General features: G+C 38.3%; 3 protein-coding genes across 4 annotated transcripts; 2 read left to right on the top strand and 1 right to left on the bottom strand.

The window, feature by feature from the left end:
• The first annotated feature begins 1,032 nt into the window (after positions 1-1,032).
• Positions 1,033-3,944, top strand: LOC120633739 (small glutamine-rich tetratricopeptide repeat-containing protein alpha-like). The gene is made up of 2 exons (XM_039904068.1): positions 1,033-1,521; positions 2,175-3,944. Exons 1-2 carry the CDS (start codon positions 1,159-1,161, stop codon positions 2,712-2,714), a joined length of 903 nt encoding a protein of 300 aa, XP_039760002.1. The 5' UTR covers positions 1,033-1,158; the 3' UTR covers positions 2,715-3,944.
• A 572-nt stretch (positions 3,945-4,516) lies between these two features.
• LOC120633738 (EH domain-containing protein 1) lies at positions 4,517-49,762 on the bottom strand. 2 transcript variants are annotated; one of them, XM_039904066.1, is made up of 4 exons: positions 48,396-49,762; positions 42,259-42,318; positions 11,475-11,645; positions 4,517-9,047 (listed from the first exon to the last, which is right to left on the bottom strand). In XM_039904066.1, the coding sequence occupies exons 1-4, from the start codon at positions 49,618-49,620 to the stop codon at positions 8,845-8,847; spliced, it is 1,659 nt and encodes a 552-aa protein (XP_039760000.1). In that variant the 5' UTR covers positions 49,621-49,762; the 3' UTR covers positions 4,517-8,844. The 2 variants fall into 2 exon arrangements, with proteins under 2 accessions (XP_039760000.1, XP_039760001.1); XM_039904067.1 differs by lacking the exon at positions 42,259-42,318 and having other exon boundaries at positions 48,396-49,761.
• A 228-nt stretch (positions 49,763-49,990) lies between these two features.
• On the top strand, positions 49,991-51,111 carry LOC120633796 (DPH3 homolog). Its single transcript, XM_039904149.1, has 3 exons — positions 49,991-50,204; positions 50,289-50,363; positions 50,750-51,111. Exons 1-3 carry the CDS (start codon positions 50,097-50,099, stop codon positions 50,819-50,821), a joined length of 255 nt encoding a protein of 84 aa, XP_039760083.1. The 5' UTR covers positions 49,991-50,096; the 3' UTR covers positions 50,822-51,111.
• The last annotated feature ends 3,366 nt before the right edge of the window (positions 51,112-54,477 follow it).

Raw genomic sequence — 54,477 nt, forward strand, 5'->3', positions numbered from 1 at the left:
CCAGCGCCATTCACACAGCAGCTAGCTGCCTATATAGGCAAATTCTTAAAAATATATTATAAATTTTTAGTCTTTTAAAATATCTTAATAGAACTCACCCATACAAACAACCAACCACTATGAGAATGTCCCCGACACTACAACATGCACTATACAAACAACACCAATCCTCCCCAAAACGAGTTCACAATAATCTAAAGAAAAATCTGTTTAACCGCGTCCACCATGGTTGAAGCCTCCCGCCTTTTTCACGATTGACATTGACGGCTACAACTGCGGAATACATACCATGCTTCATTTTGTTATACGCAATTTTTAGTGAAGTTTATTTTTACCGTAATTAATTCAAAATGCATTTCCGTACCAGATGTCTATAGCCAACCCATCATTTTAAAACAACAAATAAAACATGAATATAGTTGTATTTTTAATCTGAGCTTCACTCCCAACGAAATACGATTACCTATAACACGACAGCGTTCTTTCCACGATAACTTTTTATCTGAACGAAACTGGAAAAGAATTGAATCTTTAATAAAAGTATTAAAAACCAAATGATCAGATCAGATTGCAGACAATCCTTTGCTATTTTATTTGTATAAGTAGAAGTTTTTTATAATGCGGTACTAGACATCACTCATATGATTTATCCATTTCCATTATTTAGAAGATTTTAAAATGCAGTCTGTTCACTCGATCGCTTTATTTACACATAGATAATGTCACGAGGTATGACAAAACCAAAATATTTTGAAAGTCTGATTTTGGGTAGGTACATATTTACGCACTATTATTAATTTAAAACACAAACTGAAAATTAGTCCGATTCTTTATTAGTAAGTGCTATGATTTTTACAAATTAAAAGTAAATTGACCTGCTTGATTAAAGCAATGAAATAAAATTCTAGTTCGATGGGACTTCATGCGCCGTTTGACGTGTCTATGCCCTGGACTGTCCATATTATTGTTCGCATAGTTGGAGTGTGATTTTATTCTATGATATTGCAACCATCTGTGAGCAGCTGTCACAAGATTTTGCAAATGTCATTCGTCTGACTTGTCAACTTGTCTGTGGTGCAAGCAATAGGTATTGAGGTTTACCGATTTGAACTAATTTTTATTTTATTTGAACTACGTTGGTACTCGTGGGTCAGAAAAATGTCCGAAATAAAAATTGTGGCGGCGAGCATAGTTAACTTTCTAAAACAACAGCTGGAGGGCGAGTCGTTGAGTGTTGACTCTAGGGAGAGTGTGGAAGTCGGCGTCCAGTGTATCGAGACTGCCTTCGAGCTGACTGCGGACGAGCTAGCGCGCGGCCTGGACCTGCTGCAGCTAGTGCGCCAGCAGAAGGGCGCGCCGGCGCCGGCCGACCGCGACGAGGCTGAGCGACTTAAGAACGAAGGCAACGAGCTCATGAAGGCGGAGCGCCACCGCGAAGCGCTCGCCAAGTACACGCGCGCAATAGAGCTGGACCCGCGCAACTCGGTGTACTTCTGCAACCGTGCCGCCGCGCATTTCAAGGTATGCATTTTGACCTCGATCATTTTAATTAGGAGCTGTCCACTTTAATAGATATTCCAGGAAAATTCCACTACAAGTTAACCCTTTCCTGCAATATCATTTGGTGATGACACATAAGATGCTAACGGTTTAGCATCGGCGGCGTATGGCATTTATATTATACCCAATATGTCTAATTGTCACTAATAATATCCTAATTGGTAACTAGTACTGCCCGAGCTTCCAACTAGACCACAAAGAAAATTCTATAATAATTATAAATGCCTGAACTGGCTGGGATCAATCCAGTGGCGTGCACTTCATACATGCACAGAAGCACTGCATACCCTAAAAATTTTGTATTACTCATAAAGGGGAAGGATTTTTCCATTTTCCTTCTTTATGCATACCCTGGTCGAAAACCCTGTGCACGCCACTGGATCAATCCCGAGACTTTGGGTTATCGCCACTGCACCATCTATCCTGAAGGACTTGGGGTATAAAGCAGAGGTGAAAGCAGTCACCAATCAAATGACAAATAGAATTATTGCAAAGATTTTGTTCTGTTGTAGACCATCATTACTTACATACTTGGTCATCATGGTTCAAATACCTTGAGTAGTTACACAGCAAGCCTACTTTGTGATCAATAAAGCATTTCTTATTCATTCAAGCTGGGCACACATGAGGCAGCCGTGGCAGACTGCACAGCCGCTCTGGCTTTACAACCTAACTACGGCAAGGCTCATGGCCGCCTGGGCATTGCACTGACCGCATTGGATCGCCACGCCGAAGCGCGCACAGCGTTCGCGCGCGCCGCACAGTTGGAGCCCGACAATGAATCTTATAAGCAGAATTTGCGTCTAGCTGAAGAGCGGCTTGCCTCGCCTGGAGGCGAACGGCGTCTCGATTTGGGCGGCTTACTTCAAAACCCTGCGCTGCTCAGCATGGCCACTGAAATGTTGTCCGACCCTAACATGCAGAACCTAATTTCCGGACTGATGACCACCACCACGCCGCCGGCAGGAAACGGCGCCGCTCCGGGCGCCGCCCCAGTGGGCATGAATGCTCTATTAGAAGCGGGCCAAGCTCTGGCGCAGCACATGCAGTCCGCCAACCCCGACCTCGTGGAGCAGCTGCGGCGCCAGATGCGCCCGCCCGGCGCGGGGGGCGCGGGGGGGGCGGGGGGCAACCCTGCGCCGCCCTCGCAGTGAACACAATATATGAAGTCTAATTAAATTTTATATTTACACGATGATTGCCAAACCAGGGACAATCAGCTTTTAATTTGAAACTTGGAACAATGAATACTGTTGGAGGAGTTACAGTTCTTAATAGAACTTATTGTAGACATAATTACCATACACTATTCATCTGATTATGATGAAACATGAAACACTTAGAAGTATGCCTACAGCGGCTTCACGCATCACAGCTGTGAGCTTTGTTTGTTATAAATCTTCATGTTTGGAGCAGAAATACTAGTCAATTTTGGAGAGACAGGCAGGATGTGGTTATATTTTCCACATATTACTAATATTTAATTACTCTCTACCACATTAGTAACTTTTCCAAAGTAGGCTAACAAAAGTGCCACCAGGAAAACATAATAAAACTGAAATACATTCTTGAGCCACCTTTATTATAATAGAATACCTGGGCTCCTTCTGCAGTATTCACTTTTCAACTGTTTTAAATATAAATTTATATACAATTTGTTGTGTGATGTGACAAAATTATATTCTTGCTACAACTGGGACATCATTTGTGTTACAAAGCTATTTGATTCTTTTTGGGCCCTGATTCTCATGATTTTTTAGTCTTATGCAAGTTGCAATTTTTGTGTCATACATGATGACAGTTCTTTATTCAAGGACCCAATTTCTATGCCACAAACTTTGTTTCAGTTTTAAGTTATCTATAGATTAGTGCTTGGTTGCAAGTTCTACAACATATGGTATGTGATGGTGCATTTTATGGTGGAGCGCACTTACTTAAAAGATATAAACTCTTGATTTGAAGGAAGCTTTGGTGGTGGGGGAAGCCAGAAGGGCAGTCCAGATGTTTGCAATGTGTGCCTAAAAACAAGGAAGATTAAACAGAGAATCAGAGCTCAAATTGAATTACCTACACACTATTTGAAATACACATAGAATAGGTATATGTGCCCATTCACACCTTGCTAAAAGTTTTTTGTTTTATTCTGTGGGTTATTTATTTTTTATTTTGTTTGGCGAGAATTAAATATCTAAGGTTAGGAGAAATTGTGAAGAATAAGGGTTTAACAGGGATTGTTATAGATGCAATATTTAGGAAATAAATATATCTTTATAAAATATCAAAACATTTTAAACTGAAGGCTAAATGTTACTGACTTACTGATATATTCCTAGCTAAGGTATAGATATTTGATTGATATGTAATAAATTTCAAAAATACAACAAAACTTATTTATTGATGACTGTTTTGTGTATTGGCACCTAGTATCAGCTACTGTAGTTTTTTGTGTTTTTTCTTAAGGTCCAGGTATTTGCCACTGTTCGATCCGATCCATATATAGAACCTTTTCTGGACGCTTTCTCCCTCACTTTACTCCGATTATATAGTTAGTGTCGCCGTAGTACAATATTTGAGTCGCTTCCGCATGTCAAATTATAAACCCTCAAGGCAAAATGGATCTACTGTCATTAGCTCTTATCAGTTTTCACTAACCCTAGGCATCGCCTAATTTGAATGCCTAATGAGCTGTCCACGACTATAGAAATGTTCCACGAACTCTTAGGTCTTACTATTAACTACTGCGAGCGAACAAACCTTGTACTAAGGGTACATTTCTGTCAGCAGCCCCTTGATAATCTGAACCGAAACGGCGTATTCTGCCTGCGTATCATCAAGGAGACTTGTCTAGACGCATTTTTTACGTCTGCAAACAGGCAGCGCCCGAAGAACAGTGTTGCTCAATTTTTAAAAAGGCTCCACAAAACCGAGAGATCAACAGGTCCAATGAAACTAAAGCTATTTTCTTAACTATTTATTACACTCTGTGTATAATTTGATAAATACATTTACATATTATTCTTTATTTATGTACACACAGTAGCAAATGTAAAAACATTAAGCGTTTCATTCAGCGGCGATGGCCAGTCCTATTCCGTAACCGATTGGACTACGGGCCGTCACCACTCAACATAATGCCATAAAAATACATTCCAAAACATTGAAATCACATCCAAATCTCCATATTTACAAATATACCTCCCACAGAGTTCCAGCGAGCCTACCATGCCTAAGTAACCCCTCCCTCCCCCCTCGTTAAATCAAACCATACAACATATTCCCTTTGACATGCAAATTGTAACTCTTACCATTTATGGCTTCCAAATTGACAGTTCTTATATTATGAAAGAGTGAAAAACTTACATACAACTTATAAAATTTGTCAAATCAGTTTAATATTAAGGCAGGAAAATCTGACAGCTTGCACAAGACCGTACCGTACTAGGTTACTAAAAGAGTCGTAGATAAATTTCCGAGAACAAGCTTCACAGGTTCCGCTCGAATCTTACAAAAAAACTTATCACACTGAACAAGGCACTGCGACAATGAACTAGGTACTAAATCAATGCCAGCTAAGTCACGAGTTAGAAACAACATTAACTTTGGAGTTTGATACTGTTATTGAACTTAGATTAGATTTGACTTAACACGTGATTGAGCCAATTCTCCCAGCTTTAGTAGACAGATCGTTGGCAGATTTTTAGAACGAAGGGCATTTTGAACGTGGTAGCCAGAGCGATGCGGGGTCGAGTCCCGTCGTACCGGAATTGTTATAAAATAAGAAAACTAAACTATCATCCAAAATGGAGCTTTTACAAATTGCCACGTCTACAGACACGTACGCGACTAAGTACAAAGCAATGCATTAAAAACATAAATTTTTGGAACTGGACCCCGGTGCTAATTCAGCTGTACTCGTATCTTTAAATTGGCAGCTCTAAACATTGCCTTTTTCCTCAAGTAACCACCAGCGAGTGATGCCAAAAGGTTACTATTTTATGCGCATCTGTTACAGATTTCCCAAAGAACTACTGTTTTGATCTTAATGCAGTTCGTACTGGGAAGATTTTTAGATGAGTGGGCGGTCTATAATTCTTTTAATTGTTTTACTGTTTACATTTTCCTCATGTATACTTCGAGTGAACACGTCACAGTGTGTTCCTAGATATATTTTGACGTGCTAGCTGCTAACAGGCGTCAATAATTGTTTCGAAGTACATTATTATTCTAAATTACTTATTATATTATTTGTAGTCCGATTAACGTAGAGAATAGTGTACCTTGAGCTGAACTAGCACTTCTGTGTCGTAACTACCCGCAGAATGTATTATGACGCCAAGTTCAACTGTTCTTTATACAAGTTCTGTCAAATTTAACACCACAACTAAAGTTAAGAGTAAAGATGCCCTGATTATGGATAACAATTCATTGTTTGTTGAATAGTGAATAATAGTTTTTCTCAGTAGGTTCGTATGGTCAATTTATATTGGTCTGTAATTAAAGAAGGAAAACAAAGTATTTGAGGACACTCCTCATAAGTAAAAAAACACAAAACGTTTTACGTAAAATGTTAGATGCTAATATGAATATAATTCGTTTTTCGAATTCGAATGTTGTGGACGAGGCACGGCGGACATTTATTCATCAATTTCACAAACAGGTCAGATTTATTCATCAATTATATTATCGTGTTTGATGTCGAATCATCACTCCAAAAGGATTTGCTAACGGCTATTTGCGGCATCTCTAAAGTTAAGGACGTGTTAAATTAAGAAGTCTCAACGATTAAGGGGCCACACCAAATGCAGCGTACCGTATACGATTAAACAAGTGAATATTAAACTTGAATATCGAAAGCATCGCTAATAGGAACAACATACAAAATATTGGTTTGTTACAAAATTTAAAAGTAAATAAATGTCAACGGACGAGCATGCATAACATAAATTATCTAAAACATATCGAATGAAATGACAATATAATTATAATTTAATTTAAAGACAATGGACTTATAGAATATATTATAATGACGAGTAGTAATAAGTATTGTTTTATCAAATACCCGGCGCTGATTCTGTGTGACGTCCAAACACTCGTCACTTAATGCAGTGAGTGACGTCAACTTCGACAGATGTATGAAGTGACGTCAAGATTGCTGGTTTAACGTTTAGTGACTAGCTCAATCATACAGAATCAGTGGCCAGCTCAAAGTTCTGAAGCACCAACGAGTCGCCCCCGCAATAAATTAACTGTAGCCCCGGACTGAAGGGAAATCATCTCGCGTCCGAAAACAAATATGGGATAGAAAGCTGTACTACCTTGACCCCTAGTACGACTAGTTTACTAAAACTGAATTCCATTTCGAGTTCTTTTGGAATGAAAAATAGATATTTCAGACCACAAACTCACTAATTTAGAATAAATAAATCAATAAACACCAATGAAATTTTCAGAACGCATTTCAAACCCTAAGCCGGAGCTTTTATCGATTCCACCATACTTCCTGAAGAGTCTATTATTGACCAGCCTTTATTTCCACTTCTATTCTTCGGTCTTACATTTCTGTAAATTTCACTGTGTATTTGAATGCATTGTGGAATTTACAGAAATGTATGCATAGTATTGATTTGTTTATATTCTATTTTCTGCATTTTTTGTGGTTTACAATAAAAGTGTACTCTTTTATTCAAGTGCGTTTTTGATAATATCTCAGTGTATTGTTCCCTTCAGTCCGCGCTGAGTAAAGCTAAACATTAGAAACGTAATAACAATTAAGATTTAATTTACTAAAATATAACTATTGAACAATTCATAAGAACAAGTAGCTTCAAGCGATTCTAATACAATTTCTCTTTTCCGAACGCTACGCGATCCGTTCGGTTTTCATACGCAATGCACGTATTATTGCACAGTTATTATGATATTACATTGCAAGCGAATAATATCCATGTTTTGTTCTACAAATAAGGCTTGCACCACACGATTATGGACCCATTAAAATGTCCAGCTTTGAAAGCTGTACATTTATATAAGTCTGAAATTTACGCGTACTTTGTACGTTATATATATATCTTTTTTGTATAAAATGGGACCTGCATCGTGTGGTTAGAGCTGATCGTGATGATACTTTAAAACGCAGTGTCACCATAGTAATCTTTATAAAAAGACAATAGAAATGTCCTTTAGACGGCGCCCAGCGGCCACTACGCGTACGCGCATGCGCTGTGAGTCATTCATTTCTGTTTTCATAACGGTGTAAACTTTTAGAGCGTAAGAGGCAATGTAGTTTAAAAATCACAATAAAGTCTTAACTGATACGAAACTTTTTGTTAACATTCGAGTGCTCTGAGCCTCGTTCTCGAACCAGGTGACGCGTACACAAAACTTCTAATGTCTTTTTAATAAGATTTCTATGAGTGTCACTAACAATGGATAATTTGACAGAGTCCTGTCACCTCGCAGCCTCCGCCGCCACAGGTCGCAATACAAAGTGAAGGGTGTGCGTTCAAAGCCCAAACAAAAATCCCAAAAAACAGGCATTATTATTCAGTAGGTACCTTTTTCTCGGAGTGAAGTATTTACAGTCCAGAATAAACAAAATCAAGCGTTTGCAAATGTTATCGCAACGAGTTTATATCGCTAGTACGAGTTTTGATACTTTTCGAAATAAAAAATCGTCGAAAAAAATCCGGACGGACAGAAAAATAAAAATTGGTTGTATAGAATTGATGTCCTTACCATAGTGTATATGACGAACATCGTCAATTACAATGTCTTACAATGTCGCACTACAATACATACTCGCTCGGAATACTAAGAATGAGAGCTTAGACCAACTAATGTTAAAAACCTATTTACACCCACTAACTTTGATAGTTAGTGGGTGTTAATAAGTTTTAGGACCTTTAAGCAGCGTAGTTAAGCTCTGAATCCCTGTGCTCAATGAAAAAGACTAACACAGAGTAAGAATAAGTCATACAGAGGTCCGGCGAAGCGGAGGAAACGATCGATTTACGGTCACAAGGACGGGTCCTCGCCTCAACCCGCGACGCTATCTAGGCGATGTCAACATTTGCAAAAAAATCAAACTACTGTATCACTTTTTTAACCAACTACCGTCAAAGTAAAATGAGACTTATTTCGCTCGCTTTAGAGTCGCAGATCCCGTACTTCTGATTTTTATTTTCCAAACGCCCTATCCGAACATTAACACAATACACGAATAAGAACCATTGTAAACTGATGGCGAGATACTCGATTGCGAGCGAGCAAGTGTAGTGAGCGCGGCTAGTTGCGCTTGGAGGGCGGCACGAGGTGCGGCGGCAGCTCGGGCGGCAGGTCGTGGCCGTCGATCTTGACGCGGATGAGGTGCATGGCCAGCGCGAACTCCTCCTCGTCCAGGAAGCCGTCCTTGTCGATGTCGGACAGCTTCCAGATCTTGCCCAGCACGGAGTTGGGCAGCTTGGACTTCACCATCTCGGTCTTGGCGGCTGTCGACAGAGGGGGCGTGAGGCGCGGGGGTGGCAGAGCAGGGCTCGCCGAGTTATGCTGACGCTACCCTAATACCTCCAGTTCTTCCACGATTACTACGATCTCACTCAAATCCCGTGGGAACGGCTAGGTCCCCTGAGAAAAAATAGTCTATTGGTTGCTTACTGAGGGGTTGACAAATCAACTTGATTTTCGGCATTGAGTTAGATGAAATAACGTACACAGAAGCTACTTTTTATCCCAGGGAAACAAACGGTGCCCACGGGATTAGTAAAAAATCGTAATGAACACGGGCAATGCTTAGGTTTTCTTATATTATTTTGACTGGTCGTTTCTTTTTACACTTAAAGGAACAGCAGACAGCCGACCTAATGATAAGTAGAAAACCGTCGCCTATAAGTAGAGCTACAATTCGCAGGACGTGCTAGAAACGCATCCTGCAAAGTGGCGCTCTGTGTGCATCGACCACCCTCAAGTGCTTGTAATTACCACGCTCTTCAAACTGGATCACAGCAATAAGCATAGCGGTAGGCAGCCTGCCTAAGGTGACGAGAACCTCCCCCCATCTACGCTGCTTCAATATGGGTTATGAGCTTTCGTTAGGATGCGATAAATGTAACGGATGGAACTCACACTGCGTTCCGATCTTGATATGTTATCTAAATGCAACCGTACCGTATTATCTAATAAGTAACAACGATTCAAAATTGGATATTGAGATTATGATTTTATAAATTTAAAATGCATATAAAAATTTTCGGAACCGACAGGATTTGATAATTCCCCCAAGTGTAGGAAAAAACACTAAAAATATAAAACAGCAATGTGTCATCTCTTGTTTCAAACGTGTCTCATTGTTATATGGACCTTTGGAAAAGTAGATCGAAACTGCAACGTTTCCTACTTGATAACACTACAGTCGCTATAAGACTGATGTGAAAGCAATATACTAATTTCGGCATCGACGGTAGGAGAGCCGTAGCTTAATTGGTGAAAGCGCTCAGGCCGCGATTGCCCGAGAGTCGCAGGTTCAAATCCTGTCGGTTCCGAAAATTTTTGTGTAGGTGAAAACACTAATAAAAAAATTATAAAAAGAGATTATGATTTTCATATTCTAAGATCGTAAGCGACCAATTCTTACTCATCATAAAGCATGACATCTAGCAGTAGGTATATTATTTAACTACCTTTATTATTTATTACACATGGTTATGTGATTATGGCTTACAGTCCACCCGGAATTCATAGACACGAATGCGTGACTATTATCCGTATGTATAATAACTCATGAATACGTGTAGGTTACTCTTATTTTATAAATACTTACCTCGACTTATACTATAGACTATCCTGCAGTGGTTACGTCACACACAACAAAAATATATGAGGAACATTGATAGGAAAAATGCATTTTAACTATAAGTAAAGCTAGCGCAGCACAGACGGGAATAAACAATGAAACCAGCGAACGACTACGTGGGATAACTAGCATAAACCGGGAACACATCGGCATGCGCGACACGCCTGTTGAGTCCGATCGAATTTTACATGTTCACAAGAGCACTATTAAATATTGAGTCATTAATGAGTTTCTTTCGTTTTTCTTTCAGCATTTTTTTTGGTGCTCGCTAAACAGTCGCAAACTTTTTACAAATCAGCGATCTCTAATATCGACGTAATATATTTGAGTATTTTGATGACGTTGTAGTGGTAGAACAACTGAAAGATGGTATTGATCCTGACCACCTCTCGGTCTGCCCCGTAAGTAAAAGCTTTAGCTTTGTCGAACCAATTCTCTGGACTCTTCGGAATCGTGAACTCGATGTATCGCCGGCCGGAGAAGATATAAACTAAACCGATGAACAGCACTTGGGACACTATCGCTATAGTTATCACGTTTACCAATAAAAGGAAAATGAACTTAACCGAAAATACTATTGGACCGAAAACACTTAAAAAACTCCGTGTTTCTACAGGAATATCTTCATTAGGATTGTGAAATGGCTCCCGTGCTGCACTACTATAACTAACTCGTTCTTTATCTGCGGATTCTGGGGTGGTTTCCGAACAAACCCCATTGTCCTCCATAGATCCATCTGGACTCAAAGATTCGTGCAAGCTATGGATGGAAACTGATCGAGAAATGTCACAGATCGATCTAACATTAGCGGAAGATTCGTTTACTAAAAACTGCGAGATACTAGTGCAGTTCCGAGCGGCGACCGCCAACACGTCCGCGATTTTGTCGAAGCTGGTTTGATCGTGGTTTTCGTCGTCTGTGCGGGTTTTAATGTGCATGCAGAGTTCAGTTAGCTGCGAGCAGTTCTGTGTGGTGGCGAGCAGAGCCTGGAGGGCGACGTCGTGTGTGAGCGCCGCGCGAATGTGCGGGTGTGAGTGCAGTGTGTGTGGGCGTGTGGAGATCGTACCGGCTCCAGTGACTTTGCCATCGATGGGGTTGAGCGACTGGAACACCGTGTCGTACTGCGGCTTCTCCTTGCTGCAGATCCACTCGGGGTCCCCGTGGCCCGCGTCCACGCCCTCCCCCCGCCCGTAGCCGAAGGGCGACACTTGGTCCTCCACGCCCTCGAACGCCCCGCCTGGAATGAGATGCACCATGTGTTTAATCATTGAGACTACAGCAATACTACACAAAACTACATCGGAGAACCATTTCATAACTAGGTTAAGGTAACTTGTAAAATTTTGAACTCGAGCGGTAGGCGAAGAAATAAATTTAGTAGCTAAAAGTTGTTGGTCACAAGACAGCTTTTTACTCTAAACATAAAGTTAATTCTTCCAAAATTATCATTAACGAACATGAAAGTAAGACAAAATATGACCGTAGTAGAGTGTGACCTTCAGAGTCGGTGTTAATTTTTTACTGGTCAGAATCATTTAAAAAGTCTTATTTGATAATTTGTCTAAAATAACCACCATTATGTCTAAGAGCAAATGTAATAAATACATCAAAGGAAAGATATATAATTATTGTATAAGAAAATGACGACTGGAGTTCGTAAATATTATATGTTATTTATACATCCGGATACAATTATGACAAAGTAATTGATATATAAGTTGATCTCAAATAGCTATTAAGTGTCATTATTAAGTGGAGGAGCGGACGGAAGCATCAGCTCGCGTCCAGAGCGAGGCACGCTACACTGATTAGCAGTGCACCTCGATAACATCAGCTTATATCTAAGGCTAATTATAGAACATAGTATATATACTATATAGTAGTCAAAGCATAATGACTTCAGATTAAACTCTTATTCCACTCATCTTTTCCTGCACGGCTAGCATGGGCTGGAGCCATTTTTAATCTCGGGGAAAAGATAAAATTGTGTGTTCTCCCATTGCTTTATCAACTCTTTAAGCATTGGCGGAGAAGTGCAAATAATATCCAAAGGTGTAATAAAAACGGGAGTATAATAAAGCCGTGCTTGTGCAGGTGGACCCGTAAATATTGTTCCTTACACAGGGTTAAATAAAAAATAGCAGATACTCGTAGCTCTCTGCCTTTCGTTGTTTAGATTAAAACTAACAACTTTTGTTCTCCGATTATGTTTTAAACTCGTTAGTTTATAAGATATAAAATATTCAATATTTTACATACATACTCTACTTCTTACTACTCTGTAATGTAACATCAACAGGAACAGTGGATTATGGTGACTGATTCGCTGATCACGTGTTTGATTTTACAGTGTAATGTCAATTTACAGAAATAACATGATTTATTAAGTCTAAAAGTCGTAGAAACGTGGTTAATTTTAATGAACTGAACTGCGAGGCCGAGAGTTGAGTGGTATTTTTTATTAAACCCTGTATATAATTGTCTCCTGCTTTTGCCGGCCTTGCTGTTTGCCTACATTCAGCCCAACATGATAATTGCTATCTGTACCTAATTTATATCTTAAAAAATCATTCTCTTCGATGTACTGAAACGACATAAGTGTCACTATTGATTAGGTGCCTACCAGTAATATGAACATGGCAGCGTCAGATGGGAACTCACAAGACGTGTGGACACACTCGACTAATTCTGTGGTGGGTTTCTTAGATTACAGCGCGATTGGAAAGCAGATCAGAGTTTTGTATGGGAAGAAAATTCTTATCAGAAGCTACTGAGGTCCATGAAACAGTCATTTTTGAATACTGCTGAACTCAATGCAACTTGTGACTAATACAGTTAAGTGACTAATGCACGTTATCAAATTTTTGTCGCAACGCTAAATCGACACATTTCCGTCGTCGAAACGTGCCGATTTCGCAAACAATCAGATAAAATATTTTTTTAATCGCTCGGAAAGGCGAGCCGACCATTCAAAGAAATGATTTGTTCACTGCTCATACTAATGTTATTAGCGATTTGCTGAGTCAGCATGCTACATTTTATATTCATAGTTCATGTATGTATAGACTTCATCCGTATTTGCCAACCATCATTCTTTTTATTAGTGATCGAAGGTATATGAATGTTTTATTTTAAACACATAAAGTATTAGCAGATTTTAATTTAAAAACAGGACTAATAGGATGAATTAGGTTTTTGACAATTTTTCTGTCGGTAGGTTTTCATACAATCGGAGGGATCCATTTCCATTTAGGAGTGCGTGCCAGATATACAAATCGATTCAGCCGTTCCAAAGATTAGTCATTACAAAATGACAGCCAAAAAGTTTTCATGCTTTATTTTGGGTTATTCCATCGTTTATACACTCATAAATGTGCATTACGAGTTGAGTATTCAAAATTTAGGTTCAATCAGTTTAAACTTTTATTCAAACATATTCTTGACCATATTTCTGACAAAATGGTTTCCAATACACGATTAATGAATATATAGGGATAACTGGATGTGATGTTTAATGTTTATGTTAAATTTGTATTAGGCAATTTCAGGTCGCTGTTAGTTCACAACGCACTGAAATGGAATCCGCTCATAATAAAGAGCAGCAATTTCGAGAGCACAGACAGACACTTCAATTGTGTTCATTTGTACTGAGATAGAGGTCAATATCAATAATACAAGTGTTAAGGCTCCCGGCGCAACTCGCTTGCGAAACGATTTAGCCTCTACGCGGCAGAGCACCGCTGAATAATAACGAACGGCAGCGGTGTCTGTTGCCTTAGAGCAGGATTGGTTCGCTCGCAATCGTCGCTGGCAAACGAGGAGTCGTTTTCGAGTACGGAAATACATGAACACCTAAGTAAAATGGATCTTTTTAAAGTACTTAAGCTCAAGTTTTACTACAGTTATTTACAGTAGTAGTAGTACAACAAGATTTGCGACTCTAACACGAGTAAAATGAGGTCCATTTTACTTCGACGCAGTAAAGCTAAGGCTATTAGGATTCCTGAAAAGGTCGTCTGTCCGACCAAGATACAGCGTTTCGGTACGTCATCGGGTAGAAGGGGTATGGGTTTAATATAACTGAAACCAAAAAAATTAAAAAAATATATATTTAATTAAATTTCATCGGCTTTGATAATAATTATTGTAAAGTGTTGTCGTTGAAAAAGACCAACTGCTGAGTTTCTTGCCGGCTTCTTTTCGGCAGAATTTGCCTTCCGAAATAGTATTATAGTATATATAGTTGGGAATAGTATTATAATATTAGGACTACCGACTTGAAATAAATGAATTTAGTTTTTTTCTTTTTTAATAAATAAATATACTACGACAATACACACATCGCCATCTAGTCCCAAAGTAAGCGTAGCATGTGTTATGGTAACTGATGAATAATTTATATGAATAAAATACATAAATACTTATAATACCTATACGAAGAATATTGGAAAAATCTATTATTTTAATAATATTATTAGATCGTTTATTCCTTAGGAAGAATTGGTTCTGCCATCCCCAAGACTAGCGCAACAAACAGTCTTCCATCGTTTAAATAATCATAATTGAGCTTATAAGAGGCAATTTTACAAAATGACACACATACATTTAAATTGAAAAAAAAAAAATTCAAAATTCATTTATTTCAAGTAGGCCTAATACAAGCACTTTTGAAACGTCAAGTCTGTCCGTGTGTAGTGACTCTACTACCGGTTCGGAAGGCAGATTCTACCGAGAAGAAGCCGGCAAGAAACTCAGCAGTTGCTCTTTTCCAACATCAAAAATTTACATTTTATATTTTAACATTCATGAATTGCATATGTTTGTCTGTTATCTTATCGTGTCTGTATATTGTTAACGTTATTTAACGCGTTAATATAATTTACGTTTATGATATTATTTAAATATATAAAATAATAGTAATTAAGATCATTATATGAAGAGTGGCGTTTGATTTGTTATTTACGGATGTTAATGTAAATTGTAAAACTAACATATTTAAATAAAATTTACCATCATAATTTAGACAATAATTATTTAAATAATCATAATTAAGTAACTTACATTAGCTTGAATATAAATTGTATGTTTCCTCTTTGGTCTGTATGCCGGGAAAAATAAACAATATGAAGAAGAAAAGATGACGCCAATTATGGATTCAGGCGCGAACGCTCACATACTTGGAATGAATCTAATTTTAGAAGTGTTAAGCTCCGAGCGAAGAGTGATAATTAAAATAATATTATATAAAACAAATAAGGATATAAGAGATTTGGAAATGTTTATGAAAGTTATATTGAACTATCCGCCATTTGCCAACAATATGTGTATCTCCGCGTTATCACAGGAATCTGGCGTAATGAGTGCTAATGATGCCAGTTCAGCAGGAAGTTCAAGTGACTGCGCGGCTGTATATATGGACCCGGTAAGTACCAGCGAGTACGGTTGAGTGGAAGCGACATCCGTCACATGATCTGACCACCATGTATTGTCATTATGTGCGCTCAACCTTTTTTTTATTCCACTAAAAATTGTGGATCTCTTCGACAATTTGCACACTGTTCACTTAAAAGAATGTGATGTCCTCTAAACTGACTGTGTTGTTAACTAACATCTTGTTATTGTACAAACATTCTTGCAGACAAATGATTATTAATAATTATTATTAAAGTCATGTTTAATCCTGCAGGCGAAATAAACAGATTAAAACATCATAATACTCAAGTATATTGAACCCTTTTGATTGAACCGACTGATTTAAGCGATACTACATTATCTACTATGTACTGCATTGTCCAAACAGTTCAGGATACGAAAAAAAGAAGGATTTTATCAATTCGGTTATTTTTTTTTGTTGTTTTATATCCACTCTTCAGCGATCTAAGGAAGAAAAAGTAATATTTAAATTGCGCTTTAGGAACTTTAGGAAGGGCGTGCTTTTCCGGGGTAAACGATGCCTGTGTTATTCTACCGTCCTTAAACTATCTCTGGGCAAAACATCAAGGTAATTGCTGCCTGTAAAAAGAACAAACCAAAAAACATACTTTCACATTCATAAGTTAGGCAGTATGGCCAGCTTTATGTAATGTACATAGTATCAAGTACCAGAGCATTACACAATCCGCTGGCGTAAACCGATTAAATAGTTCAGATTGCATGCTCGTACTCATATCGTATATATAATACAGCTAGCCCTCGTGATGGATGAGCGGTGGGATGTCCTAATCATGTCATCATTATCCCTCAACAACCTAAAACTAGTATCTAGAAGTATTAAATAAATAAATATACTACGACAATACACACATCGCCATCTTGTCCCAAAGTAAGCGTAGCTTGTGTTACAGGTACTAAGATAACTGATGAATTATTTTATTTAAATACCTATATAGATAAACACAGACACTGAAAAACATTCATACTCATAACATGAAAATTGTCCAGTTGTGGGAATCGAACTCACGTCCTTGGACTCAGAAAGCAGGGTCACTGCCCACTACGCCAATCTGCCTATTGCGTCACTGTGAGGATGTAGCAATAGGGCGAGTAATAATACTTTTTGTTTTTAATTATTTAAACTAACCAATAGTGGTTAAGGAAAAATTTGTTACTAACATACTAACAATCTATGGATGGAAACGTCAGAATTAAATTATTATTATATAAAACTAAAGATCAACACGCTTTCAGGTATTCAAAAAAAAATCAACATTGATGAATAACAACAGTGACGACGTCAGGTAAAGTTTAAAAGTGCGTTCCAGCCGCTACGCCCACCTCGGAAACTTAAGCTACGATTACATTATGTTCCAAACCAAGTTGTTGTATGAATAAAGTAAAAAGAGAGTATAAGTAAGGCACTGAAGAACCTGTTTGACTGCCTTATAATGTGGTGCAAAGCATAACATAAAGTAATGTACTAATATAAGAGCGTCTAAAATATTAGTACATTACATTTTTTGTTTATTTGGTACAAATGAATAAAATCTTTGCTTTAAATTAATAGGCTTATTATTAAATAATACGCTCCTCAACGACTGTAGATATTTTTATCAATAGAAACGAAGTATGAACCTAACCTAAAGTTGTTTAATTTTGCCTATAAAATTCATTCTCAGGCGTGCGCTGATATAACTTGGGTACATAAAAGTTCTACATGATTAAAGTAGCTACACAAAATTCCTTAGAAAACTGACAGTTGCCGCGGGATTTGTTAAACACCGTACTTAATGAACTCGGACGAAATCGCGGGCGACAGCCTTCGCTGTACAGGAGTAACTACAGAAAACCGATTAAGTAATAAGTATGTCTTCCTTTTTACATCTTGAGGTAGAGGTGGTAACCTTGTGGTTAGGACTTTGGCTTCCCTTCGGAAGGACCCAGCTATATCCTCGGCACGCTTCGCTTAAAACGCTATGGATATGTTGACCTCGACAAAGAGAGTTTTGTTGAGGTCAACATGTTGAGCGTTGATGTTTTCCTTTGAGCAATTGAATATCACTTGCTTCAAAGGAAAACATCAACAAAACTAGCTCTTGTTTATAACAGCCTGGTATCACGTGTCGCCCACTGACCTGCATACCGACTCCATATTATAACAAATGGTTCTTTGACTGAATCATTTGAGAGTGTAGCTCATTGGTGTCGCGATATCTATATAATAAAAAACCGGTCAAGTGCGAGGCGGACTCGCGCACCCGGGTTCCGTACAAACCCTCAGCTATACATAATGTATATATCATCATATCAAAACCGATCCACACATGGCACGGTCTCTTCCCATAATTAGAAGGGGTTAAGGCCGTAGCCCACGACGCTGGCCCGATGCGGATTGGTGGACTTATAGTAATGTATATATAGGTTCTTGCAAAACGACAATCAATTTATTTAGTGCTGTGACTACATTGTTTTCGGATTTTCACCTTTACTTCGTGATCTAATGGAAGGCTAAGAAATTTCAATTTTTCACAGCAGCAGTATTTACAGATCATTATTTTATCATGACGTATCACGCGTATCTTAGGCAGAAGGTCTAAACAGACAGGCGGACAGGCGTAGTGTTATCAAAGCACTGGGCACGGATTTCCTCTCAGAATGCGAAAGGTTTAGGGCGTAGCAAGTTCACTAAGTACCTTTGTTACTTGGAGGCACGGAATCCTAAAAATAAATAGATGCATACGGGTGAGTCGATACAATATTTTATTGGTGAAACGTGCACTGTACCTACGACGTGATGCCTTATGGTGCCTGTACGACACTCGGAAGGAAACGTTACTTTCTTTTCATGCAATTTACGGAAATTGGGACAAGAAAGCAGGCCCGAGCGACTACAATACAAGCTGAAAATGAAATATGTATGAGGTTTTATTTAATGTATACTATGTGTGGTTACGCTTTCACTCTAAGGATATTTTCATGTGAGGCAAATAAAAATATATTTTCAAAAATTAGAGTCAAATCCACATTGCATTACTGCGCCAATCGGCCGCCAAACATCCTACGAAAATATACTACGACAATACACACATTGCCATGTAGCCCTTGTAAGTAGCTTGTGTTATGGGTACTGAGGTGACTGATGAATATTTTTATGAATAACATACATAAATAAATATAATATGTAACATATAAACACCCAGACACTGAAATACATTCATGTTTATTTCACACAAACATTTTGCAGTTGTGGGAATCGAACCCACGGCCTTGGACTTAGAAAGCAGGGTCGCTGCCCACTGCGCTAATCGGCCGTCGAACAACAAAAGGTAGGTACTATGACAAACTGTATTCACTATTTATCTAGCCCCAAAATAAGCGCAGCTTGTGTTATGGGTACTAAATTGACTGATGAATATTTTTATGAATAATATACATAAATACTTATAAAATACAGACAAACACCCAGACACTGAAAAATATTTATGTTCATCACAGAAACATTTTCCAGTTGTGGGAATCAAACCCACGGCCTCGGTCTCAGAAAGCAGTACGCCAATATATAGTAAATACTTACGTAAAAAACAATTTAATTGATCTTTGCCTGCTGAACTAGTATAGCCTATGTAACAGAAGCGTTGTGTGATAACCGACTCCTTTTATTGAAGGCAGCAAAAAGCGTGCGCCTATCTCGTTAGGTAATTAGCAGAAAGCGTTTGAATGATAACTAATGGGTAATGAAGCAAGAGCACCGCACGCGATGCAAATTGCGATAATGGTATCAGTTCCAAGGCGACGCAACACCGCGCACCGCCTCCTGGCGGGGATGTTGGGCAACCGCGCCTACGGTGACCACCCAGGCAAGAACGCTCGTCGGCTGGAGACAGGTAGTTATATTGACGTAAGTTTATAAACATGTTACACCACCTCATTGCCTAGAGTGAGATATTCTACCTGTTGGTTCGAGTAAAATTTAGTGCGATTTGTATGGAATCAAAAGAGCGCCATCTAGTTTCATTATTGGGAAACAGTATTTTTCTTCTATTTATTAGTTTCTATTCTTCTTTTATTTCTCTTACTTTGTATTAGTGTACCAATAACGAGTACCTACCTATAAATAAAAAATAGAAGCCTTAGATCGACTAGAGACTGGGCTCTGGGAACATAAATCTTACTTGACGATTGACGTCTACGTCTGGAAGTGCTGGAATGGTGATTCCATTAATTGGAAAACTCAGTGTAGCGGTCTCCACATTACATAACTAGATGGCACTACATAAATCCTGCATCGCGCTAACGAAGTGTTCACTAAGAATGCCTATATATACAACTTCCAAAAATGAATGTTTGGACCTCGGTCCCCGAGCACGATCACCCGCTCGGAGGAAGATCTTCCTATTGTTACGGTCGAGCGTATCACAATAGCTCCCGTACACTCAGCGTTAGGACAAACATTCACAAAGGTGATTCAAGTTTAGGACCGGGATAACTAACGTACGAGCAAGAACTTAGACAAAAGAAGTAAAACCTTGTACAAAGTTGGAAGAGGTTTAGACATACTGAGGCTTACCTCTACTCTGCCGAACTTTGGAACTCCCGAATCGCTTCATTATCCTTATCAGCCACTTAACTAATAACGCCCACTCGCATGCTAACAGCTATCTAGCAATGTTGCTGGTACAGTGAGACGTGACTCGGCAACTAGACGCGGCGAGCGGAGGCAGCGACACAGTGTCGGAAGTGTCACGGTAAATAGATCGCGCGGTTCTCCCCGGCGGGATCGGAGCGGTCAGGCGGCAGGATGCAGGTAGCCCGCGCTAAGGAGGATGCGCTTCCGCCGCTGCCGCCCACGGCTACTAATAACACACTTTGCGACACGACGGCCTTCCTCGCGGGGCAAGGACAAATGCTAAGTGATCCTAAGATGTTTACAAAAGCGTAGACGCGATGCTCGCGCTATGCACGTTGTTTAAGCAAGGTAATTGCCCGGAGCAAACGTTGCATCAGAAGGTCGATTGAAACACTACATTCTTTACTTAGAATTTCTAACCACGTTTAATGTGAAGGCGTGGCCAATCTCGTTCATCGTGATGAGGTTTGAAGTAAATGTTAAACTAAGGTACGTAATACCTTAATTTTTAAATGTGAATTATACTGCTACTACGAAACGGAAAAAAACACTATTTGATTTATCCTTACTAATATGTTTGTTTTTATTTTTGGCATAGAGTTAGTTAGTTACGGGGAGTGTCATAGGCTATATCATTTTCTCCCAGGAAAACAAACGGTTTCCATGGGATTTGTAGACGGGCGACGGCTAGTAAGATTCAAGTATAATTATTATTTTTTATTATTGTAGTATAGTATTATCATTACGGTGTACATAAGGAGTATAGTTGCATCAGAAATGAGAACCATAGTGAAACTCGAGAGAGCGAGCATCGGAAAAAACCGATCCGTCTATTTATAAAACGTCTAAGAAGTGATTGTAGTTCAAGTTCAAGAAACTTGATAAAAATGCTAATACATTTACAGATTAAGGGTTGGATTGATTTATAAGATTTTCAAGAAAACAAATTTGTCTTCAATGTTCTGTATTATACTATTAAGTGATCTACCGCACTATGCGGCCGCAAGCCGCAGTGTCCACACTATAACGTCAGAGTAAAAAGGATTTAATTTTGATTACTTTAAGCCCGCACTATTGGAGCACGTGCACATTTTGCAACTATTGTAAAATTAAGACGGTAGTAGATAATAAATTACTTTGAAAGGAAGAACATTGGACTTTAACATGGCTTATATAGATTCTATGATTCATCATAGAAACCCATTACCTTCCGGCCCAAACGTAGTCCGGCCGTAGTCCACCACGCTAGCGCAGTGCGGATTGGTGGACTTCACGCATTTGAGAACATTATGGCGACCTCTCAGGCATGCAGATTCCCTCACGATGCTCTGCCTCCGAAAGTGAAGTCGAGCGCGTACCCACTGGGCTATTACTTCTAGCGATTTTATGATTGTGAGAGTGGAAATATTGGGGTGCAACGTGCAGGTAAAGTAAGGTAATTGGCTACAGCGACTTAAGTACAAGGTATCGCCTGACCATTGACGGCCACTTTATATCTATAAAGTACTGCATAGAACTGCTTTCCTAGCTGAAAACCTAAAAAAACCTTCCTTATGAAATACACAAACAAAGGCCGCAAGCCGACTAATTGTTGCGGCCTTACTTTTTTAAGAATTATTATAAGAACTCGACTAAAAAGGTAAGAAAGACCGGCTGCCCGATGCACTAACTTTTTCAACAAGTTACCAGCTCGTCGTCTTCGTATAAAAGTCATAATTTGATAGCTACAGTTGTCAACTCATCGCAGTTTCTGCGACCTCGATGTCGAGGCCCCATGGTCCCAAATCGTAGATAGGTTAATGGTTTAGTAAACTATAATAGCACAGCGTCATAAAAGGCGCCTTCTTTCATTGATGCGGCATTGACAAACAATTCATATAAATATGCAAACAAGTTCGCTGTTACATAACGCGATAACGTGATAGCAAGAGGCGGCGTCGCCCGCAACATTGGGATCGTGTTAATGCTGATAACGCACACGACGATGCTAGTAATGGTTCCACTCGGAGAATTTTTTAGAAGTAGATTTTTGTGAGAGTTTCGGGAATGCTCATTTCTGCCGCTAACCAGCACTGCAGGGGGTGGTAGCTGGTACAGCCACCTAAGGCTTAACGCCTACGCAGGACTTTGCAGGACGTTTTTTCTTGCATGCCCTGCTATGATTTTCCACTTACAATCGCTACAAAAAAAATTACTTTACGAGCGGCGAACCGATGGTAGAGCCATTACAGACGTTTAAAGTTTACGGATGTAGTCATCACCATCAGCTTACTGCAATGATATATTATTATGAAAATGGTGAAGTAACAAAACTGCCTGCTGAGCTGCAAGCTCTTAGCAAAAACAGTCTTACTTGAATTGCACAAATTTGTATCTCTTTGTATATATATAAGTTTTGTTGGTTTGGTTGTTTACAGGCAGCATTGGTTACAGGGATCGACGATAGAGATAGCTGAAGTTAACTTTTATACTTAAACACCAATTATATAATTACTTAAACGCAAACAAAGGCGCCGTTGCAGTAGCATATGCCGAATATCCCTGACTAGCCCTAAGGCCCGCACAGTGTAAGGCGGTGTTATCTTTGCATATCTACCGGGCTGTCTTATCTTCATGTTTATCGAGTGACGATATTACCAAATGTTAATGATAAGCTCTCACGTCTAAATAGATAATCTTGAAGTTTAAGCAAACTTTCTTTGCTTAAACTATAATCGATTTGGTTATTCGAATCCATATTTGTTTTGGTATTTTACCCATAGTACTTGCTCAATAGGTCAGGGTGTTTGGTATCATTTGCTCTAGTTTTTTAAGACCAACGATCTTTTCGGCACCTCTATAGAAGCACGCTTCGACTGTCATAAGCAGGTCATCGATATTATTATAATATAATGTGAAAAACATGGACCCAGGCGTATAATGGGGTGCTGTCAAGGCGTAACTGTCAAGTAAACAAACGCTGTTAGACGCCCGGGGAACACGTTGTATACCCAGACAAGACCTGAGCAAACTTAGAAATTACAAATAACTCAATTAACCCCACCGGGAATCGAACCCCGGTCCTCCCACTAATAAGACCACTGCGCCATGGCGGTCGTCGAATCCGACGTAACCCTAAAAAGTCACCAGGGGCGCTGCAATTAACAATCTAAACACGCGTCAAGTGAAATTGTAGCTCGCGGAAGTTGCGAGCCGGTCATTTTTTTATCAGCTTCGAAATTAAAAGGAACGCTTTGGAAAGTGCTCGCATCACGTAACGGAGGCAGTTCCTGACTCTCGAGCTCGTTCTGCGGCGCACGTAACCGTGTATTTATTAAAAGACCCGTTTGTAGGAAAAATATAGGAGAGACAGGCGTTACCTCTATGTCTATGTGATGCAACGAACATCCCGCTTCATTAACTAATGTCCGCGTCATCCAGACACATCTGAACGCTGAAATTTATAATTTCATTAAACTTAAATCACTACACCTTTCGCTTGACGGCACGGGTCTTCTCTCAGATTGGGAATGGTTTAGGCCGTAATCCACTACCCTAATTGCTGATTTTTAGATTTCACACACCCCTGAGAACTTTAAGAAGAACTCTCAGATATTTCCTCAAGATGTTTTATTTACCGGAAAACCATTAATATGTAATTGCTTAACCATTAAAAAAACGCACATAACTAGTACAAGTAGACGTGCGTGCCGGAGGTCAAACAAGGTCACCTCGCAAAGTAAGCCGAAGCCTTAACCACTACACTATCACCGCTTGTCACATAAACATTGGCAGTCGAAGGAATGAGAAATAGGAAAATGCATTTCGGGCAAAAAATCATACATATAGTCTGGCTCATTACATTGTACAGTTACGCCCCCTGACATGAACCCTTGAGGAAATAGCTCTGAACCACAGCCAGAGATTATTAAAAACTTGTATGTTGATTTATTCGTTAAAATAATCATGAGCTTATTAGTTAACTCCAACATCGCAGATATCACGTAATTTATAATAGCGCGTGACGTAGCTTAGGTAGCGCACTTATTCAAATTAACGACGCGTTATAAACTACTTTCTATCGTACTGCAACGTGAGCTGCACGCAACACTTGCACAGCTAGGTACGGCTGAGGATGCCACCAATGACGATGTACATGCTACCAAGCACCCACCTATTCCCAAAAATAACTAGTGTCTTTACCTACAAGTGTGTAATCATAATCATATTAACCCATTTCTTACTCGTACCAGCATACACTAAAGGGCACATGTCTCTTCCCACAATGAGAAGGGTGTAAGGCCGTCGTCCACCACGCTGCACTGGCCCAGTGATTGGTAGACTCCCACACCTTTGAGAACATTATGGAGAACTCTCGGGCATACAGTTGTCCTCACAATGTTTTCAACGATGAAGACCGTTGAAGCAAGTGATATTTTAATTGGTTAAAACGCACATAACTTTAAAAAGACCGGGTTCCGTGCTGGGATTAGAATTTGGACCCCCCAGAAGTGAATCCGGATTATAAGCCATCAACACTTTGACATTAAACTAGGTTTAACCGAATTCCGAAACTCAAATTGCGTTTTCAAAATTAAATATCACTTACTTTAACGGTGAAGGACAAACATCGTGGGGAAACCTACATGCTTGAGAGTCCTCAAAGGCGTGTGAAGTCAACCAGTCCGCCCTTGGGCAGCGCGCAGCGTCGTGGACTACAGCCCAGTCAATGTGGGAGGAGAACAGTGACACGTAGTGGGCTACTAGAGAGTTGGTATGTTGATCTGTGAATTAACTACAAATGCTATGATGCACACACAGGCTTCAAAATGGCTTAATAATATATCGGGACTTTTCATGGTACGCCGTGAATACGCAACGCATTATCCCAAAATAAAGTTCAGTGTTCGTTAAATTAATATTTATTTAGTACTTAAGTATATAAGATGTATTCAAATGGCGGCAAATGTAACATTGGAATATGTTTCGTAGGTTTCTGTGCCTACTGGGTACACGACAAGGATGCAGCAGCCGTCCCCTCAAATACTCGGTGTACAAGGAATGCCGCTGCACGGCTAGCAAGGGCAGAAGAAATTTTTCACTCCGGGGAAAGCACCAAATGTTATCTTCTACCACAGCTGTACCAACTCTCGGGGCATTCGTGCACAGGAGGAAAAAATATCCTAATAAACGGGGGTAAGCCTCTCCTATTCCCTGTTGCCATGCTTTGGCGCGTGGACACTAAAATTGTATCTTTTGTCGGGGGTTAGAATTTTTGTCTCCTGGCTACGCTAGCCGTGCAGCCAGGGAAGAGTGGCGGGTAGTCAAGCGTGCCACAACACTTAAATAACAACCAGAGCGGTCTGACAAAAGCGAACCGACTGAAAAGAACTAGGTACATCCATTCTCATTCTGTAAATGATAAATAATGTTTTCTCCTTCTCCTTCTTTTAAGCCCTAATACCCCCTAAATAACCAATCAATCAAATTATGTTTTGACATAGATTAAGTTAAAAGTACCGAGAGTAACAGCCCATTCTACTATACTTTTTCTCCCAGGAAAACAAACTGTTCCCACGAATTAGGCTGAAAGCCGTAATAAATGCGGACAAAAACCGCGGGCAACAGCTAGTGAATAAATAATGTGTAAGCGTGCCTAAATAACATAGTCATAAGTGTTTGGAGCCCGCACTGCCACTGACCTTTACGCGCTGACCCAGCCGCCGCGCCGCCGCCACCGATGCGGGTCGACAATCAATATTTTAGTGCATTCCGTTTACATTTGGGCTTTTGTAATTGAAGTATTTTTGAAGTGCAACTTTGAGAAGCGTTCTTGGGCGACGATTCGATTATTTTTGACGAAAATTGTAAGCAGATTTCAAGTTCAACACACATTTTGTTACGAGAGAAAGAGAGGCACTAACAAACTAACATTGTACAATATAACTTTCTTTTTTATAGTTATAATTGACGGACCCCGCAGATGGCCCACCTGATGACAAGTGGAAAATTAACGCCTATAAACAGAGCAACAAATTCGAAAATGTTTTATTCATGTAAACCTTATCACAGGGCCTTATAAAGCGTTCATACATTTAACATGTAACACTAATGTAAGTGATGGTGATACCTGCATTCTTTAACTTAAAACTAAAGCTAGCGGGGTTCCAAACGCGCCCTGGTCTAAGAAGAGCCCACAACAAACCTAGCCAGGTTTTTTTTGTTATCACCATCTCACAGTCGAGTTAATGTTGAGCTATGACCTGTGTCCATGAACCTGAGGCGTACTTAGGTCCATCAAGTGCACCGACAACCATGACCCTCGACAACAATGCTGCGTAGCGGCAGAAATAAGCATGGTGGCAGTACTTCCCGGACGAGCTCCGTCACTAGAAGCTATTACTACTACACTACTACTACTTAAATATTATGATATTAATATAGATATAGCCGTGTGGCGACGGCAGATCAGAATACAGTTGAAACCAACCCTTCTCTACCCGCGGGTGTCGTACGCGGCGACTATAGGAATGTAACCATCTACTGCGATCACCAATCCGTCTGCGCAGCGTGGTGGTTATGGACAAATCCTGTCATTGGAAGAGGCCTTTAGTCCAGCGGTGGACTGCCACAGGGTATCAATGATGATGATAGTTAAAGATATATTGGCCAGTGTGCGTGGCAACAATGGCTCGTAACAGTACAGCTTGCGTCAGTGCGCAAGCGCGGTGGAGCAGCGCCGCCCGGGTACACCTATATGGAATGCACGCGGCACGACGCGTCGGAAGTGCAATATGGGCTGCGAGACCGCCGCGGTTGCCGCTAGTGATGCGACTGATATCGATACATTCAACAATATTCTTGTACTAACTGTTGCCCGCGTTATTTAGGGCTACATACAAATCACTTGGTAACCGTTTGCCTATGCTAGCGTGCTGTAAACACACACCAAAATAATCCCCCTATTATATTTTCTAACGACGTGTCCACCTGGCTGGCACGGCAACAATGAATAGGAGAAGTTAAAAAAAATCGAAATTCAAAATCCATTGATTTCAAGTAGGCCTAATATAAGCACTTTTGAAACGTCAAGTAAGTCTGTTTATAGTGACTCTACCACCGTTTACCTGCGTTTATTATTACACGTTAGTGAAATAACCAACGTTAGACCAATAATAAATAGCCAATGTAAAGACAATATAGACGTAAAATAACAGATGTAATAAGTGCACTTAAAAAGAAAAAAATCGTTTCATCGTATAATTCACCTTCGTCTTTTATCGATACAATCTATCGATATGTAGAACTCCTAGACGAGGCCGCCCTGAGCGACTACTCGAGAACAATGACTTGGAGTGCTGGATAACCATTTACAGTTGCGATTATCGTCATCATGCTCGACAGTACGGCGCTCCAGTGGTACCATTTTGTTTCAACTCAATGCGCTGTCTTACGTGCTTCTTATACGTTTATATTGCATTGTTCTTTTGAAACATAACAAATATTTTGTTTATTTAGAATAAAATTACTTTTGAAACGTCCGTCACTTGTGTCTGTTTGTAGTACCTACCTACGTCTACTTGGTCGGCAATAAAATCGTTCTTATAAGTAATGAACCAATCAAACTAAGTAGGTATACTTGTTTATTCTAATATATGGTCTAATTCAAAATTCATTTATTTTAAGTACGGAGGCCTAGTTTATAATCTCTTTTCAAACAGTTTGTAGTGATTCTACCACTGGTTCGGAAACGGTTGCTTTTCAATATCATAATTTTTACAATAATTATTCCGTCTTGCGATGGTTTCAGAGAGTTAGCTTTACAAGTAACCTCGTAATTAAGAAATTAATCAATTGTATAGTAACCTCGCTATAATTAATGTGTTATAGATGAATAACTAGTAAAGACATAATAAACCTATAAATATAACTTAACTGCAGTGCAATAAAATGACAAAGGGCCCTCGACGTCAATCTGCGGCGCCGCGCCGAAGGAAACACTGCGCACTCTATGAATGAGCTTATAAATAGAGCAGGCGGTCACCATGTCACTGCCGGCCGGCGACGCGGGACTAACCGGCGCGACACTGCACTACTACGAATAATCACTGCCCTGCTCATCATCCTCAGACTCAAATGTCCCACAGCTGGGCATAGAGCACCTCTCATAAACAAGAGCGAATTAGAGCAACACCCCCTACAGGCTAACTGCACCTATTAACGCTCTATTGTATTAGCATTTTTGGTGTTTGTTCTCTGCAGTGCACGATAAAAGTTTTCATTAATTCACCCTGCTACAATTCAGGTTTCTATTTATGAGTTCAGGTTATGATTGAGGGACCAAGCATATGGCCCACCTGATGGTACTGATAGTTGCGTGCACACACTTTTTGACCAGGGTATGCAGACAAATTCTTCTCCTTTATGAGACATACAAAAATTTTAGGGAAGGCAGGCATTAAATTTTATGTACTTATACGAAGTGCATACCACTTGGTACTGGATAGCCATCGCCTATAAACAGAGCAATACTTCGTAGGGCAAGCAAGGAACTCACGCCACAAAGTCCGCCCTGTGACCATAAACGTAAGGCGTAGGCGTTAAGCTAAGCTAAGCTAAGTTAAGATAGTCTCTGCTCTTTAAGACTCAAAGAGCAGAGACTATCAATATAAACTAAAAACAGAGTGGGTCCCAGTATACTGCCTTGTGGCACTCCATCGTGTTATCGGTAGATAACTACTAAAGTAATTACCTAAAGTATATTTATTATTTATTAATTTATTATTTCTCCGAACACCGTTTTGTATGACAGGTGTAGTTTAAGCAATAACCAAGTTCTAGTCCCACCATGCTGACCAATTGTCCTGTGATGGGTTAAAGTCCTGATACCTACTTAGAGGAATATCATGCTTTTCCAGGACTAGAAGTAGCCTTTGTTACTCTTTGTCTTTTCACCTAACTCTATACCAAAACTCAAGACGATTGGTTGCTTAGTTAGAGTGTCAAGGAAGGACAGACAAACACGTATGCCACATTGAAATCAAGCAATCAATTTCTGTATAATCTATCCAAATTCCTACACACCATCTACCAACGCGACGTGATCTGAAACTTAATGTGTATTGAAACGCCCCGCGGGTGTTACGCACCTCTTACGATCATACGATATTACTTCACGGAAATTTCTTGAGAATATTTATAACAGGAATGTGCTGTAACATTACTGCAAACTGTTCTTTCACTTGCTTCCACAACTAATACATAACAAGGAATGCGAGGGCTGCATTCGTCGGACTCCATAGTATATCGGGTTCCATGAACGCCCGTACTATTTAGTTTGAGCCATGTTAGCCGAACTTTATTAACATTATACTTAACTGCAATTTTGCTCATTTTAAGCTTCTGTATATATTTTAGTGCTGTACAATTTGGCCGTTTAAACCTGCCATAAAATTTAACCAGGTTAATTAGTTCAGCAGCCAACTAATTAACTTAAACTAACCAGTTAAATTAATTAACTAGTTAACCGGTTAAATCAGTTAACTAGTTAACCGGTTAACTGATTAACCGGTTAAACGGTTAATCGGTTTAAAAAAAAACAAATTTTCTCACAAATATATTGATAATTGTTACCCAGAATGATTAATTTGCAAAACATTTGTTAATAGTAAATAAATAATTTATTAGAGACCATTTTTAAACATCAAAAACAAATTATTAGTTTCTATTCAAAATGATTCGTTATTATTTAATAAATCATTTAATGATAAATATTAACAAATCCTCTGTCGATATTTGTTAACAAATCATATAATTATAAAATTATAAAATGTTTTAATTTTACTTACAAGAAATTTCGCTATTTTGATACAGAAATATCAATAAGTTTGCTGATTGCGAGGATAAGCTACTTCTTTTTAACCGATTAACCGTTAAACCGGTTAATCAGTTAACCGGTTAACTAGTTAACTAATTTAACCGGTTAACTAGTCAATTAATTTAACCGGTTAGTTTAAGTTAATTAGTTGGCTGCTGAACTAATTAACCTGGTTAAATTTTATGGCCGGTTTAAACGGCCAAATTGTACAGCACTAATATATTTACATAAATGATTTCGTGATATAAATTAGTTTCCTATCAGTTTGTTAGTTTTTTTTATTATTAAATTATTTTTTTTTAAGACTACTAATTATATCCTCGCCATACTGCTGTAGCAACTTAATAACAATAGAAATAGTTTAATTGTTTTATTCCACGTAACATTCGGGTGTGGTTTAGTTACCTTAAGAGGGCCGATTGGCGCAGTGGCCAGCGGCCCTGCTTTCTGAGTCCAAGGCTGTGGGTGCGATTACCACAACTAGAAAATGTTTGTCATAAAAATTAATGTTTTTAAAGTGTCAGGTTGTTTATCTGTACATTATAAGTACATATTTATGTGTATTAATAAAAAAAAAAAATCAGGCTTCTATATATCACCCAGAACACAAGCAACGCTTACTTTGGAACTAGATAGCGATGTGTGCATTGTCAAAGTTTATTTATTTATTTATTATTTAATTAGTTAAAGACAAACCAGTGTAGTTAACAATACATGTTCAAGTCCGGTAGTACATTGACAAAAACATTTAAGCATTATTGTCCTGTAATTATCAGTGTCATCTAAGTGTCAGCTCACTCATGTTTGTTACGCGGTATTGTTATCAATGCGATACAAGCAGGGCGGATGTGAAAGGGAAACCGAGTGTACTGGCGGGGTGCGTCCAGAGCGCTCCCATTGTGCCAATGGCCCTCAGCCTTAGCACGTCATTTGCTCGTTCGAAATCGAGTAGTCGTTGTCGCATATCAAACTCTGAAAGTAAAATGGACCTAATTCGTTTTCCAGTCGCAAATTATGTATGTGTGATTTTTACTTCTGATTTTTGCTTTTCAAAAGTTTTGTCAAAAACCCGTGCTATAGAATTGTAGGTACTTAGTAAATGTGAGTTTTAATGCAATGTAGATATTATCCTTTAAAGCTTGGGTAAGAATTGCTCTAACTTCATAGCTAAACATTAGCTCGACTATGAGATGGTGATAACAAAGAAAAACCTGGCTAACTTTGTTGTGGCTGTTTCTTCTTAAACCAGTGCGCGTTTAGAACCCGCCTAGCTTTAGTTTTAAGTTTACGAATGCAGTTATCACCATCACTAACATTAGTGTTAACATGTTAAATGTACGAACGCTTTATTAGTACATGAATAAAACATATTTGAATTTGGTCTATTTTACTCCGAAGTGTTCAGGTATTTCCATATTCGAAAACCACTCCTCGATCGCGAGCGACCCAATCTTGTACTGATGCTGCTCTCATTGCGCGAGTGATGAGCACAATAGGGCAGCGCGCGTGAATGTCACGCCGCCGTGACGTCACGCCGGACGCGGCACAATGCTTCGCGCGCAATTAGCGCCGGGCCGCGTGCGCGATTACAACTAGCGCCAGCCACTGAGCCACGATACTTTTTGTGACTGAGCTCGTCCAGGGAAGTACTACCGCGGTTAAGCAACATGATATAAAAGTGCAAGCCGCCTTGCGACATGATTTATTTCTGGTGGGAGGCTTCGGCCGTGGCTAGTTACCACCCTACCACCAAAGACGTACCTCCAAGGGATTAAGCGTTCCGGTACGATGTTGAGTAGACACCATTGTGTATGGGTTTAAAATAACTGCCGTACCTCAACTTACCACCGGGTGGGAGATTACAATTAAGGGCTGCCTTTTAGTGGAATTAAAAAAGAGAATGCAGTAACCGCGGGTCGCCGTTCACACGCGGTGCCTGCCTTACGTAATCGACTCACCGGCTAACTGTTGCGTTCTTTCCTGTCATTATTGTAAGTGTGTGTGATACTTAATGAAAGGAGGTACATGGAAGCAGTTAACCGTCATTCATCGCTGATTTAAAGGACAATATTCGGAGCACAAACGAAAAGTCAAATGATCATAGATGAACTTACATAACCTTAAATCACACGGGAATAACCCACATGTTTCCCTTGTCCAATACTGATGATGATAATGACAATATCATTCATCATCATTCGACCCATTACTGGCCCACTACAGGGCATGGGTCTCCTTTCAGAATGAGAATGGTTTAGGTCCTAGTCTACCACGCTGGCCAAGTGCGGATTGGTGGACTTCACACGCCGCGCCGTTGAGAACGTTGTTGAGAACTCTCAGGCATGCAGGTTTCCTCACGATGTTTTCGTTCACCAGTTGGAGGTGCGTGCTGGGATTCGAACTCGGCACCCAGAGATGAAGTCGAAGTCTTACCCACTGGGGTATCACCGCTTCCAAATAAATTTTTTAGGCTGCTTAAGAGGAAAAATCCCATTGTATTCATTCTTAGCTATTTATTATATAAGCCATTCTCGCTGCGTCGTACTAAAAGCAAAGAATTAAGAAAATACAGAACATACAGTGCATTGTGCCCAAAAACATTTAAAACACCCCGTGCACGTGTCACTTTACAACCGCGGAATGTTCCTAGCTCACAAAATTTTTCCCATTTTCAATATTTTTTACACGTTATTAGCTTTACTTGAATGTTTGTATGTTTGTTTGTATGATTTTAACCGACTTCTTAGGGCGCGAATTCGATCCACTTTAAACGGCCAGATTTCATTCAAATTACAGGTAAAATAATTTTTGTCAACTGCTTAATGGAGTGACTAACTGTTGTTCGAGAAACACTACTAAAGTGGAGTTTTATATTGATGCACCAACTAAGTCGTGTACGCACGGTTTCTGTATGTTCTTAATTCTGTAACTAAAGTTATAAATGCGCAGCAGAAGAAGCAACGATGAGACGTGACGCTTTGCAGAAATGCGCTGCAGAACGTTGGGCCGCAGCTCCGCGAGCGAGTAAATATCGATATCGCGACGAATGACTTGCCATCAAATTCAATATGTCACCCCACTGAGGCTAGTCTTTGGCCCACATATTTGCGGCACTCTCGCTCGTGTAGATGCAGCCTAATAGTCTAGTTTTAAGCCCACAAAAAGGATGGAGTGCTCATGTGTGACGGTGCATTGCTTTTCACAGAGCAGTACGATTTTGAGAGTTCTTTTTATACCATTAAATTAAAACCTTTGCAAAGTTAGTTCGCTGTAAAAAAACTCAGACGAACATAGGAATAAACGGAACGGTCGGTGACCCGGCTTTAATGAATATAATGATCCGATAGTTTTGGCGATTCCATTTAAATTTTAACAACATTAGGTCCTCAGACTGTACCAAATACCTAATATTGGAGTGGTGTATAAAGATTGAAGAAATTATAAATTACACCCTAGACTCTACTCTTCGCGGGGTATAGCAATGTAGCTTCTTAATTTCAACAGCTGATTGGCGCAGAGGGCAGCGACCCTGCTTTCTGAGTCCAAGGCCGTGGGCTCGATTCCCACAACTGGAAAAATGTTTGTGTGATGAACATGAGTTTGAACTGTCTGGGTCTTAATCTGTATATTATAAGTATTTAAGTAGATTATTCATAAAAATATTCATCAGTCATCTTAGAACACATAACACAAGCTACGCTTAATTTGGCACTAGATGGCGATGTGTGTATGGTCGTACTATATTTATTTTATTTAATTATTAATTTTCATTGCACCAAATAAAGCTGAGACGATTTCTAACTCGCCTGGATATAAAGAAGCAACTCACTGGTGTAGCGTAAGTGGGTTGCTTCTTTATCCTTATATATGTACTTTAGCCGCATATTATTTTTGTTAACATGTGCATCCGGAAGTGTAACCTAACACTAACTTTGATATCTTTGTATCTATCTAATAATAGCGATTTATACCCAAGCTTTACATTCGCTAATCGTTTATGAAATCATTTATTATACTTATAATACGTTATTTCTATAAGCTTATATCATTCTGTTCATTATATTATTCTCTAACAAATGCTAATTTTTATATTTATATTTATTATGCAATCGCTCTGCATTCACACTAAACCGGGGCTAAGACATTCATTAGTATTCATTTCATGAGTAAATTAAATGACAAACGGACCGAGTTAGCTCTTGTCCCTCTTAATCAGGGAGCCTTAGAAATCTTTGCCTTGCAAAGTATGAAATAACATACGCCACCAATCACCACATCGGACTGCTACAGTAGTTCTCCTGGCAAATGAGGACAGTAAACAGAGGTCCCTTACTACGGTGGCCAGTAAGTGACCTCCGTCGCCACACTTACACGATTATGACTAGATGGCTTATTTGGTATATAAGCAGGTATCCCATTTCCGTCTCTAGCATGCAAGCTATCTTTATGCGAAATTTTATTAGGATCAAAGCTTTGATTGCGTACTAAACGAATCGGCATCGCAACACGGATAGTCTCAAATACGTTGTCTTCGCACGTTGTGCTCCGATACCAGAGCATCCTCAGGCGCTTCTATTGACATACTGCATGACTTGACAACGCAACTGCTTTTGCAATAGACCATTGCAATCCGAGCTACCCGTCCCTACACAAGCCTCTCTAGGGTGTATCAAGCTGTCCTGGTCCCCTCGTCGTTAGCGCGGGAGCCCCAACAATCGGTTGGGGTGGTTGGTAGATGTCCGGGAGGTATACAACGGGTTCCCCGGGCGTCTGACAAATCCAACAAGAGGGACATGCCGTGGTGGTTTTTAGTTTGGGTACACCCCTTCAGAGGGGGGAGTCCCACATAACCTCCGTCCTGCCCAAGGAGGTAGCAATAAAGCTTTTCCACTACGCCAAAAAAAAATCCATCCATCAGCTTTATTATCATGTCCATAGTTAGCAACCGTTAACAATACGTACATAGTTATGTATGCTTAGTTAAGCAGACAGTAGTTAGTGTGAATAAACACTTGCTACCGGCTCCTTGACATTCACTGGAATGGTCTCAAGCATGACACATGCAGTGACCTCACCCTCACGCCACTCGACGCGAGCACAGAACACTACCAATCGATAAGAGATAAGATTGCGAAACCAGTATTGGCGATTCGTCGCCGTACAGAGTCCGTTTGTAAAATCCACTTTACATGGTAGCATTTTTGAAGAGATCTGTGAGGCGACAACTGAAAATACTACAGACAAATTTGGTTTTAAAAACCTCAAGGTGGATTTCAGAAGAGATTCTTTCATTGAGCTTGAGCTTTTTTTAATGAAGAAAGACTGATATTATTAGAACATTCGGTAAACTAGGTGAAAAATGTCTCCCCATAACACTGAGAGGCGTCTATATATTTAATAAAAAGTTTTTTATGCTGTTCAGATTTATTTGGTTCTAAGTTGATTTTAGCAAATTAACCTTTATTTCTAAACATTTATTGTATTTAATGCTACTTACGTTATTTAAACACTTGTTTATTTATAAATTCAGTGCTGTTTCTTTATACGCTTAATTCTCTCAATATTCCGTTGCTGCCAAATGTTTCCCCCAAAATAGCTTTTTTAATTTTTTGAAAATTGTTATGCGTATATCTATACATTACAACTTTATAATATCACTAGCTGACCCGCGCAACTTCGACTGCACCGAATCGGTTATTAGAGGTTTTAATATCTTAAAAAAAAACCGAATTTATTCATTTCCGAACTATGTTATTCGCGGTCGGGCGGCCCGCTGCATTTTTCTTGCGTTTTGCGTTTCTATACCCGTCGCAACTTCTAAGCGATAGGATCAATTTGAACAATTTAAAAAGGAATTTGCAGGTATATTATCAAAATTAATATTTATAAAACTGGATTGATAGTTTGTTTTTTATCTATTTGGATATGGATTGATATCATGATAGGAATGTCAAAATCTTACGATTATACCCGTGTTTCGAAAGAAAAATTATAAAAAAGCAGTTATTGTGACTTAACCATAAAAGTTACACATATATCCCCGCGGATTCTTTTGAATATAGAACATGTACGCAAGTAAAACTCTATGTCGGTATGACATCTTTAGAAATCATCGTTATTTTTACAGAAAACCACAGTAAAATATACACTAAAACCATCCATCCATACATCCTCACAAACTTTCGCATTTATAATACCAGTAGGATGGTACGCATGCATTCGATCGTTGTACTATATGCCTTGCGACTTGCGAGTATCTGTCCTTTATCTCCGACAATATTTATCAGATCTTCATTAAAATTAGACAATACATTCTTGTTAGTATACACTTTTAAATAAAAGAAGAATTATTAAATTGGTTCAAATTTAACGGAGCTATGAAGTAAAAGTGATAAAATTTTCCATCCCATTTCCCAGAGGAAACTTATTGTTTATCGGGATAAATGGTTATAACGGTTACGGGATAAATATGTTGACCCGGAATACCAGCTACCACTATGCCAAATTTTATTTAAATCAATCAAAAATTAAATAGAAATCTGTTTTGGACTCAGTATCGATTATAAAGCATCCCCCGGTAAATTTTTTTTAAATATATTAAATGTACAGAAATCTTCCAGTTACAGTTTTATTATAAGTATAGATATATAGATAATGTTTATATTTGTGTTTCCGTCTCACTGACCTCTCCTAAAATGCCACCCTGTATATTGGGTTTGGCCATCCATGCGATGGCTTCGCAGAAGAATGCCGAAGCGATCGTGATCTGGTTATTCATCGAAGTACTTTAGTTTAAGAGATCGTTATTTTCGGAGCGCATGCGGCTAGCTTATAGCTTACAAGTCCCTGCTTCAACAACAGAGAATACAAGTTATTTTGATGATTTGAGTTGGCAATTTTTTGAATGAATGAATATACATACTTATATTGCATACCACAAAAAGTACATAAAAAAAGGAAAGTATAACAAAACAACATACACAATTTGGCGGCCTTATCCCCTAACCTACCAGCTTCCAGACCACCAAGGGCGAAGAAAACAAAAGATTTTTTTGTGTGGGTAATGCAGATAAAATAATCACAACAATTTAAACACAAAACAAATAGCTCAAAATAGAGCTTAGATAGACGCAGGTCTTACTTTATGACAAACATTCTTACAATCTCAATTTGCTGTAATCCCGTACAGACAAACATTAATTATACTTCTTATAACATCATGTCAATTAGCAATAGTATCTACCTATGAATCGTTTAGCTAAACAAAAAAGTCAGTCAGATGTTTGGTGGGTTATGGAATTTATTTGATTCTTTAATCAAACGATTCGACAAATATCAGGCTCATTTAAAAATAAAAAAAATAATATGAAATCACTGGCACCTGTAAAATTGTTTTTCAGTTGACGGCCGATTGGCGCAGTTTGCAGCGACCCTGCTTTCTGAGGCCAAGGCCGTGGGTTCGATTCCCACTACTGGAAAATGTTTGTGTGATGAGCATGACTGTTTTTCAGTGTCTGGGTGTTTATATTTATATTCTAAGTATTTATCTATATTATTCATAATAATATTCATTAGTCATCTTAGTACCCATAACACAAGCTACGCTTACTTTGGGGCTAGATGGCGATGTGTGTATTGTCGTAGTATATTTATTTATTATAATATATAAGCGAATGGAAAATATCAAACACTTTGCACGAACTTCGGACCAGTTGAATTTCCTTTGAAGGAAATTTCCTACCCGCTTTCATTATTTAGAAGTATTAGCAAGTAGAGCAGATGATCGTTACGGTAGCATCTAATTACAAACTGAACATATTTGTAGGTCAATAGATCAAGGGAGACAAACAAATAACATTTCTATGTGATGACGTATGTAGGCAAATGTGTCAAAGTAACAATAATTATTACGTCCATTGTTTCTTCTTACTCTAAACTTAGAATATAACTAGAACTATTGATTTAATGTGTTACTACTGGCTTAAACCAATGTACCGCTGCTGCTTTAGTTGACCGCACATTACGGGGCACGAGCCCCGAGATGTTAGCTAGCTTTTCACTGGCACAATGTTGTTTGCGGATTAATTGTTTTAATTAGGGTGGTGCCTATATACCTGTTTAGATGTGTTCACGTGGCGTTAACATATTATTATTTAAGTGAGATTGCATTAGAGCATTATCTTGTTACCGATTTAAAGATGGCCTACCGTTCCTTGTGATTTCTTTAATATGAGAGACTATATTTTTCTGCTTATACCATTCATATCATATGCTTCCGATTGAATGGTGTACTGCGGGGTCAGACAAAATTTTGTTAGCAAATTTTATAAAACGATTTTTAAAGAGCATTCGAAAGAGTACAGCATTCGGTACGAAAGTAGGTAACTGGTAAGTTCACAGATCAAGCTAACGTTTGCCCCTAATTACGTTTCCGCATTAACTTCGCTCTACTAGCCGGAGAGCTAGCGGGCAATTTAGGGGCACTTTATCAACAAAGTCCCCAGCTCAAACTGTTGCTCCATAAAGCTTAAAGAACCATATCAAGAAACAATACAAACTTATTCAAAAACACGTTTGCAGAGTTTGCAGGCTGCCTATAGCTGTCAATATATATGTAAGAATTTGCTTGAAAGTGATACTGTAGACACAAGCCGAAATGGCTTCCTCCCTTCATCAACTCTTTTCAAAGAACCTCATGATAACTTAAAAAACTTAAACATTAACTTAAACCCCTGTGGTAACTTATAAAATTAACCAACCAATCGGAGTACCTTTAATCTGTAATTTTTTTTAAGAATAGTTTTTTAAAAACAAGTTAATTTAGAAGTTTTGACTCCATATAAATTAGAGATTAGATTAACACTAAGATGGATGTGACGTTATTTTCCATGAAAACGTACACAAAGTTTACTAATGATGACAGGAAATACTGCCAGCCCCCATTGAAGAGCATGGGGCCTAAGCTCTGCCCAGCATTGGGATATTGAGAAGAAGGACAATGAGGATGATCCTATTAGAACAGAATGCGTAGTAGTATTATATGCTTTAGGTATACATTGAAACCAGTTCAAAATCCCACACTCTTACTTCAAGTTAAGCCACTTCCCAAAATAAAAAAAATCAAAATTCATTTATTACTCTGTCATCACTTTTGGCACGTGAATTCCGTCTGTTTGTACTGTCTCTACCACCGGTTTGGAAGGCAGATTCTACCGCACCGAAGCCGGCAAAAAACTCAGCAGTCACGTTATAATTGGTTATTTTCTGTGCGATCGTTCTATGGACGATGTCTGGTTTTGCAACACCTTCCAAGTAGTTCAACTACCGAGTTTTCTGTAACTGCTTTCATTAATCGCGATACTTAATCTATAATTTGTTATTGCTTATAAGAAATTAAGTAATCACAACCGATACTTAATATTGCTTAACACTGTCACTGTAATGAAATAAGTTTTGGTCGTTTCTCTCATTATTTTGTTTAATAGCCGAGTCGATTTTAACATGATCTTGAAAATACGGTATTTTACTTCTACGACTACTACGTATTGTTATGAGGTAACATTTGGAACTCTACTTGTCAACATTAAAGACCATAACAAAACCGCACGTCGACAATTTTAATTATCATCATCTCACAACTTTATAAGTAGGTACTTATTATACATCTAGAGTGCATGACTAAATCAATCAGTTAAAGTATAAAATAAATTATTTTATAAAATTTTTTGCTTCAGATAGCCGATTACAGCTATAGATATTTTTGTTTTTACCTTTAATTTAACACGGACAAAACTTGGAGGCTCAGCTAGTGTGGTTTAATAGGAGTCATCGTAATAGAATGACGACGGAGCTAAATTCAAATGTTTCGTCACATGTTGTATTTCAACATTCGTCAGAAACTCAAGTATTGTATTTGTGCATTATAGTGTTATTCACACATCGCCCTATATCTCTAAACATTGAGTCACCGGCGGCCATTGTTACTATAGTCGGCTGGCTTGGCGGTTGTACCAACAACTCTAAGAGCAGGCGGAATAAATTCAAATAGAAATTTAAAAATTCTTTATTTATGTAGGCCTGTCACAGTAGGTTGTTATTTTGCTATAACCATCCACAGTAAATTAATATTTAGCTATGAAGTTATAGTAATTGAAGTAAAACAAAAAAAAATGGGTAAAATTTGCAATATACGTACAAGTACTTAGTGACACTTAATCTATGTTTTTTTTAGCAATAAGAGACTGCATTGGCTTAATTACCAACGACACCAGGTCCATTATACTTTCACGTTATAAAATTTCGACCATCGAAATTTTATAACGTGCTACGGTTCGAAACTTCGCATTATTCTAGCTCTTCGCTTCACTGCGTTCTAGAACTCGTCTTAAAGAAAACATGCCCTTAAGGCGCTACAACTGACATAAACATATGTAATTTTCTATTAAAATCATATGCTTGTTTCGAAAGTGAAATAACAGTACCTGGATAACAATCCACTATACATTCAAGCGGTAAAATTAGCGGCATGACATTTGCATTAAGGGACAGCTCAATAAGTGGCAACTCACCGGGATTTGGTAATACTTATATGGTCACTAAAGTCTTGCTAATTTTTTTTGTAAATAAAAATGTTATTAATGAAAATATAAAAAAAAAATTGTAGATATTTTCAGCCTTAATGAAAGGCCTATTCACTGAAATTGGCTTTTCGTTGGACGAAAAGTTTTCGACCTTATCGACGAGTTCGTCGACCATAATATGTACTCGTATTAAGATTTCTTTTTCAGTGCTTTAAATTTTTCAATGAGAAATTGGTTCGGATACGGACGACTTAAATGCTTTCCTCCGTAAAGCCTTACAATTGATTTTCGATATTATCGATGTAGTAGCAACGGTTTGTACTGGGCGAAAATGACGACAAACCAAATCAACCCAATAAGAGATATCGTTATATTTATAGACTTTGATTGTAATTTCGTTATCAATAGTAATTCAAAGGGGTCAAATTTCTAGACCACTCGAGGTCTCGAGTCAAGGTTAAATATTATGTAGACTATATTCATATTTGAGTGGCACTCCAGTGATAGCAAATGTTTGTACAAGCATGACCTTACTGACGTGTCCCAGTGGTCACCGGTCTCTTGATATGACATACGTAAACGTTACGCGAAAACGCATACCTATCATAGATTTTGGTACGCACTAAAGCTGTTGTACAGCTATAATGGGGTTTAAATTGTTTATTCCTTCGGGCTAATTCAGTTCAGGTGTTGACAACTTATTTTTGGACATTAAATACTAAGATTTGATTGAAATGAGCAAGGTGTCAACTTTACTGGAATAGTGATATAAAGCAGCTGATAAAAGCATAATATAGTATTTACTATAGCTATATAGTATAGGTATGATTCCTAAGGTAATTTTGGACCTACCAAGGCATAAGTTACCGAACGTTGTTATCATCATCGCCTCGTAATAATGGAGCATAGGTATGGACGCTTCATAAGTGCCTGCGATAAACCTACTCGTACATGAATAAATAAACGCATTTATTACAGCGAGGCTACTACACAATTGATGAATTTCTTAACGACATGGTTGCTTGGAGCTCGTGAGCATCCGGCTTCGCTTTCATCGCTCGCAAGATAGAAATATGTTGATGTTGAAAAAGAGCAACGCTAAGTTTCTTCTCGGTAGATCTGCCTTTAAGAGCGGTGGTATGTATGGTCACTACAACAATAGGTACTTACATGAAATTATATTAAAATTATTTTAAGCAATTTTCAAAATAACGGTCAAGTTTGTCTCATAGCATGTATAGCGCGTTGTTACGTGAAAGTCACAGAGCGAGAAACAATAGTCAAGTTTGTCAAAGAGTGTGTTAAGCGCATGAACGACACAGAGCGAGGGCCACCCCCACACAGAGCTTACCTTGCAGGAAGCCGCGCTTGGCGAACAGGCCCTCCAGCGCGTCCGCCAGCGCCGCCTCGCCTTCGAGAAAGAGCAACTTTAGCGATGCATGCACTCACGAGCCTACCGCGCACGGAACGTGAAGCTGAGCTGTGCTGCCGGGCTACGACGAATAACGGGAGTTTATGACCGAATCGAGAAAGCAAACTACCAGAGTTAGTTCTTGTTACTTTTCTGAGATTAAAAGTCGTCTTAATCCAGAGGCAGATCGCAAGATTAATCTGTGACTTATATCGTTATCGACAATATTTGTTCAGCAATCACTGGTACCACTCAACGGTACGTTAGCGAGGGCCACACCTTTGTCCAAGCTGCGTCCTTTGTAGATTTCAAGTAAGCGTCCTGTGAGCGACCAATCACAAAACTTCTGCTCGAAAGCGCGTTTGTGATTGGTGGGAACATAGACGCAGCTAAGGACGCTGTCTGGAAGCAAAACTAAATTTAATTTTTTTTACGACATTTAGTATTGGTATCGGTGGGTTTAAATTCTTATAATTCTTAAGCATCAAGCTCACGTTTTCATGTTCCGTGTCGCGCTCGGTACAATATTTACATGCGGGACAAACTCATGTTAGATGGCGATATTTGTGGACATAATAAATTAAACAAAACAATAATTTTACAGCTATTATTATTATAATACTAAACGCAAAAACTAAGTTATTTAGGGTAACACTAAAATTATGCGTGCAATTCGATTGAATTCTGAGTAGTAGAGTGGTGCGGAAGCAACAGTTTATCAGTTATTTTAGTTATTAGTTAAAATACATACAACTCGTTAGAAGTCGATGGCTTTCGAGAATTGAAACATTTTACCGAATAAAATACATAATAAATTTCTTACGGCCTGTTTTCATTGATCGATCACTTTGACTAGATATGACGCAGCATACTGGGACAGTATGCTTAGAGGAGGCTAGAGCAACTAGTGAAATTAAAACGATGGCCGGACAAATGTTGTGCTTTTTGTCCGTTTATATGATTCCAGTTCCCATAGGTTAACTACGGACTCATCTGATGCTTATTTTCGAGTGACTACCATACTAGTACCCACTTTATTCGATACACAGCATGCGAAGTCATTATTATACATTGTTGGTATGCTTTTTAGAATTCCACGCCAAAAGGGTCCTTTCTTTATATAGTTATTCAATAATCATGGATCTGAACTCACTTAAACGATCATCAAATAATATTACTGAATTCGTCTCGTCTCGCCACCACTTCATTTACTTCGCTCAAATCTAAATACAGACTCCTGAGAAGTGTTCATACCTACATAATTTTCTAACACACTCACTGTTGCGATTGAATGTGATTGATGAGGGGACGTTGATAGCTGAAAGCTGTCAGGGCTCCGAGGGTTACTTTAAAGCTACTTCGATAATTTCTTTACTAAAAATTTACTCTATGTAAATAGGTGTGTGCCGTGTGGTGACGGCAGAGCAGAATACAGTTGACACCAATCCTCTTCCAGCAGTGTCCTCTGTGATACTTCGATAACCAACCCGTCTGCCCAGCGTCGTGATTATGAACAAGCCGTTCCGTTTGGAGAGGCATTTAGTCCAGAAGTGGACTTTTACAGGCTATTGATGAAATAGTTATGCCTCTGAATATTTGATCTCCACTTTCAAACCACAAAGATCTTGTATAGGCATTATGGGCATTCAACATTTTATTTTCAACGGTGACGATAGAATCACATTGAATTAAAAATAACATTGTAACATTTGTATGGTCCAAAAAGGATCCATTCAAGCCCCCCAGCGCGTTACGGCGGAGTAGTTCCAGCACAGAGCCCAAGGTCACGAGGCGCCGCTCCGCTGGTCTCACCAGTTTTTTTAGCACTGACAGATGCTTTTGAGTACCAGGTCACTGTGCAGTGTAGTTTTTACTTGGTATTGTTTATGCTCTGATTACGGTCTGTGTCGCGTGACTGCTTGATAAGGACTTTTTGTACTTTTGGGAGTTATGGTAGGGTTGCCAAAATTCGTATGTTCCGGCTATTAATATCCAAAAGCTAGGCAAAGGCCTTCCCTCTCTTCGGAAAGAGTAAATAAGAGATTATAACCACAAAGGCATGCGGTATGACGTGGCGATTCTAGATCTATGAAGTTATAGAAGACTAAAGAAACACCATACTGAAGATATATTTTCTAAAACCCTGAAAACATTGCACTATTTTTTGGACGTTGTGTAAAAGTTAAACACAGACAATTGCAGATTGCACGAGAAAATATTTGTTTGTCATTGTCATGTTGGCAACCCTAACTTATGGCAACGCCCATTAATTGATACACTATTAAATAACTGAATAAATAAATCGAGGGAGTTACATATTGCTTAAAAAATGCACAAAAAATCATCGTTTGGTGTATCTTTGGATTAGGTACAATGGACAAACTTTATTCTAATATTTATTTGACGTGTCGATAGCCGCGAGTAGAACTTATACTAGGTAAATGTTTTAGGTACTGATAATAGGCACGATGTAAGAGTTGAAACATATGTCCACCGAGCCGTATTGGAGCAGCGAGGTGGGTCTAAGTATTATTATAAGTGAACAATCTGTATACAGCAATGGAATATTAAGTCTCACTGGCGTGTATGCCAAGGGTGGCCAAAAGTTTTGATCAATGGTGTGCCAATACGGATTATAAAATATTTAGGGTAGGCAGTGTTTTAACGCTTGTATGGCGTGCTAACCTACTTGAGGTGCTCGGGCGATTCATGGCACTGCATTGAGCCTTGACGCGGCAATAAATAATAAATACAGCAGATCATAATATGGGTTTTATGTGTCGCGGAAAATGCCGTCGGACGTAACCTGCGCCGCTTAGGTGTGTTAGCTCGCACTATTGTCTAGCGCGTATAATACATATAAACTAAACTTATATTTGTAATAATCAACTCAGTTAGTAGGTACCTAAGTTTAACTCCAGCGGCTAATGTGGTCCACGAAAAACGGTAGTACAATGCCAGTTTTATATTAATATATGTATACTGAGAATTTCTCGACAGAAAAAATCGATATCTAAATTATTTTTGGCCGAAATCGGAAATCAAACCCAGGACATAGTGATCCGCTAAATCAATCAATAGCCTATAGTAGTCCACTGCTGGGCTATAACGGGAGATTTTGCTTTTAACACCACGCTGGGCTTAAGGGTTGGTGATTAAGTGGTAGAAGTAGCATAGAGGATGCAGCTGCCAATTCTCCGTTATATTCCGTTAGTCGCCTCGTACGACACCCGCGGGAAGAGTAGGGGTGGTGACAACTGTATTCTAATCTGCCGCCACCCTACTGCACCGTATTTATCCCTAGTCGAACATAAGTACATGGCCGTGGCCATGCAGGGTTGATCTGTTAATACTTAGAACTTCTTGACAGAACTCCGACGCAGTCAAAACTGTCTAGCCCTTGACCTTCAAACAATAGTCGAGAGAGGCATGGGCCAATAACTTAAAGGTACAGGTTATATATACTGTCATATATTACTGGCTAGGTATAGGTTAGGTTAGGTTATCTTATAAGCTGAGAAAAATAAGTTCGACTCCACTTAATATTCCACCTAATTTGACCAACTTTGAAGCGATGAAGTGAAAGCGCTAATTGATGGCGAGAACAATGCCAGTTGTTGAGGGGCGCCGGCCTGGGGTCGCACGTTAGCTGTGTATTGCTGCTACTCTGCTGACTCAGTTATAAATAAAGGGGATTGAACTTTTCGTCGTGAACTATGTGCGCAGTATCGCTGCGTGATCACAACACAAATGAGATTCGTAGAACCAGTGCATGTATATAGTGCTGCATTCGTAGAAGTGGCAATGGGCGAAACAAACAGCTTGGGAGGGCATAATAAAGGTGCTAGAAAGCGCCAATATCAGCGACAAAATACCGTGACAGTTTGAGAATCCTTAAAAAAAAACTACCTAGTCCAGCGGTGGACTTTCTTTCTCAGCTATTTTAGTTAATGATTAACTCAAAACATGCCAACGGCAACGTAACAAAGCAACGTACCTATAATATATAAGCTAGTTTCAACCGAATAGGTACGAAAAGTGGGAAAGATTTTTATCAAATCTGAATTTTTAACTATATGGATGTTTAATTACACAAATAAATTACACGCTTATGGAAAAAGTTTGATAATTTAATATTTTTTTAATACTTAATGCTTCAAATATTCAATTCTTATATACAGTCCGCTGCAATATTATTGACAATATTCGGATATACTGATTATTGTCAATAATATTGACTTGTGAGCGGGGAGTCTAATTATACTGTCAGTTAAAATAAAGTAACAGTTTAGTTTTGGTTAGACTAGTGGCGGCCTAAGAAAGCTACGATTTTAGCGCAAAATATTATATAATTTTGTTGTTACTCATAAATCGTTAAATTCAGGTGATATTGTTTTAGTGTTGTGCTACCAAATATAAATGTATAAACCAGTAGGTTTTGTTGGATATTTTTTTGTATAAGCAAATGTGAAAATATAAGTAAGTAGGTTTACGTCATTTCTTAAATATTTCGATGTTAATGTATGTAAATACATTCATAATCATATTATATACTTAGTTATAATCTTAAGTGCCATGTTCTTTGGTAGGTACGGTTGTAACATCCAACAGTCCCACAAAAAATTAAGCTAGGTACCAATTTGTTGTGATATTGTCTTGTATTATTATGAACTATGATCAAGGTTAAAGAACAACCACAGAAGGTTTCAGGTCTGTTTTTGAGATAATTTAGCATAGGCAGCAATAACAGATTGTATCTGTTACATTTCTCTTATAGTAGGTATTATTGTTTATAAGTTTTTTGTTATTTACCTAGTTACTTAAGGGAAGAGGGGGCTGGCATATTTGTGTTGGATAAAAGATCCAAATAAATAAGATTACAAAAAAAAATATTAGTTACATTATCAGTAAACACAAATCTTAAATGGATGTCCTGGCTAAGCATTTAAGGAAAAAGACCCCAGAGCTTTGACAGTTCATATTATCTACTTATTTAAAGAATTTACTAGTCAGTTATTCCTATTAGCAACAGATGAGCTCATGCAGTGTTATCAGCTGATTACATTGCTTATTCAGGTCAATATCTAGCGATAAGATAACATGTGTCTACTTCTTGTACGGTTTCATAGCCAAGTTGTAATTCTGTTTCAGACCAATATTGTAAAAATAACTTAACAATAGCTGCTATATAAATAAAAAATTAAATTCTCAATAACTCTACAGTTTGGGGGACCAAATGAAATTAATATGGTCTAACATTCCAACTAGTTCTGTTGAAATATAATATCTATTTCTAGCACTAGACAATATATTACTTTTAGTTGAAAATTCAAAAAAAATATTTATCTAAAAAAGAATTCAAAATTTTGGTTAATTAAAGTTCAGATGTAAGCATTCAAGTTCCCTAACACTCCCACATTTAATGAATTTCGTAATTTTCCTTCACTTCACCAACACTGCTAATACTTTAATTATCACATATTACTATACATTATTCATCATATCAACCCGCACACTAAAAGATACAGGTCCCCTCACACAATGAAAAGGGGTTAAAGCCTTAATCCACCAAGCTGGCACAGTGCGGATTGGTGGACGTCACAGCACTTTGAGAACATTATGGAGAACTCTCAGGTGTTCAGGTTTCCTCATGCAGTTTTCCTTCATCAAAAGCAATAGCTTCACACATTATTATATTATTAGAGGGGAGATTTATTTCATGTGATATATCGTGTAGTATAGGCCTTAGTTGCTAAAGGATATAACAAGTAAAACCTTGGGGCCAAATGTGATAATTTACACACATTTATATATAAGGAGTATGTTTGAATTGAATGTTGTTTCCTGGCTTCATTATTACAAACTTTAGATCTAGTTATGTAATTGTTTAAATATAACGATTAAATAAGTACAAATAAACATGAGCTATAAAACTGATAATGCTATCCAGATCACAGTTAAGAAATAAATGATAGCATAATTAGTAATCTAGCATTGCATCAAAATATTAGTTTAAAATAATAACCATAATAATAAAAACTTACAATCTAAGCATAATGTTAACTGGTAGTACTCACCCTTGATCAGTGGCTCCGTGACAATGTTGACGTCCTCCTGCGGTATCATATCCATGAGTCGTGCAATATCCGTGGCCAGCATGTGGTCCACCACTTCCAGAAGCTTAGGCTTAAGAGGGTGGAACTTCGTAAAATCGTGGTTTGCCAAAGTCTCTTGCATTTTCTTGATATCAGGGAAGTCCCCAGGAGAAATCTGCTGCTCCCTCTGAATCCTGTCATACACTTGTCCTAAGTTTTTTATCAACTCCTTCTTTTTACCATCTTTGCCGAACATGGACGGCATTTCTTTCCTCAATTCACTAACTATGTAGGCATGCACTTTAGCGAGGCGCGCCCTTTTTATTAAATCGTTTAATTTCCGTAATGCGGCATTTCGAGGTAACGACTGCATGTCTCTGAACAAATCCTGTTCCTCATCCTCAAATAGTCGTCTATTCACATCGTAGCGTAGGGGCTGGTCCCAGAACGATCCAATATATACCCGGGCCACCTCGGGCGTCTGCAGCACCTTGCCCAGCGACCACATGAGCGCGCCGTACACCCGCATTAGCTGCTGGTGGTCGATCATGTCCGCCTTGTTCAGCACGATTCGTATTTTGTCGTCGTGGCCTCTCAACGCTTCGATACTTCTTCGGAACTCGTCGGAAATATCTAGTTTGTGGGCGTCGAACAGCAAGATAATACGATCGACGCGCTCTGCGAACCATTCCAGCACCCCCGTGAAGTCGTACCCGCGGTCCACTCGCTGCTTCTCACCCGACAGGATGCCGGGCGTGTCCACGATGGAAATGCCGCGCAGCACCGGCGAATTCACGGTAGAGCACTGAAATCTATTTAGAAAAGCGTTTCCGAATTTACTAAGCGGCCTAAACTGTTTCTTCGGGTCGACGACGAGGGCGTTTCCAGGAATCATGCCCTCTTTCTCGTCGAACATGACGGCGATGAACCTGTCGGTGGTGGGCTCGGGCCCGATTCGTATGCCCGGGAAGTCTCTCTCCAGCAAGTATTTGATAAAGGTCGTTTTGCCGGTCGAGTACTGCCCAACGAGCAGTATCATCGGCTTCGCGTCGAAGTCGGGTTCTTCCAGCTGTGGGGAGTGAAAATCGTGGAACTGATAGTGCAACTCGAGCGGCAGGAGCTTCGTTCTGTAAATTCTTTTGAGCCCCTCCACGACATTTTCGATACTTTCAGTTTTTTCACCTTCTTTCTTTAGCCAGCTGAACATGGTTATGTTTTTATGCAATTAACGAAATGTTATTATTTGCACTAGTTCACAAACTGCACCACTTAGATTTAAAAAAAAAATTACAACAACTCCGACAAGACCACCGCGATCATTATTTCTAGTAAAAATGAAATGTAAAGAATGACGTGTTTGACATTGACGCTCGGTCTACGTGATTAGTGTCAATTTGACACTAGAGCACTAGACGGTAGGTAATGTTGCTATTACTAAAAAACAAAATATTACGAGCATCTCACCATGTAATAGATAAAGAAAGAGTCCTGAACCGGTTTTGTGCAAACCGAAACCGATAAGTCTGTGTTAAGCTAAAAAGACTAGAACCCGTACTGTATATTTTTCGACATTCGTTTATAAAAAATATTAAAGTCTAACTTCATCCGAAGTCGCAATTTGATAAAAATGTAAATAATAAATAATTATTTTTTTCAAATGATATTCAGAAACTTAGCCTAAAAATGACGATATTTCACGATGAAATAGAAATCGAAGATTTCGATTATGATGCTGAAGAGGAAATGTATTATTACCCATGCCCGTGTGGAGACATGTTTCAGATAAGTAAGGTTAGGAACTTAGAAGTTTTTCATTGTCGAATAAGTAAATTAATAAAGATAGTATTTGCCATTATATCATTTAAAATTTTCCAGGAAGAATTAATGGCTGGTGAGGAGGTGGCTACATGCCCTAGTTGCTCACTCGTTGTTAAAGTAATATACGATGCGGTAAGTAACCTATTGTGTTTACAAAATGAAAATAAAGTTTGTTTCAGTATATTTTAGTAGACCTGCTTCATAGGAGTATGTTATCGTGTATGTTTTTTTATTAAATAGTGTTGAAGCACATATTTTATTCTTTATCGGACATCTGTGGTGTGGCATAAATTTTCCTTAAGGCAGTGTTGTGGGAAACCTAGGAGAGAGGAGGCCTGTAAGTGGGTAGTCACAGAGTTACACAGATCTTGTGCACCATAAAGGTGCTCCAACTTCTGAACCACTGCATGTGCCACAATAAATAACATTAGAATGTTAATGTGTTACCTGTGACCCAGTGTGGGCCAAAAAGTCCAGTTTTTTATCTATAACAATAGAAGTTTTAATTCTATTTTTAGGAGAAATTTAAAGCAGAAGCTGAAGAAAAACAAACTGATTCAAAAGAAAAGGAAGCTGTTTGCAGTATATAGAAATTTAAAGCAAAATGCTCTATAAATTGAGCTAGAGTTACAATATGGAGCTTGGACAAGGCTTTAGCAAAGAGATTTGATATTTACAAACCGACCGAATCTGTACAGTTGTTGTTCAAAGACATTTAATAAATAACAATGAATCTCTGATATAATGCTTTATTTTACACTTTATAAATATTATTTTACAACACCCATTTATTTTCCTTATAAATATACATTTCAATACATTGGGCTTGGAAGTGAAACTAGTATTCAAAACTTTTAAGATGACAACTAAAATATGGAATTAAGGTGGTACAATTATTTATTAATTGAAGAAAATATATACTGTTTTGAACTGCAAAAGTACTACATGACTTGCTGTGTAAGAAAATAATATAAATAGCTATGTCCGTTTGCTAAGAATAAGATTCATAATAAATAATTCTATTATTATTTAAATAATTGTTAAGTGTTCATATTATGAGAGTTCCAGATTACATTTTGAAAAATAGAAATGTTATGGAATTTTCTAAAGAACAAATATAAATGCCTCATGACTTATTAGAATAAACCACCTTATTAGTTGTAAATAACAAAATTAATCCTCCATTCCAAATTAATACTCAATATATAAAATGCAGTTTGACTAGTAAGTTTATTCGAAATGCTAAAATAATTAAGCTCAACTTAATCAAATCTGAGTTATCTTTAAGGGATATTGTCAATTCTTAAACCTAGGTAACTTATTGATAGCTTAGCTTAAACTTTACAGTGTGGTTACATTTGCAGACATGCCACGCGTGGCGTGTCAAATAGAAGTATTTTTCACTTACATAAAAACGGCTGGCCCTTAATCTACACCGTACAGAAAAATATTTTATCGATGTTCATGCATGTACCAGAAGTATTTTTCTTATTTTACTTGTCTGTCTGTTTCAAAAGGATACCTTCCTTTTTAATCAGACCTCTTATTATTATTATTACCAAGATCAAAAATATCACAAACACCAAAGTCCTGTAGTTCGATATTGTTTCTGCTCCTGGCTGCTTCAAGGGTTAAAATGATTACACGAGGGACCGACAATTTTAACTTGCTCTCCAAGGCACGGAGGAAAAGTAAGACCGCCGTGCCCTCGCGATGACGTAAAAACAAGAGTCATACAAAATGCATTAATTTATTTGATTCAACACGCGTGGAGTAGTTATAGTATTGCCATTTGCCAGAATTAATAGTTATTATTTGAGTATCGAATGACAAACATCTTAAGTAAAATTATTTTGAAGCTTTATATTCCATACTAAGAATATTCCTTATCTACATCTACAGCCTGCAGAAGAAATAATGCTTTAAAACAAGAAACATAAGGTTGTGTTACCTTACCTTAAGTTACGTTACAATAACTCGAAAAACGTTTTTCAAGCTCTTATTAAGGGTATCAATAGTATGAGATTTATTTCAATCGCAATTCTTCGAATATTGAAAAACATTAGCGCCTTTGTAAAATAAACATTATGTTAAAATTCTTTACAAAGGCGTTTTTCCCGTTTTGTCAAGAGCGCCGACTGTAGTAGTGTGGTAGAAATTAGGCTTTAATAAAAAGTTTTAATTTTAAGTCCATTTTACACTGAAACTACGTTGGTAATGCGATATTTGCATGTCACATATGTGTATAGTGCTTTATACATTACAGAGCTGGTAAATACAAAATACATGGTAATATAAATCTATACATAAATGACAAATACTATAATTTAAATATATGGATCCTTTTACTTTTATATCTAACTACGGATGTGCTAAGAAGTAATAAAGTATTTAATATACATTTTATTAATAAAAGCACAATTCTAACTATTTGTTCTATACAATGTAGACTTTACTTACAATCATTGTGATAATCTCCCACGTGTGTTTAGGTCGATGGGTACCCGTCTAGTTGTAAACGAAGTAGGGGACTTAGCGGTAGGGTATAAATTAATCTTTATCCCAAAACGGTCGCAGCTACTGTTAAACTAACAGTTCCATTCATCACGTTTCACATGAACGAGCTCATGTTGAAAAATAATTTAGAATTAGTTGGACATACACCGACCCTAACACGCGATTGAAGACGAATTATTTCTTAATTATGATCTATCACTTCCGGTGAAGTTGCATACATTTTAAGTAAAATGCAAAATAGAAACTTTAAAAGATATGGAATGAAACTCACTAATTTAAGTATCAAATAATAATGTACTAAAAAAAACATTTATGTGTTGTTATTTATTAATTCTTAATGCATTTGAGTCAGTAATACTAAACAAACAGTTATATATTCAGTTTTTTGGCGCTGCATGTTGTAAAACTATTGCGAGTGTCCAAGGAACTAAAAATAGAATGACTAAAAACACTACAATATTAATTTCAAGAGACACTCGTATCTATGCTAATATTTTAGTAACACTCAAGAGTTTTTTTGGTTGAACGCGAGAATCTGAGGAACTACTTGTTCGAACTGGAAAATTATTTTTTTATATTCTATTGATAGTCTATCTATCGAGGCAGGCTACTGGCTATAATATAACGTCACGCTTCGACCAATAGGAGCGGAGCATCAAAAAAATATTCCTTTTGCGAGTTTCCGATGCGTACGACTCGTAAAAAGTTAAAGTTATGCGCAAACATTGAACGACGGAATTGGTCCGCGACTGCATAGGACTATTTTTAAAGGTCGTCTCATATGCGAACTAAGTTGTCGGGGTCGGCTAGTGTCACATGGGGACAAAACACTTGTAGCCCGGTGGACCGCAAAGCGCAACGCAATAACTTGTTAACGTCTCTAGTATATAGTACATTATTACTTAATGCATGCACCATTCTAATTTGTCTTACTTACTATTTGGGCTTAAATTATATTAGCAGTCAACGAAGTTATTAAAGCCAAAGATATAAATAGCTAGAAACATTGGCGATAAATTTATATGGCATTGAAACAGCGCCATCATTATTTTAACTAGATAACATTTATTTGGTAGCGTCGATACCAAATAAATGATAGTTAACTCTCACGCGACCGAATAAGTATACGTGGAAAATCTTAAACTTAGCACTCACATCATCCATTTACAATGTTTCTAGCAAATAACATATTTCTTTTCAGATATCATTAGATCAATACTGTAGTAAACTATATAGTTCGGTGCGTTCAGCTACTTTGAAAGCAGCCGCCGCCGGCTCGTGCCGTACCGGCGGCTACTTCAAAGTCCCGGCACGTGCTGTATACCCACAGGTGCATCACAATTCGTAGGATTCAAATGATTAATACCTAGTATATAATAATTTAATTAAATCACATTACAAAAACCCGACGCGACGTAATCGGGTTTTTATGATGTCATATTAGTCGCATGTTATAAGAATGTTTCCGCCTTTATTCTTAAAACTGACCATGCATTTATGATTTCCCCTTGATCGTTGTGCTAACACCTAAGCCTGTGGCACGCATACGTTACGCATACGCAAAATTGTTAAACACGTTCGCACAGACAACTGATAATGATATGGTCAAGATAGCATAACCATTGAAGAACTTAATCTGTTCTACGGATTATTTAAAGCGAACAAAATATATGTTAGTCTTTTTCATATTCCTGACCAAATATATCCGCGAGAATAACATATAAGTCTA

The sequence above is a fragment of the Pararge aegeria genome, chromosome 22 (assembly GCF_905163445.1).
Source record: "Pararge aegeria chromosome 22, ilParAegt1.1, whole genome shotgun sequence".
Lineage (NCBI taxonomy): Eukaryota > Metazoa > Arthropoda > Insecta > Lepidoptera > Nymphalidae > Pararge > Pararge aegeria.

Bases quoted from the DNA above. Each gene is read 5' to 3' on its own strand.
- LOC120633739 (XM_039904068.1), top strand. From the start codon at position 1,159: ATGTCCGAAATAAAAATTGTGGCGGCGAGCATAGTTAACTTTCTAAAA. The intron at 1,522-2,174 runs GTATGCATTTTG...TATTCATTCAAG, and splicing joins GTGCCGCCGCGCATTTCAAG to CTGGGCACACATGAGGCAGC.
- LOC120633738 (XM_039904066.1), bottom strand. From the start codon at position 49,620: ATGTTCAGCTGGCTAAAGAAAGAAGGTGAAAAAACTGAAAGTATCGAA. The intron at 42,319-48,395 runs GTGAGTACTACC...TCTTTCTCGAAG, and splicing joins CACGGAGCCACTGATCAAGG to GCGAGGCGGCGCTGGCGGAC. The intron at 11,646-42,258 runs GTAAGCTCTGTG...ATCTCATTCCAG, and splicing joins CAAGCGCGGCTTCCTGCAAG to GCGGGGCGTTCGAGGGCGTG.
- LOC120633796 (XM_039904149.1), top strand. From the start codon at position 50,097: ATGACGATATTTCACGATGAAATAGAAATCGAAGATTTCGATTATGAT. The intron at 50,205-50,288 runs GTTAGGAACTTA...AAAATTTTCCAG, and splicing joins ACATGTTTCAGATAAGTAAG to GAAGAATTAATGGCTGGTGA. The intron at 50,364-50,749 runs GTAAGTAACCTA...TTCTATTTTTAG, and splicing joins TTAAAGTAATATACGATGCG to GAGAAATTTAAAGCAGAAGC.